The sequence below is a fragment of the Cololabis saira genome, chromosome 18 (assembly GCF_033807715.1).
Source record: "Cololabis saira isolate AMF1-May2022 chromosome 18, fColSai1.1, whole genome shotgun sequence".
Classification (NCBI taxonomy): Eukaryota; Metazoa; Chordata; class Actinopteri; order Beloniformes; family Belonidae; genus Cololabis; species Cololabis saira.
This window is the reverse complement of record NC_084604.1, coordinates 27,250,780-27,322,868: the sequence shown is the minus strand read 5'-3', so window position 1 is coordinate 27,322,868 and position 72,089 is coordinate 27,250,780. Positions and strand designations below refer to the sequence as shown.

At 40.1% G+C, this 72,089-nt stretch overlaps 3 protein-coding genes across 4 annotated transcripts; 2 read left to right on the top strand and 1 right to left on the bottom strand.

The window, feature by feature from the left end:
• The first annotated feature begins 12,670 nt into the window (after nucleotides 1–12,670).
• On the top strand, nucleotides 12,671–19,378 carry sgk1 (serum/glucocorticoid regulated kinase 1). Of its 2 annotated transcripts, none has more exons than XM_061707433.1 (10): nucleotides 12,671–12,801; nucleotides 14,678–14,753; nucleotides 14,978–15,053; nucleotides 15,164–15,352; nucleotides 15,456–15,587; nucleotides 16,409–16,645; nucleotides 16,743–16,838; nucleotides 16,955–17,110; nucleotides 17,645–17,734; nucleotides 17,981–19,378. In XM_061707433.1, exons 1-10 carry the CDS (start codon nucleotides 12,774–12,776, stop codon nucleotides 18,146–18,148), a joined length of 1,248 nt encoding a protein of 415 aa, XP_061563417.1. In that variant the 5' UTR covers nucleotides 12,671–12,773; the 3' UTR covers nucleotides 18,149–19,378. The 2 variants fall into 2 exon arrangements, with proteins under 2 accessions (XP_061563417.1, XP_061563415.1); XM_061707431.1 differs by lacking the exon at nucleotides 12,671–12,801 and adding an exon at nucleotides 14,033–14,572.
• A 10,477-nt stretch (nucleotides 19,379–29,855) lies between these two features.
• On the top strand, nucleotides 29,856–43,388 carry slc2a12 (solute carrier family 2 member 12). Its single transcript, XM_061746540.1, has 6 exons — nucleotides 29,856–29,956; nucleotides 30,583–30,700; nucleotides 37,844–39,124; nucleotides 40,140–40,262; nucleotides 40,362–40,494; nucleotides 41,896–43,388. The coding sequence occupies exons 2-6, from the start codon at nucleotides 30,607–30,609 to the stop codon at nucleotides 41,987–41,989; spliced, it is 1,725 nt and encodes a 574-aa protein (XP_061602524.1). The 5' UTR covers nucleotides 29,856–29,956; nucleotides 30,583–30,606; the 3' UTR covers nucleotides 41,990–43,388.
• On the bottom strand, nucleotides 42,777–50,791 carry tbpl1 (TBP-like 1). Its single transcript, XM_061746541.1, has 8 exons — nucleotides 50,676–50,791; nucleotides 50,065–50,137; nucleotides 48,999–49,205; nucleotides 48,822–48,904; nucleotides 47,756–47,819; nucleotides 45,673–45,776; nucleotides 44,918–45,012; nucleotides 42,777–44,066 (listed from the first exon to the last, which is right to left on the bottom strand). The coding sequence occupies exons 3-8, from the start codon at nucleotides 49,131–49,133 to the stop codon at nucleotides 43,984–43,986; spliced, it is 564 nt and encodes a 187-aa protein (XP_061602525.1). The 5' UTR covers nucleotides 49,134–49,205; nucleotides 50,065–50,137; nucleotides 50,676–50,791; the 3' UTR covers nucleotides 42,777–43,983.
• Between the last annotated feature and the right edge of the window lie 21,298 nt (nucleotides 50,792–72,089).

Sequence of the window (72,089 nt, the reverse complement as noted above, 5' to 3'; positions counted from 1 at the left end):
ATTGAGTGGTTTAATCAAATGGCGTGAGCCAAAGATTGGCTCTCATCCGAAAACACATTCAGCTCTTAAACGTGGCCCTTGGATCTGTGAGACTGAACTGCTCTGAGGTACTTTTACTCTATTTTTAGATTCAGTGCTCCCTAATACATACTTAAAAACATTAATGTATGTTATTAAGCTCTATGGGAACAGATGGCATATGATTTGAACTGGTAGAAAGTCCACCTCCAGGCCATTTCCTCTTATATTTCTCATGTGTTTTGGCATAGACAATGGTTTCGAGTCCAAATTGTCCTAAAAAAAAACAAAAAGTAACAACTACATAAAAGTTCAGTCATGTCAAGATTAACCAGAAGTTTAACCCTTAATAGGGCTCTCATTGACCAAGTCGGTAGGTTTATATGGGCCCCATCTGGATTAGGCATGGGGCGATATACGATATTATCGTATATCGCGATAAAAAACGGCCGCGATAACGTTATCGTGGGGTACTGTAATTATCGCAAAAAAAAAAATGTTTTTTTTTTTTTTTTTTTTTTTTTGGAAGAAAGTGTCAATTCACTCGGCCGGTTGCATATCCGGCCCAGACCGGATACGGATCCAGCTGTAGAGGCGTGGCGCCGGGCGGAAGTAAAGAATCCCCCGACGTGTGTTATTGTTGATGAGCAGGCAGAGCAGCCAGCCACTGGCAGCCAGCCACTGTTAAAGTTTCAGAGAGTAATACAATCAGTGTGCATTTGGCTCTACTTTGTCACTTTATTTCTATTTGTCACTTATTTCTTTCGACTCTCAGGGAAGTATTTTCTTACAAAAAAAGAAAGTTCAAATAAGTACCGGTACCGGTACTATAGTTTACACTTTGTAATGCATAACATTTACAGTACACTATTTGTTCTCCACCTCAAGTGTCACTGTGTTGAGAATGATTTGAGAATAAATGTTCTGAAGGAACCAGTGGATCCACGGTTAGTCTTTTTCCTTGCATTTTAAGAATTTTATAAGCGACGCGCTAATATCGTGATAATATCGTAATCGTGATATTTTTGTCCACTAATATCGTGATATGAAATTTTCATATCGTCCCATGCCTAATCTGGATTAATATGGAGCTGCTTGGCTGTAGAGTGGACCTAGGCCTGAAATTTGTAAAAGCAATTGATCAGAGCGTTATGGTCCCGAACTGGGAATCCTATATAGGTATTGGACTCATAGAGCTAGACTCAATGGTAATGGGCTAATAAGTGGGAGGCATTGGAATGTTGAGCCACCTGGTGTATCTTGGTTAACCTATTGGGTTTCAAAGTATTCAAAGGTTCAAACATCCTCACCTGTCTCTGGGGGTTGCTTGGGATTACTTGTATAGCAGCATTCCAGCAGTCTCCTATATACATATAAACATTTCATCTTTAGTCCATGTATATAGCAGTCCATTCATTTCTCTTTTGAAGAACAAATATTCACTTGAATTTGCGCTACTTTAGTAAGGGAAACTGTCCACTGTACATGTATTAAAAAAAAACCCTACTCAGACTGGATACAAACATCATGTATAATAATAACAATTAGAAGTTGCTTTTACTACCAAACAGAAGGTTGGTAGTTCCATTCCAGTGCTCCCCAGTTCACATGTCAAGAAGTCCTCGGGCTAGACACTGAACACCACACATGTGCGACGGCCTGGCCACCCATACCCGCTCACGTCATGAAAACGATATCTCCTGAAATGGATCTGGTACCGCTTCCAATCACAGCCATTTCCATCCAGGCCATGTGTGTAAGTGTGTGTAAGACAAGTGCTACATCGATGTATGAGCGAGTGAGCAAATGTGGCTTGTGGTGTGAGTGGTCAACAAGACTATAAAACAGCTGCACACTATAAATGCAGTCCATTTCTAGTTCTGTCTCCAAATAACTGTGGGCTCTAATAAAAAAGAGTATAATCGTAATCTTAAATGTTGACAGACTGTAAGATTTGCTTATTGGCCATTCATATGAATACAACTGAAGGCCTCAACTTTGCTCAAGCTCATTAGATAAAAAAAAATATATACGGCCTCTTCAATTTGCCCAAATGTGAATAACTTGATTTAATTGTTTTAAATTATATTATTGAATTGTTTTAAATGATCCCACATTTCTCCCCCAGGCAATGGACCTGTACTACCACAATGAGTCAGATCTGGAGAGCTACGGTTGCCCTGGCGACAACAGTAAGTAACCAGCAACTAAGCCTGTTGTTTTGTATTCTTCCACTTCCTCCTGCCTTCTTCTTTTCATCCACCTCACAGCACAAACATTCATTCCTCTGTTATTTGTCTCCCGTAACTCCCTCTCTGTCATTTCCCTTTATTGCCTGTGGTTTAGTTGATGTTTTTTCTTCCCATACATCCAAAGTGATCTTTTACTATTCCCTTTTTTATCTTGTTTGTTGTTGCCCTCTCATTCAAAACCTGATGACTTTACCTTACCTCACCACTTAGCCTCCTGATCCAAGCTGCCAGAATAATTACTGTTGTGCAAAACCGAAGATTACTGATTGTTCCGAGGAATGCAGCAAAACAGTACTTATAGGCACAATACTCAGGTCAGCTCGTCATTCACATGACGACACAATGACCTCTGTTTGCAATATCACTGCATGTGACGACTGCATGGAAGCAGCGTTATCACTACTTGACCTACCTGTGCGCCACTGGGTGACAGCCCATTTAGTTTTATTGGTAACATGACCGTACGTTACTCAACTTTAATTTGCCATCATCCTTCTTATTGGTGCCACAAATCAGAGTCCAGTCTGAAGTACAAAAGCTGTTGGTGTGTCACGTTTTGGCACAGGGCCATTCGATCTTCTTTGTTGTCTTTTACCAGCAAGACATGGGCTTTCCCATGAATGCACTCCCTATATGACCTTTATTACACTTCATTACAAATTCGTTCGTGGCCTTTACTGTAAAAAGGACAGAGAACATTTAATATGTCATCAGGTAAATTGTTTTGGTTCATCATGCATTTCTGAGTTGTATGCTCGTTCTTTGAACTTGTATGGGGGTGGATATTTTTTTTTTTTAAACTCGAGTAAATGTGAAATACAAAAGTCTATAATGCAGCATATCCATAAAGCAAATGTATCTTTGTATAATTGGCAAAACATACATAACCAAAAGAAAAGTATCCTTAACTTTGTATGTGTTGTACATTATACCACTGCAAATAAATTCATTTAATTTAGTATCTAAATATTACTTCAATAATTAAATTATTACCTAAAGTTTAAAGGTATGTTTGTAACTGGTTGAGACTAATGGCATGTTCTAGTTGTGCTTGGAAGTCAGATGTTACAACTTTTTAAAGTAGCCCGGCCAGACATACCTTTCAACTTCAATCAGTCTCTCTTGTGAAATGGGTCTCTCTTACCCCTCTCACTCCATTCCCACCAGTACAGAATGTACCGAACCACTTGCAACGGGGAAGGGACCGGCTTTGTGGAATGACTCAATGACTCACACAGGAGCATTTTAGAGCTATTACACAAAACAACCAGAATTAGCAGAATTGCTAATAACACTTTGAATCAACAAGTATTTAGAGCAAAACAGCAGCCCCGCCTCCCAACCACACTTGAACACATAAAAGTAAACTGCAATAAATAACAGGCTGAAAATAAATAAATAAACGATAAGGTCTTTTGAATAACAAACCACATTTACAGTGTAATTATTTCCAGTGCAACAGAAATATTCAACATTGCTATCAGAATATTTTTCCAAAAAATGTGTCTCTGTGCAATCTGTGTTTAAAAACAAGAACATCTCCCCTTCAAAAACCTGTCCATTATACTCAGAGGCAATTCTAGAGTCTCTTGGGGCGCTAGGCAAAAATTCATTTTGATAAACTCAACTCTCAACAGGTTTGTTTATGTAAGATGCAGAGACAGTCAGAGGTAGAAGCAGGGCCCCTTTAGGGCGTTCTTCACCAGCCGACCACTGTCATTGCAAATTCTCCTCATTGTCACTGCTCTGGGGTGATCCAAAGTTGGTTGGCCCTTGGGTGGGCCCTTCCTGGCTTGGGACCCCAAGCATTTGCCTGGTCTACCTGTTGGCAGGCTGAGCCTCTCATTATGCTAGCAGTGTCCAAGCAGGGACGTGCCCTCTACTTTAGGACCCACTGCCTTAAACACAGTTTCTGTAGCATAGAAATCTACATGTACTGTACCGCTACCACATTTAAACTGACTTTGGTGAGCCAGTCAAATCAGTCTCTCCTTGTAGAGAGTCTGTGGGTGGGCTTCACACAACAACAACAGTGCGGGGGACGTAATCTTCATGTAAACAGAGTAGATGGCTGCAGCTGAGGATTAACAGCCGCTTGAACCAGCTTTGGCATTGACAGTTAAAGATTCTGACTTTTTCTTCAAAAATTAAACAGAAGACGGTGCTGATATCATTGCTTTGCAGAGTAGATGTATTTGCTGTCTAGCCAAAAGGCTACAGCAAAAGCTGAACACACTTTCTCTGTTGCTCTGACTATGTGACCTTGTTTGGTCGCTAAAGACTAAAAGACTAAAATCAATGACAGTAAGACACGAAAGAACAGGACAGGAAAAAATAGACAAGAAAGTGATGGGTGCGGTGTGTGCAGGGTGGTGACTTTTTGCTGTGTTGTGGTGAATGTAAATGAAAGTGTAGTGAATTTTGTTGGAATAAAAGGACAGATATGTTAACGTAGGAAAAACAGATATATACAGTACAAACAGAAAGCTTTATGTATTGATATTGCTAACATGACTAACAGTAGCATCTGCTAATCTGATGTTTGGAAAGGAACTTTCAAGGTAAATGGACATAAAATATAATAATAATAATAATAATGAATTTAACTTGTAATGCACTTTATATTCAATGAATTTCAAAGTGCTACACTTAGACCATTATTCATTCATACACATCCTCACCGGTGGTGGTAGCTACGTTCATAGCCACAGTTGCCCTGGGGCAGACTGACAGAAGTGTGGCTGCCATATCGCGCCAAACGGCCCCTCCCACCACCACCAAACATTCATACACATACACACGGGGCAAGGTGGGTAAGGTGTCTTGCCCAAGGACACTTTGACAGCAACTGGGACTGAGCGGGATTTGAACCGTCAACCTTCTGATCACTTTCTGATGGACGACCCGCTCTACCACCTTAGCTACTGCGGCGCAAAAGATATTTGCATTAACTGTTAATATTAAACTAGACTTTTTAACCTTTAATAGTGTCTTGTGATTTATGAAACTTTATTAGCTTTTTCTACTTAGAGCCTTTATTTTCTTTCTGTGTTAATAAAATGCATTACAAACTTTGAGATTAAAATACTTATGGGTACAAATAAGTATAACACCATGGTAAACACGAACTCCTTGCTTTTTCCTTTGCAGGAAATGTGGAGGTACCTGCTGTAATATTTAAAAGAAAACAGTATGATAAGAACCATATTCTCATAAAAATGCTTCACTCTGTCACTGGTCTGCATGTTAGTAATGAGATTTTTCCAGTGTGCAACGAAAAATCCAAGCAATTAGCTGAGCTGGAGACAAGCTGTTCTTGTGGCCTCATCTGTCATGCTGTGAAACCCTCTCGATCCAGGTTCACCAATTAGTGGCTGTAGGAGCACTTAAAAGGTGAAGTGTGTCACATATATGATTCTTTAACAGAGGTGCAGTGCTGTGTGTGTCAGTCGTTACAACGGAGAGCAGTGAAAAGTAGGGGTGGGAAAGTCCTGACCGTTTATTTTACAGAACTAACCGTGCCTTTCTTTTTTTCTGTCTTTTCGGAAAAATGAACAGCTTCAGTAGCAAAGAGCATCTGGTAAAAGAAACCCCTTATTAAAACCATCAGTATGTCCCTGAACCTGCTGCAGTGTAGGGAATCAGCATTTATACACCAGCTTATGGTGCTTTATCAGACAGACACTATTATATAACCCACAATTACTCAGCCTGGATTTGAGTGTTCTTAAACTTTTGTTCCCAGTGACACTAAATGATAGCAACAACCCTTTTTTTAAGCTGTTATTCTCTTTTTTCCCAACATTTACCGTGTGACGCACCACTCATCTGTATCAACCTGCCCTTCAGAGCTTAACGGGTACACCTACACACTTACGGACACGCATATATTCACAAGCACAACACATACATATACTCCAAAGCCAACGGTAGGTTTGAGAAAAGTCTGTGAACATTATGGTTGCCGCAATGATGTTGACAGGTTTGGGTGTGTGTTTTCCATACAGATCGGGAGGCTACTGGATTATGAGGATTATGGCACGTTACATACAAGGCCTTGCATCTGCTTTGATAAACTGATGCGGACGCAAAATATGCGCAGTTCCTCAAATGACCACTAGGGGCTCTAAAACCCGTAGTGGCCCCCTATTGGTTCTAAAAGCAAATCAGTTTCCACTAACCAGCAAAAATAAATGTATTTATAACCTGGTACAAAGACAGTCTTGCTTTCAATATCTTATCCATGACAACTGTACATGTGGTCAATGTTTATGTACCTCCGCAGGTTGGACTGGCTAGCAGCCTTCAGTCAGTGACTGAGCTGGCAGCTGGAGCCCAATCAATCCTGCCAGCTGCTCTGGCCAAGCCACCTGGCTGGATCGTGGCTTGTTTTGACCATCGAGGTAGCTATGGAGATCAGCTTGTGGCTCAGGCAAAGCTTGGCCATCGTCCCAGCGGCCGCCATTTCAGCTCTGGCAGTTCTCACTTTAGACGTCACAACGAAGACAAAACCCAAAACAATCACAGTGCAACAGGTCAGAATGTATGTAAGGTAATGTTTGTTAGCATCATAGGTTAGCATGAGCTAATCTAGGCTAAAATGGCTAGCTTTTATAACTCAGGTAAGGTGGGCGTGTTCCACCTGATCGTTTGTCCTGCCCATCTGTATATTTTTGGGTTAAATGGGATTGAACGGAGTTAGCTTCTACCAAGATAACCCCCCACCCCCACACCCACCCACCCACACACACACACACACACACACACACACACACACACACACACACACACACACACAGAGACACACACACACACACACACACACACACACACACACACACACACACACACACACCTCCCCATCCCCATAGGTTGGAAAATGTGCTTCAGAATCTTTCTATATAAACTTATTGATGACATCACAGAGGGGTTGAGCAGTTATTTTTATACAATCTGTGTTTAAATATCACCATGGCCCCCATAATTTGAGCATTTAACTGTTTTACAAGTCAGTTAATCTCTAGAAGATTACTATGAGCCACAGACCAGTGTCAGGAATTAGATGCCTTCAACACACAGATAACCCAGCAGGTTTGTCGGTCCCATTACAGCAACTTCACTCAAGAAAGTCAAAACTCAAACCAGGAACCTATGAATAACAGCGGTGATGGCCACGATGGCCCACAGAGACGTCTGAAATCTTAAGTAGGCCAATTTTCGGCTACCCAGAAAGCCAAGAAAGCCGCACAAACACACCCTGCTATACACACAACCATGGTGTCCAGTGACAAAATAAAAGCCTAGCTGTCCTCCTTTGTATAACTGAGCTCTTTATGTAACGGTGTCATTTGGTTCCTCACCACCGAGGCTCATTCACATTCATCTCCAGATTCAACTTCATCCGCAAACATCCTCATCATCCCCGGCATAAAGGGCAGAGATTACGACACGGAGTGACGAGCTGAAAGAGATGGGCAGGAGCCATGGATAGATGTCAACCGCATGAGACAACGTGAATATGGGGACCTGCTGGTCTTTGTGTATGTGTGGGTCCACTATGAGTGGCTAGGATTTGTTTATGTTTGTACTACATCTTTAATATCCTGCACCGAGGCAAGCCTGTCCTGGCCCACAATATGCGTGTGAGTGTGTGATCCAGTGCCTACGCTGTGGCATTGATGACCGTGCCACTAGTGGGTTACATAACATACTAGACTAGAGGCTCGCGCGGATAAAGGAAGGCAACAAATACACAGCTTGAGTGTTGTGGAGCCTCCTCTTGTTCAGGGCCTGAGGGTCAGTTTGGTCAGTTTTTCAGAAGCCAAATGGGTCAGATATGAAAGACACTGAGGAGACCTTTTGTCAGAATTGTTCCCTTCTTCTGAGTGTTTATATCACCTGTCTCTCAGGTTATTCAAACCTCCTCTATAAGGCCATGAAATTCTGACTCAGGTGCCGAGCACCATCCTCAGCAGGGTTAGTGTAGAATCTTTTTTTTTCTAACCTTCCTCCTGAGTGTGTTTTTTTAAGACACTTTTAAAATGCTTCCATCTGCTTTTCATGTGCTGATATTATTCTCTTTTAAGAAACAAGGAACGTTTGATGTGCAGAGTTTCACTTGCTTCGTATGTGCTGCTCCTCAGAGCTGATGAGAGGTGTCAGTTCGTATCCCGCGGGAGCTGGCACTTTGGTGTCAAAGATGAGAAATTGTTGATGGAATCCCTGTTGAAGGATGGCACTGCCGCAGCCTGCGATGTCTCAAGGAGAAATGTATTTTTCTTGCAAACTGCACAAAGTTCCTGGCTGTGCAGAGAGGAAGGGACATGCGGGACACCTTGAAAGGATTTTTACAAGAATGGCCTTCATCTTAACTGTTTTAGAAAGTGTGTGTATGTGCATCTCTGCATGTCTGCTTTGCCCTCCAGCGTGTGTGCGTGCATGTGTGCTCTCAGTCTCCCTGTGGGTTTGTTTTGCCCACTGGCTCCTGTGCATGTGTGTCATTGTGCGAGCATGTGAGCGTATCAGGTGGCTAATGTGGACGGATTAATAATAGATTTGACCTGAGTTATGGGAGAAACCCAGACAGCAGTAAAAAGTTGAGGTTATATTTAAAAACTGCAGAGTCACACATGAATGTTGGTCTTCTCTACTGCGTGTAATTTGTGGACAGGCCTTAATCAATGCTTGTCTTTGGCTCTGCTTTTTTACAGTCTAATAGCAACTGCACACAGAACAGCTGAAGGACAAAAGCATTTGTTAAACTTTCCAATTCATGATCAGAAGCTTGCATATTGATTTTCACGACTTGTAAAAAATGTGGACCCTTTTAGCAATTATCATAACATGCCCAAAACTCAGTCCCTTAAACCCCATCATCCATGATGATTGGTCCAAAAAACCTGATCATTTTTTTTGCATATGATATTTGGATGTTTGCACTGCCAAGTTAAACAAACATGAAGCCAGTTTTTTCCGTAAAAACAAAATAGAATTGATCCCTGGAAAAAAGTCCTTGCATCAGATAACTTCCATGCCAGATCTGCTTCCAAGAAAGAAAACAGCCCCTCATTCCTTGCCATTTACCAAATTCAAAAGGGAAAAATAAAATCTCTCTAAAAGTCAGCATTTTATTTTATTTATTCGTTTGCTTTTTTTCAGTGACCACAGGATCAATAACCAGTCCAGTTTATTTGCTCAAAACCAACGACTGAAAATGTACCTCATGAAGATTTTTATTTTGTGCCAGTTTGCTTCTGATTTGATTGACATTTACAATAACACATGACTAAAAGTTCACTGCTGCCTTCTGGCTGTGACAGCATTGTGGGTAACTAATGATACTAAGCCACTAAGTCAGTCACTGAACTTATGTTGATCTTAACATTATATAAATTTAATAAATTACCAAAACATTGAATATGACAACAATCAAGAAGAAAAGAAACAAAACTGGACCATTTCATTCAAAGTGATTAGGAACTTTACAATATGCTAAAATCATTATTATAAACAGTTTTTTATAATAATGAAATACAATGTTAACAAAAATCAAAACTACAGATGAATATTTCCTTTCAAGTATTTAAGATTATTTTGTTTACTGGCAAATATTACACCCTCATCATGATCAAGAATTATAGGTGTAAACGATAACTGTGCAGCAGGTGAGCAGAGATAAAGATTTCCCAGAGATCTTGTCAAATGTTAGAAAGTAAAGGCAATACACTTCTTTGGAGAGCTTGCAAGTTTTATTCAGAAAGGCATAAAATGCACACAAAAAAATGTTAATGTGATTGAATCGCTTTCTGCATCTCTGCATTCTGTCATCCGTTAGGTCCGAGCATTGTTCTGACGACAGACTTGTGTGAATGGAGTTTAAACAGTGTGATAACTTTTCATCAGGAAACCGGGTTAATAATTATACCTGCATTTCTTGACAGCTGCCAGATCTGATACCATGTGAACCTAGTGAATTTCCATGTCTAAAAGCAGAGTGTGAACAGGCACAGGTGGCAATAGTGGAAAAAATGTTACGCCAATTTTACGAGGTGTATTTTGTCTGTGTGAAAGGAAAAGGTTGGTTACGCTCCCAACCAACTTCTGACTTCATGTGCAGAAAAAAAACACAATCACATAAAGAGTATAGCTTAAAGTGGAACAAAGACTGATAGGAGATTTTATAAGGATTATGATTGATATTGCGTGTAATCTCACTTTAACCTAAAGCTGCTCGCCACTTTAAAAGGTTTTCAATGTTTCTTATAGCTTTTAAATCAATGACATTTGCAAGAGAATGTAGTACAAATACAGTCAAGGTCAAGGATAATGAACCTCCTAATTGGTTCATTTTTGAATGTAAAACTAATATTTACCTTTTCTTTGCTCAAAATGTTGTGAAAATTGAGAAAATTGAACCATTTGGCACCCCCCAAATGATTTTTGTTTTCGAACCACACCTGAGGACTCCAAGAGCGGAGCTCGAGTCGTTTCGGGACTTCACAGAAATTTTAAAATCTTGTTAATTGATATCACTGTACAAAAAAGTAAAGAAATCATCCCGGATCTCGATGGTAGAGACTTGAGGCTCATCTCAAAGGGAAGGCTGCTCTGATGTTTCCAGATGTTTCACTGTGTGTTCCACAGTTTTGCTCCGTGTGATTACAAAACACAATGAGACAATTCTGCAATTGGTCCTTGAGAAAGAGATCCAGCGCTCACATGGTGGTACATCAAAACTGAAGTTTGCTCATAAACATCCCTAATATGAGTTTCAGATGAGTTTTTGAAAAATCTGTCCTTTGTTTTGATGAAGCACATTGATGCTGGGAAAACACAGTCCCCGTAGTGAAACATGGTGCTGGGAGCATGATGATGTGGGACTACTGTATGTTGTTGCTTCAAGTGCAGGAAACCTTGTTCAGATAAACAGAATCAAGAAAGAAAAAAAAACAGGATTATTATATTATTCTGAAGAATAATGTAATGAAAGTCTTGATTGTGGTCACCACTGGGTTTTCCAAATGTTTTAAATTCATCCGAAACTTTTTAAAGGTCACAGAAATGAAGGTCCTGGAGTGGTCCTTTCATGCAGAGCCCAAAGAATATGTGGCGGGAGCTCAAGGTTAATGTCCATCTGTGGAAACCACGTCATGTGGATACACTGGAGCCATTTGCGAAGGAACAATGGGCCAAAAGTCCCCCTGAGACATGTGCCAGATTAGTTAGGAACTAGCATTGTTATCAGTTGTAAGTTACAAAGGCTATAGTTTTGATCGGTAATGGCATGTTTGTATGTTTCTTCTTTAATAATAATCAAAGTGTTTTTATTGATTTTTCATCAAAAAGTACAGTACACAACATCTAAACTACAAACGAGACAGCACGCACACAGGTCACACTACATCAGACATCCGACAAACCCACCACTCAAGGGACCCAGATACACCCGAGACAAAGTTAAACAAATATGTAGAAAGGGTAAATAAAACCAACAACAATAAACAAACAGAATATACATTCAAATTAATAAAAATTGTTTCTTCTTTCAACTGAATGCATCAGTTAAATATCTAAATACAATGTAATGAGTCCTTGTTCTTTTAGAACCACATTAACAGTTTTTGTGATCATGGAAAAGTTAAGAGAGATTTGTTTTAATTCATAAATGTGGTTACTCAATTTTACCTTAGCCAAATATAAATAGGCGTTATTTAATAATTGCATTTATTATGAAATCAATCCATCTATTTTCTATACACGTTTAATCCTGTACAGGGTTAATTGACACATGAACTGACAGCCAATGACCAAAGTTGCTTGCTCAGCTGTTCCACTTTTTATTTTCTTTTATGCTTTTCTTTTGAAGTTGTGTGAAATGAAGAAACGGTAAAAACAGAACATTAGAAGGGGTAGGACTAGAAAAGTTTTTTTAAACTTCATCCTACACCTTTTCAAACAGGACATATTTATCTACATATAGATTTGTCTCTTTAATTTGCTTTGTTTTGCTTATGGTTTTCTTTGTTGTTCTTTGTTTTTTTTTGTTTTTTTCTCGGTATATACATTTTATGCATTCTGATTATTTTGTTTTTGTTTTAACCTGTTTGAATAAATAAATAAATGAAAATGAATTAAATTATGAAATATAATAATAATAATAATAATAATAATAATAATAATAATAATAATAATAATAATAATAATAATAATAATAATAATAATAATTCTACATTTTGAATGGCAGCCCTCGAATTAAGCTTGTGAAAGCCGCGTCCACCCCGCCCTTGGGAAAAGTCAGGCAACTCTCCATGAAACGCACAACTGTGGGGTGGAAGGAAACAGAGGCGGGACGTCTCCGCCTTAAAAAAAAGGAAAAAGGGAAAAAAAAGAAAGGCGGGGGGAATAAGGACTCCAAAAGTGAAATGTAGTGTAGTTCGATTACCTCCTTACTCGAAGAGCCCGCATCCAGTCTCCTGGTTGTGATTTGGGAATTAAAGCATCCTTATGAAAGACAAAACGACCGCTTTGACATGTAAGTATAGACTGTGTGTTTTTTTTAATGCAATAATCGTTTGAGGATTTAACTGATTCAGAGATTTCTCATACTCCCGTCGTTCTCTCACCGTTTTTCTGCATAAACCAGCCTTTTCATGTTGAAGTTTTGTTATTTTCTGCTATAAAACGACAACAGCAAATCCTGAATCTTTTTCTATCTTGATTTTTCTTTTAAAAGCAATAAATCAGAGGCAGACTTTGCAGGCGCTATGAAAGTTGTCCTGGTGTGGTGAGTTCAGGAGTAGCTCACCCAGAAACCCTGAACTGAACTGAACTGTTGAACTCAGGAGCTGCAGACTTTCATAACAAGAACTTCTGCAGAGCTGAGCGGTTTGTTGTGTTTGGTGTCTGGACGAGGCATTGTAGAACTAAGGCATTTGTGTGCGGTTTTTTTTCTTGCAAAATGTGATGATTTGGCTCATATTTCTCTTCAGCTGTTGTCTTATACTGTTTCCATCGGACTTCTCATTATGTCATTGAATCTTATGAAAACTGCGGTGTTTATTTCACTCTCTCTTAAGCGCGGTGATCCAAGAACAATTTAAATTGGCTTGGCTCTTCACCGGCGATATCGTCTTACATATCTCGTCCCACTGAGAGATCAAACTGGAACCAGGTGACTTAATAAGTCTTATATAACTCAGCCTGTCCGGTCTGCAAGAGGGGCATCCGTGAAAGTACAGCGCAGGTTTGCTGCTTAATCCACTTAATTATTATCACTGTGAAACCGCTTCGGGGAGAATTTTGTCCCATCTCCTTCAGGATGCGTATCAGCCCTTTTCCCGACGATCTTAAACTGGATATAGGCTTAAGGCTGATTTATGGTTCTGCGTTACACTAACGCAGGCCTACGGCGTAGGGTCTGCGTCGATTTAACGCAGAACCGTATTTCAGGCTTTATTCAAGAGGTTCACTCTGTACTTTTCCACTACCGGCGGCTTTTCTTGGCATGGGGCCTCCCTCTCCTCGGGCTCTCCCTCCCTCCCTCCTTCCCTCCTGGCCTCCCTGCCTCCATGGAGGGGGGCCTGCGTCACTCCCGGGCCCTCTTGAATGGAGAGGCAGCCAAGCAGTGAAGTTGATAGGCTTAGTGAGGAGGCTATCAAATTATTTGTTCTGGACTTCAATACCGGGCAGGGTCCTGAGAATTGGAGACTGGTGTGAAAACTTTTATCAGATGATTGAGGAACAGTCTCGAGCCTCTAGGACAGCCTCCCCCAGCTTCATTTCATCTGCACTCAAGTGTACAATAATGGAGAAATACGTCCCATTACTGTGTATAAGGATAAGTATTTTTTGTTGCCATTGAGACTGGAAATGAGACAACATCCAGTGTTGTGACGCATGTGGCGCTTGGTAAATTTGTCGTGGAGTTGCACAAACATATATGTGCAAATAGAAATCTTCCACTGCCCCATGGCCCTGGGTTTTTGACGCAGGCACCAGAAGGTGCGGCTGTGACGCGCCGGGAGCGCAACGGCCGCCCATTGGTCGGAAACCGGGTCGATCACTTTCTCACAAGCCTTTTACTTAAAACTCGCAGAGGATCACGCCCACTGAGCGGGCTCCTCCCACCTCCCCTCCTCTACACCTCTTTATAAACCAGGAGGCCAAACTCCTGAGCTACATTTTGCTCTTGGCAGCTGATGAGAGAAGAGCTGCTGTCGAACTCATCATGACGGTCAAAACAGAGACAGAGAAACCCGTGCTGACTTACTCAAAAAGCAGAGGCCTGGTGGCCTTAGTCACTGGTATGCTCAAAGACTGGATATTTTCAAAAGATCCCTTGTCATCTGTTTTCTTCTAGTTTATTCATGTCTTTTTTTTTCTCCTCTGTTTTGGTTTTTGCTCTGCAGCTTTCATGAAACAAAGGAGGATGGGTCTGAACGACTTCATTCAGAGGCTCGCCACCAACTCCTACGTCTGCAAGCAGTGAGTCTGACTCATGTTATTGTTCTTTTTTTTTTTTTTTTCACCAGAGGACAAACATTGGGAAACACGAGCATAACTGAGTTATTTGTCCTCATGGGAAACTTTGTGTATTGATGTCACTCCCGGATCAGCTGATTCACATCAGAAAGCAAACTGAGGATACTTTTCTTTGTAGTCACCGACTCTCAAGCTCAAACTCTTTTATTTCTCCTTTTTTCTTCCAGTCCTGAAGTTCAGTCGATTCTCAACCTGAGTCCTCCACAAGAGGCCGAGCTCATGAACGCCAACCCTTCTCCTCCCGTATGTTTGTTTACACTTAAACATGTGCAGGAGAAATGCACTGAAAAATCCTTAGCTAATGTGCCAAGCACTTCATCACTAACTTTCTGTTGTTTTCTTTTCACTTACAGCCCAGTCCATCCCAACAGATCAACCTCGGCCCGTCGTCCAATCCCTCAGCAAAACCCAGCGATTTCCACTTCCTCAAAGTGATCGGCAAGGGCAGCTTCGGGAAGGTGCTGCTTGCACGCCATCGCACAGATGACCAGTTTTATGCTGTGAAAGTATTACAGAAGAAGGCCATTCTCAAGAAGAAAGAGGTACATTATGAGTGCATGGAGACATGAGTGCAACTAGAAACACATACCAAGAAGTATGTCCTCTTAACCTGTCTAACCCTGGTTTTTCTTGTTTCCTTTGCAGGAGAAGCACATCATGTCAGAGAGGAATGTGCTGCTGAAGAATGTCAAGCATCCATTCTTAGTGGGCCTGCACTACTCCTTCCAAACGGCGGATAAACTCTACTTCGTCCTGGACTATATCAACGGAGGCGAGGTGAGTTTATTTTTACTGAAACGACGCCTGGAGAGAAAGTAGCTGAGAAGTGATGAGGAGGGGGGATGGAACAATGACAGAGGAAAAGAGGAGTTAAAGGAGTACAGTCTCAGAGACGGCTGATTAAGTTTTCATAGGAAGAAAAGGGTGCCAGAAATGAGACGCAAAGATGAGGCCGAAACAGAGACAGACAGAGGGGAAATCCTGTCATGAGAAGCAGAATAGAAGCTGTCGCTCTGGTTTCTTTTTCTTTCTTTTTTTTTCGCTGAAGGAAACACCACTCAGGAAATCATGATGTGGGCTGGGACAGTGTCAGAAACTTGTGGGCCAAAATTAGCAGCGCCATTGAGACTGTGTGTGTGTGTGTGTGTGTGTGTGTGTGTGTGTGTCTGTGTGTGTGTGTCTAATCGAGCCAATTTCCTGTGATTGTTGCATGAGCAAAGACAGTGCTGATTAAATATGGACCTCATCAGGAAGCAGAGCACATTTGCTCTTTTTCTTTCCTTGATCCTTTCTTCCCCTCCATCCTGCTGATCTCTCTCTTTCCCTCCCCACCTTTGGCTCTCATTTCATCTGTCTTCCCTCGTCGAACCTTTTAAGCCGTCGTCTTCCTGCCTTTTTATTTCCTCCCATCCGGTTTCCTCTCTCTCTCCCTCTGTCTCTTTTTTTTATTATTGGTCTCTCTTCTATTAATTTCCTACATCTGTTCTTACCCTTTTGACACTGTCATTTCAGGACAGAGCATAACTCATGGTGTGATTTACTTTAAAGTGACCTGTTTCAGTAATATCTTTCTTCTTGTGTTTTTTGCTCTGTTTTAGTTGTTCTACCACCTGCAGCGAGAGCGCTGCTTCCTGGAGCCCAGGGCCAGGTTCTACGCCGCTGAGATCGCCAGCGCCCTGGGGTACCTGCACTCCCTGAACATTGTCTACAGAGACCTGAAGCCAGAGAACATCCTGCTGGACTCCCAGGGACACATCATTCTCACAGATTTCGGTCTGTGCAAGGAGAACATCGAACCTAATGGAACCACGTCGACTTTCTGCGGCACACCTGAGGTAACCAGAGAATTAGTCATTGATCCCTTGTTTTTCTTTTTCTTTTTGGGGGCACTCTTTGAAATGTGACCTACTTTTCTTGTCAACCCCGTTACAGTACTTGGCTCCCGAGGTGCTACACAAGCAGCCGTACGACCGGACGGTAGACTGGTGGTGTTTAGGAGCTGTTCTCTACGAGATGCTGTACGGCCTGGTAAGTCAACCATCATTAACCAGCATTTAATTACTTATTATTTTCTTATTTTACTTTCTATACTTGAATGCTTGTTGGTTGCCGGGTGATTGATCGGTTACTTTGACCCTCCCCAGCCTCCGTTCTACAGCCGCAACACGGCAGAGATGTACGACAACATCCTGAACAAGCCGCTGCAGCTGAAGCCCAACATCTCCAACGCGGCCAGACACCTGCTGGAAGGCCTGCTGCAGAAAGACCGCACCAAGAGGCTGGGCTGCACAGAGGACTTTGTAAGTGCTCGTGCAATCCTTTGTGACTTCACATCTTCTTGTCTACATATATGTCATTGGTTAGAATCAGAATCAGAATCAGAATCAGAAAAGGGTTTATTGTCAAGTTTTCACACGAGGAATTTGTTATGGTGATTGGTGCAACACAATACAATTATAAGAGCAGTATGTACGAGATAAAATTAAATGAAATGTATAAACAATAGAAAGTATAAACAATAAAAAGTATAAACAGTAAAATAAAATGTAGACCGGAAATGTACAAAATGAGGTTTTAAAGTGCCGGGTGAGTCTGTACAAAAGTGACTTAGGAACTTAGGATAGGTAAAAAGTATAGACAGAAATGTACAATGAGGTTTGTAAATTGCCGGATATGAGTCTGTGCAAAAGTTACAGGATTGGAATTTTTACGTTAATGTAACGTAGAGTGGGATGGGGGAGCAGTCCGTAGTAGTTATTAGTAGTAGTAGTTATAGTAGTTATAGTAGTTATTAGTAGTTAGTAGTTATATTGACCTTCTGTTCCTTTTTCCAGAATGAAATTAAGAACCACATATTCTTCTCCCCCATCAACTGGGATGACCTCAATGCCAAGAAAATCACGCCTCCCTTCAACCCCAATGTGGTAAGCTGCTTTCATTAAAGACTTCTGCTTCTATTAAGTGCTGATTTCCTTATTTATACGTGCCCAAATCCACATATTCACCCTTTGATATGTGTTTATGTAACTTGATGAAATGCATGGAACATCCTCCCCGTGAATTAGAACATTTCCAATTAAGGCAAGGTACAGCAAAGCCTGGCTAATCCCTACTCGTCTCCCTCTCTCTCTCTCTCCCTCTCTCTCTCCCTCCCTCCCTCCCTCCTGCAGACGGGACCCAACGACTTGCGGCACTTTGATCCAGAGTTCACGGATGAGCCGGTTCCCGGCTCCATTGGCTGCTCCCCAGACAGCACCCTCTTCACCGCCAGCATCAAAGAGGCAGCTGAGGCCTTCGTGGGCTTCTCCTACGCCCCGTCTATGGACTCCTACCTATAGGATCTAACTACAGGCACTTAATGTGGAAAAAACCAGTTCAGACCTACTGGACACGAGATGTGCCATGTCCACGGACTTGCATCGTGACCCCCCCCACCCAGCGAGAGCTCTTCACCCACATGTGTACTTGCCATGTTTTCTCCGTCTCTTGAATGCAGTTTAAATACTCGCTACAAAGGGATGTCCGGCGTAAATAACGACTAGTTCCAGCTTGACACACCAACATAGAACCCTTTTTCAAGCGGAGGTCTTTTTGCACATAGCTCAGGCAGCTTACTAGCTCCCCTCAATCCTGAAGACACAACTGACAAGCACACACAAAACTTCCAGCGTTTATCAGAAGAAGACGGCTAGGCCGTACTTTTCCAGCCCCGGAAAGATTTCCATGCTCATCCATGTAGCAAAAGGTATAATCCCACCCGGGGGCCCCATCTGTCGGGTCTGGAGAAGTAGCTCGGAGATGGCATTCATTTTGGTGCTTTAGTTTCTTCTCATTTTCTTTCTTTGTATCAAAAGGGAGCGACTAGAAGATGAATGTTACAGAGGGGGAGGGGCATTTTATTTCTCTCAAAGGTGTCTTGAATTTTCTTTTTTTTTTCCTCTCCATCAGAACTCACATCATTTGTTTTTCCGCCTGTGTCAAACATTAATATTCCAGTTACATCCACTTGACTCCAGGTGGAAGGAGATGTCTTATTCTATTTTATTTAAATGGACTTTTCAGAGTGGAAGGATGTAGCACTAGACGAGTACACCTGTTCCGTCGCGAACATGTGAGACATAGGGACTCAAATGATGTTTCAAGCCTTCATTTGCACATTAACGCTGATAGGGAGATGGAAAAAGGAGCACTGCTGCTAGGTGAGGATGAGAGGGGTGTTTTTTTGAGAGGTGTTTTCTGTAGTTTTGCTTGAAAAGTGCATCCCCCTCACGTAGGCTTCCATCCGCCTCTCACCGACGTAACGGCGGCCTGCAGACGGGCCGCCAGCATCGAAACGAACATTCCACTTTAATATTGCTGTAAGTTTGCAGTTTGACGGTATTTAAGTTTGTTTGTATATTTGGAGTTATGTGTACTAGTTTTAATGTATATTGAACAGAACAAAACATCAACAACAAAAGACTAAAGACTAAGTATGTATATGTAATAATCCATGTTAAATGTACTGTAAATTGTAAAATTGTTTATGTGACCATGTTTGGTTTGCAATAAAAGAAAAATTAACTTTATTATGTGTCACAAAGCATTTTTTGGGTGTTTTTGCTCAACCTCACCACGGTAGCAGAAGTGAATATTCACCATCATTTGCAGAAAATGAGCACATCAAACCACTTCATAAAGCTACTGAGTAAACTAAAGAATGCGAGGAATGGCGATTAAATGGTCAATATTTGCTCATTGCAGGTTGGAAGAGACTTGGGCTACTGACCAATGTCCCACATTAGTGTTACAGTAAATGGACTTTATCCCCTTTCATGCGTCAGCAGTCTTACACAACAGTGACTCTTGACGTTCAAGTGTGAGATTCAGTGAATTAGTGGCCACGCCCTGTTCAGCAGCAGTATTTAATTAACCTGGAAAAACACTGATTTGTCCACACTCGATGAATCGTGTTTAACTGAAGTTAGCTTCAATCATATAGATATAGCTCCATGTCTTAAATAAACTCGAGGATGGTGTGCTACTGAACTAAAGTGTAGCTCTAGTGGAGTTCAGTGTTGCGTCAGTGGAGAGTAAAGTAAAGCTAAATGCTAATGATCCCCCAGATATTTCAATTATAAGGGCTATGAGTAAGATATCAGAGATTGGTATAAAGCCTGAGCTGTGATTCAGCCGATACATAACCACTTTATGCTCAGAGGTAAAAAAAACAAAAAAAGTCCATAATGGCTGTAGACGGATCACCGGTGGGAATGCAGTTGAAGACAATTGTCTTTTTGTTTTTAACAAGAACTTGATAGAGTATTGAAGACCGCCTAAACCAAGACCAAGACACTACCAAGACCAGAGAGTATCAAGACCAAGACAGACCAAGACCAAGACAGACCAAGTCAAGACCAAGACTAGTTCAGCTCAAGACCGAGACCAAAAAATAAACTCATATTTTGTCATCTTGCATGAGTTGAAGAACATCAGCACCATCCTGGTTCAGCTGCTTAGTTTACATATGAGGTTGTATTCAACTGCAGCACAATAACACAGAGGCAGTGAACGTCTTATGTGCGAACTCACTATAAATGTTTTCATAAATTAGCTGAGATCAAATATGTGCGGCGACTGCACTACCGCTATGTCTACACTATTTGAGGATTGACTCAAGCGCTTTTAAGGATTGACACGACTATTTACTAGTCCCAAAGTCATCTAACAAAATAACCAGCCTCCAACACCCCCTCCACCTCAGGAAAGTCTAATGAATAGTAAATGTTACTGATTTAAATTGTATTTAATTTGTAGATGAAACGTGAATTTAAATATTAAAGATACACACAATTATTGACTTGAAATCGCATTATTTACCATTATAGTAGGCGAATTACACCAAAGAACTGGTGATCAGAAGATTCTGTCACCTTGGTGTGTGCAATGGCATCTCAATTATCCAATTCCAAGACCACGAAAAAGTGGTCTTGAGACCAGTGTTGAGACCAAGACCGGTCTCGAGAACTACAAATCTAGAATTTGACCAGATCAATCACACTTCCCATATCAGGGGTTGAAGAACATCTTCAGCTACTTCTCTTACAGGCAGAAATATCAGACTTTCCAGCCTTTCAGAAGCATTTACCATCACATATTATGTGGTATACTTTAGATAAGGGGAATTTACATCACAGTTGGTTTTTAGCTCTGTATCTGTCACAGTCATCTGGGCTCTAAACCTGCTGGTTTGACTTGTTGCAGTGGCTCTTTGTCTGTCCACGCTGCAGTCGTGCACTGCCACCTGTTGACTGACTCATGAAACGTACAGCCCACAGCTTTTTGTGCACACCGAGGCCTCAGAAGCAACAAGTGGGCGCTGCAGCGTGGTCTGAACAGTGATTTATTGTGTGAAGCAATATTCAAGTCCGACAGAGCGGTTACTTCCTGACTCCCCCTCAGTTCCTGATAGTAAGTCGATGAGTCCATGACTAGAAAGTTGTTGTTTTTTTTTTTTCTAAACATGCAGCACTGCTGCCACATATAATTAAATCTGTCACACTAACACATATGTATGATGAATTAAAATAAACTGCACCGAACAGAAATATAACTGGACTGAATTGTATCTTTTTTTTTTGGTTTGTTTGACTTTTATTGCAGACTTTTTGTGCACGTTCCAGGTGAAGTACCTACCTGCAATTATGCAAATAGAATGAATTGACTTTAACTAAAATAGAATTGATCAGAGGAATGAGTTAATAACCAGAAATATAAGGATTTTTTTGTGAAACAACCATCTGTCGAAGGGTGGTTGGAGAATCGAGCTAGATCTGTTGCAATGAGAGTGTCAGGTATGAGGAAGCACATTTACGTTGTCTTATTTAAGCCTCGTTGTCTTATTTAAGCCTCCTTGCCTCCTCTGCTCTCTGTCCTCCTTCCTGTGATCCACAAAGGAATCTGTCCAAAACATGTCTTTATTAGAGGTTCTCAACCAGAACCAGAAACTAATGTTTGTATAACATAGGAAATCTGTACAAAGAAATATGTGCAAAGGAACATAAGTATTTGATCATACAATGGTTCAGAAATATAGAAATTTACACCTTACTGTATTTTTTTCCCCTTTCATTCAGTTAAATCAGACATCACATTGCGTTGTAATTTCTGCATTTGCTTCATCTAATCAATTCTGCCTTCGTTAAACCTCTTTTTAGGCACTTTTCGAAAAAGTACAAAAATGCAAACATGCAGTGACACGAGAATAAAATTACAAGACAATTACACATGTGAATTATGTAAGAGACACCTGAATGCTGATAACAAATTACATAATTATTTCAGGGACGTACAGTATTAAGTCCACCAGTAACTGCGTAGTCAGAGCTTTACCACTAGATGGCGCTGTACTCCTGTTTTTTTTTCAATGTTATGTTTATTGAGCAACATTTTCATAATATCACACACCTGAATCTGGAACACATGTTCCAGATGTTACACAATCTCTTTTTTTTTCTTTTATATTTTACTTGATGATAACAGCAATACTAAAAAGAACAAGATATAAAATAGACCATTCTTTTCCTCAAACAGCCAGTTTGTGTGTTTATAATTAGTTACCCAATAAAAAAAAACAATTAGATGAAAAAGCCCAAGAGGCTATAAAAAGGTAACGTACACCAGAATCAACACAGGACAACAGCAGCCCCGTACTCCCATCTCATCACCAGTAAGTCACCTGACATGTAAATTGTAAGATATAGATTTTTCCCAGCTGCCTATCACCATTCTTCCCCCATTCTTCCACCACTTCAAACCAAGGTGCCCATCGGTCTGTAAATTGTGCATTTTGCAGTCTCACCATAAATGTTATTTTTTCCATTGTATAAATTCTTTGAACTACTGACTGAAATGTGTCTAATGTTGGGGAGTCTTTTTTAAGCATGTCCAGGGTTATTGCCTTCTTGGCTGCTGCCAACAATATATGCAGCAGGTATATCTTTTTCCTGCTCATTCCTTCGATAGCTATTAGTGGGTATAGTAAAAAAAATACTTTGTCCAATAAGTCTAATATCTCCCTCCAAAAGTTGTCCAATATGGGCACTTCCAAAATATATGTGTGTGGTCTGCAGACTCTTTCCCACACTCCCTCCAACATGCATTTGTTCGATGTAATCTTGTTTTAACATGAGACAAATAATATCACTGGATCAAAATTGAATTAACAGTTAAATCATCGTAAATAGGGAACGTGGCTAAAAAAAATAATTATTCTCCTTTAAACATGCAGGAATTAAGGAAAGAGGTTTCAAATGTGTAAGATTTTTGTGTCAACTTTCTGTTTCACAACCCTAGTAGACGCTGTGCTGCAGGTGAGATGACTAAACATGTGTAGACAAGGCTTTACATTTGTTGTTTTTTCCACTGCAGGGATGTTTTGAGTTACTCATTTAGCAAATAGAGACTTGTATCTGACTTGTAGTCTACACATATATCAGATGTAATCACAGCATGCCACCTCCACCTTTCTTGTTCAGGGATTAGACCACTCAGGAGGTTGTTTTTTTTAAACGACCCCCGCATCCCATATGTATGGTGACGACTCTTATTCCTAGGATGACTTTGTTGACCTCAATGTGGATGTCTGTATGACAAGGTTTGATTCGCTCTGTACAAAGGTTTTAGACTCCATTGCACCAATGACTGTAAAGAGCATTAAGCCTCAGACTGAGCCTTGGCAGAACGAGTCCACTCCTGCGCTCAGATGTGCTTGTAGACAGGCGGGAGAAAGTGGAAAAAGGACAACCTCCAAATATATCGGAATCTCCTGCGTGATTGTCTTACCCTTTATCAGCAGGCCATTAAAGCTGCTAAACCTGAATATTTTTCCTCACTTATCTCCAAAAATGCTCATAAACCTCAGGTTCCTTTTAGTGAATCCCTGTGATTCTGTTTCTGTTAAACCTTCTTCTGCACTGTGGCAGGATTTTTTTGCAGTTTTTCTGCTGTTAGGTTCCCACTGTCTCAGCCTGCTGAGGACCCCTCAGTTCCTACAGCAAGCTCAGCTGTCTTCACCAGTTTGGGCCTGTTTCACATTATACACTCGCTGAAATTGTTGAACACCTACATCCAGCTAATTGTCCATCTGACAGCATTCCATCTTGTTTGCTTAGAAAGGTTCTGTGCTCAGTTGGGACTTTTACCTTTAATATGTCTCTCAGCTCTGGATAAGTTCCTTCCTCCTTTAAACGTGCCACGGTGCAGCCCCTTTTAAAGAAAAACATTTGGATCCATCGGTGCTGTCTAATTTCAGGCCAATTTCTAAACTCCCTTTTATTTCTAAAGTTTTAGAGAAAGTTTTTTTTTAACCAACAACAACAATTTTTGAAACAGGCCAACATTGCTCAGTTGTTTCAATCGGGTTTTAAACCTCTTCACAGAAACTGCTCTTTTAAAAGTTTTTAAAGATCTTCTGATGATCTTAAAGGCAATGCGTTGGGCAGGTTTAAATTCTACTGTGTGCAGTTGGGGCAGTTTCCTTCCGACCTGTGGGGTTCCCCAGGGGTCAGTTCTGGGCCCTCTACTGTTCTCCCTGCTACCCCTGGGGTCGATATTCAGGAAGTACAATCTTCCTTTTCACTGCTTCGCTGACGATGTGCAGGTTTACTTGCCATTAAAGGCCCCTTCTGAGGAATCTTCATTCTATGTTTCATTGCATGAGGGATATTAAGACTTACATTTTATCCGTCTTATTTTAATGTTTATTATTTTTATTGATGAGGATTTTTTTTTTTACTGTAAAGCACTTTGGTTGGCCATACGCTCTATATATGCTACAGTATATAAAAAAAGCTGACATTGACGGTTTTCTGTAGAATTTGACATGAATCAGTGAGGTTTTCGTTGGATGAAATGACAAAGACAAAGTACAGGTGTGTTTCTTTGAATCATATTGTGTTTTTTTCTTTTTCCTTTTCTGAGAGAGACACAGCTTCAGTAAATTTCCTCCACTGAGCTTCTAAGAAGCGATTAGGTACTTGTTTAAGATGAATCTGTGTTTGCTACTTGCGATCTGTTGAAGGTCTAAGAAGTTCAGGTGACCTTTTATGTAAGAACTCCTCATCTCTCTTAAAGGTGGAACTTGAACTGGTGAAGTTCTGCTCAGCAAAGTTTTCAGGGTTACTTAGTAAACCTGTTTGTTCAAATCCGTTTACATATTCCTTGAACATGAAAACAATGATCTCTCAAAGTAAGAATGTTGTCTGCTGATGCCGTGCACATTCTTTATGCCGACTGTTTCTCAAACGCTCAGTTATCATCATCTTTCTGACTCCGGAGAGTCAAAAAAAAAAAGTGTATTTTCAGAGTAAAATATATTCAAAGATTTCTTATTATGGCCTGTTTTAAAATCTAAAACTTTTTGCATATGTACCCATCTATTTCTGTCCAGATGTGGCGAGTTACAGTAGGTCACGTCTGCACAGATTGCCGGCATATAATAGAAACGGTTGTGTAACCTCGCGTGGCAAGTCGAGTGACTGAAGTTTTCTTTCAGTCACTCAGTAATCAATGACTGACACTGCAAAAAAAACCCAACCAATTATTTTTTAAGAATCATTAACTAACCTTAATGTTCAAAACAACATGTTTCATAACACAATTACACTTTCTTACATCATAACGTTAACGTAACCAGATGCAAAAAAATAAAAAATTTTGATCAATTTTAAATGTAAACAAATGAAATTGAAGTATAGATTATGTTTTCAGCTGGTGATCTGTACCCCGATTCTTACCTGATGACAGCTGGGATAGGCTCCAGCACCCCCTTATCGATGAATCGGGTATAGAAAATGGCTGGGTGGATTGATTGATTGATTGATTGATTGATTTTGTGTTCACTCACCTTAAGATTCCTTTACAAAACAGCTTCTTCTATTGATTTCTTTGGAGGTTTGGTTATGTTGTTATCATTTAAGTGTGCCCTAGGTCGGATAGAACAAGTTCCAGCCCATCAAGTCACGCTTTGCCTACATCCAGGAAGCCTTTATGCAACAGTAGAACATTACCGTAATTCTGACTCATCAGCCAATGCCTCGCTGGCTGTTGTATCATTTCAGCAGTCCTATCTGTTGTGAAAATGGTAGAAAAAAGGCCCAGAGAGGTATGTTGTCCTCTGTGTATCATTAAATGACTTGGTTCATGGAAAAGAACATTTTTTTGTTGGCGTGAGGGAGTTACTGGAGTCAGCCGCAATAGTACTTAAGACATGAAGGGACTTTGTCATTGACTGGATGTTTGGCTGCATCCATTTTTTGGAGAATTGTTTATTACTTAAACTGTAATTTGTGTGAATTATTGAATTATTGGGCTTTCACTTTAAACAATGTTAATTTTAGTACTAAATTGTAGCTGTAGTTTAAAGCAGCCCAATGTAACTTTCAGCTTTTGTTGAGTTTTTGCGGCTCCTTCGGACAAAAGCGGTAGTGCTTTACCAGTAGTGTGGCAGGGTTCCTACCATGCTCCTCAAAGTTACATAGTGCCAGTGAAGGCGATACAGACCCCTCAGACCATGACAGAGGTGTCATTAAACCTGTTGGAAGTTGATGTACCATCACAATGACTCTGGAAATATTAGATTAAGGTGGAAACGTTACATAGTGCTGCTTTAAGTCTAACTTTTCTTTATTCTGACACTGAATTGTACATTTTTTTCCCCTCCTTTTCACTTTTCATATTTTAATTATCTAAAGCACCTTGAACTGCTGAAATGTGCTATACAAATAAACTTGCTTTGCATTGCCTTGCCCTACAGGAACTTTTTTCACCCCTTAAAGGTTCCTGAAGGCCGTTGCTGGAACTCTGCAACTCCCACTGATGGAAACCACAGACTATAAAACAATGGACGAAGCATTTGGTCCTGTGATCCATTGGTTTCAGAAGAGCGGTTTTGAAGCCTGTTTTTCTTCATGCTGCATTCAGCTACATTACTCGAGAAGCTGATTGGAACTCGCCTACCATATGTTAATAAAAGTTAGCTTTGGCTCCCAGCTCCCTCAGCCGATCCCCCCTGAAGTATCTGTGGGATTGTCATCGGACATTTACAGCGGAATATACCGTTTAACGTGTTGACTCGATGGCAACATCAAAAATGGCCGTTGTGTTTAGCCGACCGTCGTTAGATGAGCTGGTTGCTTCCCTAAGGCGGGTAGCATATGATTACAGATGCGGAAGTGGTAACGTCTAACCATTGGTTGAGCCGACTGTCAATCAATCATAATAGAAATAAATGTAATACTTGAGATTAATGTGATTATGTTTATTTCTGCTCTAAAGTTGGTCATTGTGACATGGGAGTCAATGCAGATTGACTGGCTTTTGCAGCCAGCCTCAACAAACTGCAACCATTCTTAGTTCCACATGAGCCTCAAAAAGGACGTAAGATGGTTGCATCCCAGCAGATCTCCCCAACAGGTGTGAAGGTGAAGTCACTTTTACAAACGTATGAGGTTTGTTTGGACTCTTGCTGAGTTCCTTTCTCATTTTCCCTCCTAACTTTACTTTGTCGAGTCTTAGTCACCTCTGCCACTGTCAACAATAGCTCAGTAAGTTACTTCCACTGTTCTTGACGTGTGGCATAGCACTGTAGAGCAATATGCAGTTGTCACCAGAGATTACCTGCATGAAAGGCCAAAGTTACTTCAATAATGTTTTTTTTTATTAGTAGGGAAATATTCTTTCAAATGAAATAGAAAACGCCCAATTGTGCTGCTTTAAATAAGGATAGATGACAAGTTGTTGCTGGAAGAACAATCTCCAGAAAGTCAATATCATACCACTGTAGGATGAACTGGAAATAAAATCCACCTTGGCATACACAATGCTCTTTGCTCCGTACTTTTTAATATGACTAATGACATTGTTATATAATATGTAATAAAGTCTGTTGTCTAAGTTTGGTTCGATTTTTAGACTTATGGTACATTTTATAGATAGCACTGATCTAATCTGTTCTGTAACTAAGTGATCTGAATACTCCTTTCATTTTTCAATTCGCAGAAAACATTCCTTTTAGAACAAATCTCACTCACACGCTGACCTTTAGACAATCAATACATCCTCCTGCTGACTAGTACCTTTTACTTGCTGGGAGATAAGTGATCAAAAAAAGGTTGAGATTTAATGTCTTAAATAAAAGATAGATACTTTGAAAGGTCTGTTAGAACAGACAAAAATGGAACTGATTTTTGCATTTGAAAATAATTTAAATGGAAAAATTCTGACAATGTTGATTGATAGGAGTAAACCTGATTAGATATCTGTAGCTTGCTGGTGAAGGATTTGCTAAGGTTTATGAGGTGACACAGGAAAACCCAGTTGCCAACAAGTCAGCCACCCCCAGTGTTTTTGGTCACTGAGTCATTACGCAACACATGCATGCACACACACGCACAAATCTGTGCAAGCAATTTCTTGTTTATGTCTTCTGAAACATGAAGTTGACTTAAATGTATATCCTGTAGGTTTACCGTGTTACTCATGACTAGTACTCACTCATCACGTCAAGTTACCTATTAATGTCTCTTACTCATTAAAACAAGTATTGAGTGTTTTCTCCCCATGAGGGATGTTTCATCCACACAATGTGAGCACGTGAGCACATCTTTTACACATAGCTGTCCAGTGACAGTGGCACCAAAGCAAGCGGTATTTTGGATTTTATAGGTCAGAAGATCTAAATGCATCTCAGGAAAAGCAAGTCAAGTTCAAGCTCAAGGAGTGCATGCCAAACACGACGAGGGATATATTCTGTCATTTGTGAAGCAACAGGGGCAGGTGGGACGGTTCGGTCCTGGAGCACTGGCAGATATGGGACATGGGAACCTCGTGCAGCAGCAGGTGGCAGATCTGTTTGTTTTCTCTTGCAGTATGAGTGAAGGAGCAATATTGATACAGGTGTCCTTTACTGCTGGTTATTGAATAGTGCTAATCAGGGGCGAAAATCCCGTTTCATAGTTGGGGGGGACAATAAACAGTAAAATTTTAGAGAATAAATCCAGGGGGGGACAAGGAATAAAAGTTTTAGCCTTCCTTTAATACAGCATTTTGACATTTTCATCTCTATCTCGCAAACAGGCAGAAGACCTTTCTTAGAGTAATACAAAACAATGGTATTAGGTGGAAGGTGGCAATAATACAGCACATCTGACATAATACACTGCAAAAACCCAAAATCTTAACAAGAATCTTTGTCTTATTTGTAGTTAAAATGACTCATTTTTAGTTTAAAAAAATCTCATTACACTTAAAACAAGACTCATCACTGGAAAAAAACAACAATTTTCACCTGTTTCAAGTAGATTTTCACTTAAAATAAGTAGAAAAATCTGCCAGTGAAACAAGATTTTTTTTGCTTGTAATAAGAAGATAAATCTTGTCGCACTGGCAGATTTTTCTACTTATTTCAAGTGAAAATTTACTTGAAACAGGTGAAAATTGTCAAATAACAAGTTATTTTTCTGGTGATGACTCTTTTAAGTGTAATGAGATTTTACTGTTTATTATTATTTTCGATTTCGGTTTCGGCCACAAATTTTCCTTTTGGTGCATCACTACTAAATACTACTGCATTGTTGCAAAATTGTTAATTCTGTCTCAAATTATTCTAGGGGGGGACAGCTTTACTAATGGGGGGAACTTGTCCCCCCTGTCCCCCCCGGGATTTTCGCCCCTGGTGCTAATGATAGAAAAAGTGGTAAAAAGTGATAAAAAAATAATGATATGAACGGTTCAAAGAAAGATAAAGTCAGTCCCATCTGGGAAACTGACACAGAGAAACGTACAGGGTATCATAAAAGGCAGTAAATCATTTTCAGGCTTGATTAATTCATCGCAGACAACTCTCTGTGAGCGCTGCCGGCTTGATACGGCTGGACCAATAGGAATGAAGGTTGTGGGTTCTGAAGCCACGCCCACTCTTTCCCATTGGCCAGCGCAGACAGAGAGGGGCGTGGTTTAAGCAAATATCTGACCATAACAAGCAGAACGCGTGGACTCACACGAGCGAGAGAAGTTTTCATCAAGAGGAAAGTCTGCGTGCAGAAAAGGGCGAATGGGCCGGCTCACCCGACTCTAAAACGACATCACTTATTCAGCTGAGACCTCAGGTAGGGACAGTGCCACTGCCAGCTGTTGCCATAGAGACCCAAGTGCATGGCAAGGACCTTTTATGAAGCGAAGCACGTGTAATTTGCACTTTTAAGTGTGGGGGAGTGTTTTTTCTTTTCTTTTCTTTTCCCTTTGTTTCTTTTCTCCTGCAATGACGTTTTTAGTCTCCTGATTTCCTAGGATTTCTGGCCTCTGAAAAACAGATTGCAAGGTTTTTGCTCAGGTCGCTGCTTTGCAGGAAATGTGGGGGGAAAACAAACTCGCGCATGAAAAAGGGAGTTGTCCCATTCTGTGGGCTCAGCCATATAAATGAACATGTTCACCTTTTAGTGACAGCTGGGGGGAAAATTCCTTCACTTTTGCAATAGTGTCATGTCAGCAAAACATAACTTGAAACTGGAAAAACAAACTCAAAGCTGGTATGGTCCTATTCCCAGGGTACCAGGCTTTGAGGGGATGCTGTTTTTCTCCTGCAGAGAAAGTGCATGGGATGAGCTGAAATCAAATGTATTTTCTTTTGTGCAAAATCAGTATGTTTTTTTTATTTTCTGCACGATTTTAATTCCTTCTTATTAAAACCATTGTGTTTTGTGTTGGTGTGTGTGTGTGTGTGTTTTGACCCTAGGCCTACTGGTAGTTCTGGGTGATAATGGACCCCAAGAGTGAGACCAAAACGATGACCTCCTACGTTCCAGGCAGCGACTCGTCTGAGACCCAGAAACTGGCTGCACCCACAACACCAGGTACACACAGATGCCAGTAATATCTTTTATAACACGAGCATTCGATAAAACTCTTGCAACTCTCCCTTTTAAGTGGTTAAAGGTCTCAGCAAAAGGTGTGTCATTGTTTTGTTTGGACTCAACACATTAGTCCAGCTTCAGGAGTGAGCATATCTGTTTGTTGACACTGGTACATCTGGCCTCCTGCCAACTGGGTGAATCTACCGTTCCTTCGTAAACACTTTAGTCTGGTATCAGTGTTTCCGCAGGGTTTTAAAAAGTGATAAATGAAAATTGCCAAATTTAAGGCCATTAAAAGTGTTAAATTCACTGTCACAGGTATTATTTTTTTTTAAATTGGTATTATTTTTTACCTTTTACATTTTTTTTATATATATGTTTTTATTGGCAGATTGTTTCCACAATACAGAGCAAAACAGATGAACATACCTTTTTTTTTTTTTTTCTCCCTCTCCCCATCCATCCCCCCATGGTTATCATCATTAAGTTTCCTTTGGGAATAGCAAAAAATAAATAAAAATGAACAAAAAATAAAACAAATAATAACAATAACATTTAAAAAATAAATAAATAAATGAAGATAAAAAGATACTAATACAGTGACATAAAAGTAGTAGTAGAGCTCGAGAAGAACCTTTCTAATGAACCTCTAATTTACCTTTTACATTTTAAGCAGACTATTTTATTGTCATTCACAAAGTGAAATAGATGTGAAACATCTGGTCAACATCAATGAGTCTATAAATCTGTTCTGTATAGTGTTCTATAGTTCAAAATCTGTATTAATGTTAAAATGTCCGTGATTAACACTTAATGTTGTGACAGTTTTTTTTTTTTAATCTGAAGGTAGTGAAAAAGGTATTAAATTGGTATTAAATTTAACATAAGGATTGCTGTATAAACCCTGGGTATACAAGCTGGTTATTTCACTTATGTCAGAAGTGTGCAGAGATTGTTAAAAGATCAGATGAACTGAGAAATCTTGATGACCTTTCCGACGGCCCGTCAAATGTTGAAGTGAAGTTGATGCTCAGCAAAGTTATCCGGGCACCTCGGTAATCAGTCATCATCCTCCATGAAATTGGCGCATGAATTCCCCAAAGCCTTTTTCAAACTCCTGAAATTAGAGCACTATTTCTTATTTACAACGACCATTTCCAAAAACCGTTATCTGTGTTGAAGCCAAAAGCTGTTTATGGCATAGTAATATCTGTGTAACTGTGACCTTGGAGGTGGAGTTTCAGCGTTGTGTAAGAGACTCTTCACACGGCACCAATTCATGATTTAAAAACATTAACAAATCATTCTTTTATTAAATATTCAGAAACGTAACAGTGTATAATTAAATAGTTTGAGGTTTTTTTGGGGGTGGGGGGCAGTTTAAATAAATTGACTGCATCTGGGTACATCCAAGTATTTTATATTGTGCTTGGTATTGAAACCTAAATCTTTAAGTACAGTATTCTGTGAAAAACTGGGTGGGCAAGTAGTTCAGGAATTGGAAATTAGTGATAACCAATAGAAAATTCCAAACTAGACTGGGATTTCTCTTTGAAAATGATGTACCTCACTATCTGGCTCGTGAGAAAAGGCTAAAGAACAGTTTAAAGCCAATATCCATGACGGAAACCTTATTTTCTCTACGGTAAACACAGGTGACAATGTTATGTTTGAAAACGTGTGATGGATTACGAGCCAAAGGTTCATGCGAAAGAAGCAGGAAAATGTTGAACAAATAAAATTGAAAGTTGATGAAGGATGTAAAACAAAGTGTAGATGCTTGTTTAGTGAGTAGTCAAATACTTGCAGTGTTGTTAAAGCAGCACAAAGGATTTTTTTCATTTTACGCCATCTGATCTGATTTGAAGGAATGTTTTAGGAAGTGTTAGCAAGTCTCCGGTCTCTACTATCAGCAAAAACCAGCCCAAAGAGCTTAGGACTCCCATCTTGCGAGTCTCGTGAAAAATGTACCAAACTAAGAACTACAGTGGGCGTCAAAGGGACTCAAGAAGGGAATGACGGGAGAGAAAACAAGAGCGTGAAAGGCCAAGAGACCAAGTTAGAATAACCACATAGAAGTTGGAAACATTGACTGTGTACCACTGACTTTGAATAGTGTGATGTCAATCATTGCTAAACTGTAAAATGGATCACCTGGAAGCATCGCCCCCATCAAGAGTTGAAAGAAACATCATAGACTCAGCGCAAATGTCAGGTGATTAAATGGAGGCTACACAGTAGGGCTGGGCGATATGGACCAAAAGTCATATCTCGATATTTTCTAGCTGAATGGCGATATTCGATATATATCGATATTTTTTCTGTGCCATAATTGGGGTTTCCCCCAAAGCATTATAGCATAGCATCTCTGTTAGCTTCATTTTTTTCTGAGGCAAACCCTTAAAAAAAAACAGTCAGTTTTAATACAAAGCCTCGTGCCAAATGTCACACAGGTTCCTTTGTTAACAGAGGTCTGCACAATATCAAAATGTATAAAACAAATGAAATAAAAAAAAACTGCCTGCATATATAGAATACAAATGCTTCTTGAATAAAATAAAACAAATATCCCTTTCCTGCATAACTGACAGTTGACAGTTGTGCAAATAACAAAACATTTGTGCAAATCAAATAAAACATTCAAGTCAATTTGTCACAAAATAAGCTATATCAAAATCATAAAAAAAAAAAAAAATTAATCAATATAAACGATATTGTCTCGTACCATATCGCGTTTGAAAATATATCGATATATATTAAAATCTCTATATGTCGCCCAGCCCTACTACACAGTAAATGCTAGCTGCTGAAACTCTACATGGTAGCAGGATTGTGTCAGGGTACACGGCTTCCTTCTGCAGCCAGAAAATGTGCTTGTTTATTGGTATGAAGAAGACATCAGCAAGAGACAAACCAAAGCATCAGACAAACCCATCTTCAAGCCTTAAACTGTGTGCTAACAGCGACTAAACCTCCATACCTGTAATATGATAAATATTGGCTTTAAATGTATTCTTTAATATTAGTCTTTTTGTACGGTTATAAAAAACAAAAGCTTGTTTTGCAATCAGTGCTTTGACACGTAATAAATAAACCGGCAGGTTTGCGTCCATGTGTTGTTTATCAAAGGTAGGGTAAGTGATAGATATTTGATATGCCCCATCGTAAACTCTCCCAAGCCCCGCCTCCTCACCAGTTCATGTACGACTACAAACCCGCCTCTCTTTTATTTATTTTTTTTTTTAAACAGTGGACTCGTGAGAAAATGGTGAGGAGATATTCAATGAAGGATGATGGATGTGTTTTGGATTGTGAAAAACTGCTAAATAACAGATTAGAATCGCGTCTCCTACTGTACCTTTAACTTGAACGTTGATCCCAACTTTTTCTATGTGGCTGAACAAAAAAAAGGAAGAAATCAAAGAGCTCTTCATCTGGGAGTAAAACAATACGATCAGTCCAGCACTACTTGTTTCCTGTACAAGTATCAGCTAAAATTACTTTACAAAGTGTTTATTACAAGTAAATAGTTTTTGTGTACAGTTAAAAACTATACAGTATATAGTTCACTAAGAAACCTGATGTAGAAATGTACAAACTTTGAAACTCGCAAAAGACGAAAGAGTTTTTTTAATGCCATATTTCCCTCTCTTTTCACCAACCTACCTGTGATTTCACAAAAACAAATGATTTAACTTTGTATTCCTGCTGTATTTAATACTAATCTTGTGGTTCCTGTGTCTTCTCCACTTTGGTTGAATAAACTCCTCATGTTCTTTCACGTGATGGCTACTTAAAAACTTGATAAGATTGCATGTGTTTATATTTAGCAACATTTTTCCCACCTCTGGAAATGTTGCCTTGTGTAATGAGTTTGTTGCAGTTGTGCTGATGGGAATTTCCGGTGCAAAAATACCTCCACGCTGCCAATATATCACTAAAGGGAGATAGCAAGCTCACTCCAGCAATTCTCAGGTTTGAAAAAAGTAATTTAGAGCGGTATCCAAATTATACGAATCCATGAGCTCACGTTTGCTTTACCTCACAACTAAGTTACACAACATTAAGCTCGGTACTTCTTGGTGCAGGAATGATATCGTCTATGGCAGGGGTCGGCAACCAAAAATGTTGAAAGAGCCGTATTGGACCAAAAACACTAAAAACAAATGTGTCTGGAACCGCAAAAAATGAAAAGTCTTGTATCAGCCTTAGAAATGAAGACAACACATGCTGCATGTATCAATATTAGTTCTAACTGGGGGAAGATTTTTTCATTATGCACTTCGAGAAAAAAGTAGAAATGTCGAGAAAAAAAGTCAAAATGTCAAGATTAAGGTTGAAGTAAAATCTTGAGAAAAAAGTTGAAATGTCGAGAAAAAAGTCAAAATTTCGAGAAAAAAGTTGAAATGTCGAGATTAAAAAAGGAAAAAAGAAAAAAAATGAAAAAGAAGAGAAAAAAGGAAAAAAAAGGTCAAACATTTTTGAAAAAGCTCCAGGGAGCCACTAGGGCGGCGATAAAGAGCTGCATGCGGCTCTAGAGCCGCGGGTTGCCGACCCCTGGTCTATGGGAAATGATAGGATGAGATAGGAACCCTGCAGTTTGCATGTGTGTCTCAATTTTTGTTGATTGTTACACCACGGTTATTACAATGTTACAAATGACTTTAATGGGCTGATCACGGGTACTAAATACAAGAGAAGTTGTTTTCTGTCGGACGTGGTGCAGCAGGCTGGAATAATCCCAACGTAACCAATGAAAGCTACCGTGTCCGCTGAGTTCATCGGTGTTCTATCCGTCACTTTCTAATCTTTCAGGTTGCAACAGTCACCATCATTCATTAAACACACAGTGGCTCTCATGATTGCCTTGTCGTTTTCCGTGTGAACCTCCGACCTCTAATCCCAGGCAATCAGCCCTGCTTAGGAAGCTTCGGGGTGGGAGATAGAGAGCTGCGGCTGCCTCCAGAAACGTCTGACAGAAGGGTCGTTCCTTGAGAGTTTTAGCGGGGAAAGGATTGACGCGATGAAATATCTGCTAACTGCCCCTGGCTGTTCTGTGTAATGTGGTTTTAATCTCATTACAGCAACTTGGTTGGCAAGAAGTAAACAATAGCACAGTTATTCAATCCTCCTGGTTATTAGGTAGGAGGCATGAAGGATCATCTTGTTGGCCCACGTTTTAACCAAATAACACCTTTCTTGTGAAGAAAACCACTTTATTTTCTATTAATTTGCAAACAGCATGAACCCAAGATATTAATTTCTTTTTTTTTCTTTTGTGAACTTCATTTTTGAAATATGACATAACTATGAATTTCAGTCGTTATTTGGTCTGATTGTTCCTGCAAATACATCTGAAGGTGTGCAGCCGTGTGATCCAGCTGAGGATCGCTGACAGGCCAGTCCAATACCCAGACCCTCCTCTTCCTCAGTCACAAATCTCAGTGTACTTCTCTGTACTAATGCTGCCATCACACAAATGTCCCTGATAGAACCGCAGACTATCACTGACCCTGGTTTTTGGTCCTGATGCTGATGGCATCATCATTTTTATCAGATTCCAATCGGTTGATTTAACGAAAACAGACAACACAAGTGTATATCTTGAATCCCTGATGGGATCATGATCGGTTTGAGGACAGGTGGACATTTATGTTCCTCATACTCTTCGTGGAAAGCAGCAGACATCATTCCAACCCGGGGCAGAATGAGTTGTGTCGCTCATTAAATGTCACCTTTCCAAAATGTGTATACTTCAGGCAGAGCCGTCTGGGATATTTGCGAGGCCCTGTGCTAAATGGCTGGGGGGGGCCCTCGCAAAACTTTGGGGTTTTTCGGGTCGGATCGGGTGTCTATATGTGCAATTTTAACTCTCCAATTAGCAAAATACTGGATATCTTCTCCTGCCTCATCATCATCTCTTGCCTCGACGCGGGGCCCCGCGGCTGCTTGAGACCCGGTCGGATCGGTGATTTTTGTAACAAATTTATCAAACAAGCCTTTCAGAGAGGCATTAAACTCCTCCATTTTCTTTAGTTTTTTTCTTTTTTCATCCCCTGATGGAAATTTCCTGAATCTGTCTCGTTCTCTCGACATTGTGTGACAGTTTGTTCCAACTCCACCGTCTGGATCAGAGCACCTTGTGTCTGCACTTGGTCTGATCAGTTGTATTGAACAACAGACACGCGCATCATTGCACATATATTTATTGATATGCACAGACTAGTACACATTTAGGTCTGTAATGGAACGTGACTGTTGATATTTATAAGGGAAAAAAGGAAAAAAAAACGAAAAAAAAGAAAATTGGAGAAAAAAAACGCCCATAGCGCGAGGCCCCGTGCGAGGCCCCATCGCACGATTCGCACACCCCTTGCGGCGGCCCTGACTTCAGGTTCATAACATTGTTAATGTAGAAACCAGTTCCACCAGCCTCAAAATTCAACTAATCTGATTAGGTTTAGTTCCTCAGACGTGTGGGAGTGTCACGCAGTCAGACAGCAGGATGGCATGTGGATCCTCTGCCTGGGGCAGATGGGGTTTCCATGGATAAGAGGACGTCCCTGATTTCTTTGAGCATTTCATTTTGGTCTGATATGACGTATTGGAGATGTGGAGAGTGGTGAATTATGATATACCCTGGTAGTGGTTTTACCGTGGTGGTAGGGCTGTGCGATTAATCGATTTTAAATTTAAATCGGATTTATTAATCAAGACGATGTTAAGACGATGTTTTTGCAGCTGGCTGCATTACAGACAGAGCTCGTCTAGTCATCTTTGTTTGGTCAAGAAAATTGTAAATGTTGTCACTTTTTTCAAGGAGGATTTACATCATCTTTCAATTACACTTCATTCCAATAGGGAAATTTGTTTGCTATTTTTCTTTAAAAATAAAGATAAAATATTTGAAACAATTTATTCCATTGTCTTTTGTAGTTTTACCAAAAAAATCAAAATCAAAAATCGGGTTTTCAGAGAAAAAAATCGGGATTTTATTTTTGTCCAAAATCGCCCAGCCCTACGTGGTGGTAGATCAGTTTATCACTGAAGTTCTTGAGTCGTTTCTTGTGTGGCCAGATCTGTGAGGAAAAAGAAAAGCACCAGACTTTTTCTTGAATGTAACTGTAATCCCTCTCTGTGCAGGCTGCAGCTGGCTGGTGGTGCTCGCAGCTGTGTCGGCTTCTCTGAGCGGCCTGATGCTGGGCTACGAGATGGGCCTGACCTCCGGGGTCCTGCTGCAGCTGCGGGGCGTCCTCTCGCTCTCCTGCAGGGAGCAGGAACTGCTGGTGAGCTCCCAGCTGCTCGGCGCGCTCCTCGTCTGCTTGGCCGGAGGCCCCGTCCTGGATCGCTACGGCCGGCGCTGGTCGCTGCTCCTGAGTGCCGCGCTGGTGATCGGAGGAACCGTGGCGCTGGTTTCCGTGACCTCGCTGGCCGTGCTCACCCTGGGCCGCGTGATAGTCGGCATGGGAACGGCCCTGTCGGGGACGGCGGCTTGTCTGTACATTGCGGAGATCTCTCCGAGGGAGAGGAGGGGTCTGCTGGTGACGCTGTACGAGCTCATGCTGGTTTTGGGGGTCATGCTGGGATTCGGCTGCAGTTACGCCTTCGCCACGGTGCCTCACGGGTGGGCGTACACGTTTGGACTTGTAATTCCCCCGGCGCTGCTTCAGATAGGCGCACTCGTCTTCCTCCCGCCCAGTCCCCGCTTCCTCGTGGCTCGGGGGAAAGTGGAGCAGGCGATGTCAGTGTTGGCAAGAATGAGAGGCGGTAATAAAGAGCATGTGGCGACAGAGCTCAGAGACATCCAGACCGGACTCAAGGAAGAATCGGAGTATTGTTTCTGGGAGCTCTTCAGCACCAAGGCCAACCTGCGCTCCCGGCTGCTCACGGGGGTGGCGTTAGTTTTCCTCCAGCAGGCGACCGGACAGCCCAACATCCTCTCCTACGCCTCCCCGCTCCTCCGCAGCGTGGGCTTCGACAGCGACGCCGCCGCCACCTTGGCCTCCACGGGTTTCGGAGTGGTCAAAGTGGTCGGCACGATCCCCGCCGTGTTGCTGGTCGACCGCGTGGGACCCAAGAGCTTCCTGTGCGTGGGCGCCGTGGCGATGGGGATGTCCCTGGCTGCACTGGGCACGCTGACCATGCAGAGCCGCACTGACCTGACCAGCCTGTGTAAGAGCCAGGCGGGTCTGAACCACACGGACGCTCCGTGGGATTTAAACGGAACCTCCTTTCACCTGGACGGCAGTGACAGTTTCCCCACTCAGCCCCCGGGTCAGTGGGGCGCGCACGAGGCCGGGATAACCGACGCAGAGGATGACGGGGCTGGGGGAAGGAGTCCCGCCGTGTCTTCCTCGCTCAGGTGGGCGTCATTGATCAGCCTGCTGGTGTACGTGGCGGCCTTCTCCGTCAGTCTCGGCCCAAGTGAGTTTCTCCCCCTCTCACTTTGCACAAATATCCAAACGCTTGAAATGAGACACTTTCTTCCCTGTTATGAGCTTTCTGAGAAATTTTCCATCTATATTTTTGCCCACATTGTGAACAGACTTACATTAGCTGCTAAACCTGAAAGAATTGCAGCGTAGGTGTCATTTCTCCCCAATAAGTGGTCAATACTCAGAAGTAGGGCTGGGCGATATGGACCAAAAGTCATATCTCGATATTTTCTAGCTAAATGGCGATACTCGATATATATCTCTATTTTTTCTGTGCCTTAATTGGGGTTTCCCCCAAAGCATTATAGCATAGCATCTCTGTTAGCTTCATTTTTTTCTGAGGCAAACCCTTAAAAAAACAGTCAGTTTTAATACAAAACCTCGTGCCAAATGTCACACAGGTACCTTTATTAACACAATATCAAAATGTATAAAACAAATGAAATAAAAATAAACTGCCTGCATATATAGAATAAAAATGCTTCTTGAATAAAATAAAACAAATATCCCTTTCCTGCATAACAATTAAATTAAAATACAATGTAGACAGTAACAGGCAGACTTTTCCACTGAGGTTGACAGTTGTGCAAAAAACAAAACATTTGTGCAAATCTCAAATAAAACATTCAAGTCAATTTGTCAAAAAATAAGCTATATCAAAATCATTAAAAAAAAAATGTAAAAAAAAAAAAAAAAAAAAAAAAAATTTAAATCGATATAAACGATATTGTCTCGTACCATATCGTGTTTGAAAATATATCGATATATATTAAAATCTCGATATATCGCCCAGCCCTACTCAGAAATGAGAGAATTTGTGTTCTGCAATTCAGTGGGTGCAGCTTTTAAACTTGTTGCACAACTAAGTACAAAGTACAAGGCTATTTACCACTAATAAGGTTTGGGTTAATAGATAATAAAAATGTTTTGCTCCAGCTTCTGCGATAAGACTCTTAGAGCCTCTGCTCAAGACTCTAATAATGTATTTTTTTCTTCTTTTTTAGTGGTTTACGTGGTTCTCAGTGAGATCTTCCCAATGGGAGTCAGAGGTCGGGCTGTGTCGGTGGTGTCGGCGGTAAACTGGGCCACCAACCTGCTCATCTCCATGACCTTCCTCACCATCACAGGTGTGTAGGATTTCTTGTGTAGATGTTCTCCATCGTCTTTGCCGTGAGAATCGTCCTCGTACGTATTTTATTTATTTATCTTGCATCTTATTTTTCCAGAAAGGATTGGGCTTCCCAATGTGATGTTCCTGTACTCTGCCATGAGTTTTGTTCTGCTGGTCTTCATCATCCTCTGTGTTCCCGAGACCAAAGGCCGCACACTGGAGGAGATATCAAAAGAGCTGGCTAAAAAGTAGGCGACAACTTTGAGTCATACACATACCTAGTGAGTTTAGCCTGGCCAGTCGTACACGGTCACGCTGCAAAGTTTACCCCCCCCTACCAAATGTAACCCTCTCGTTCACATTTGCACCGGTACAGCACGTACTGAGCCAATTGCAACAGGGCGGGCGTTGTGCAACGACTCAGACGAGAGGCTGGTGTAAACAGATCCTGGTCATGGTAATCCTCAGAGGCCTGAATCAGTTGGAGCTGATGTTTCCTCCTGGATGGAAGGGTCTTCAAGGAACAAGATAAGGAGGTTCAGGCCTTTGAGGAGACTTTTACAGGGAGGTCCAAGAGCAGAGGTGTCAAAAGTATTCACATTCATTACTCAGGTAGAAGTATAGATACTGGGGTTAAAAAATACTCCTGTAGAAGTTGAAGTATCAACTCGAGTTTTTTACTCAAGTAAAAGTATAAAAGTACTGGTTTCAAAACTACTTAAAGTATAAAAGTAAAAGTAATGTAAGGGGGGAAAAAGGCCATTAAGGACAAAAGCCATTGAAAATCAATGCATCTTAGTATAATGCAAATATCAAAGAACCATATATGTGTAGTATTGAGCATTAACATGTGTTTCAGAGAGCAGAAGATATGATGACTAGTTGCCTTTAAGTATTGTAATGGTGCAAAAAGTCAAACTTCAGAGGCGTGTTATCATTTATCCTAACCTTTATTGGAATGTACATCCAAGTTTAGTTTCAGGAATCTGAGGGAACGGATGTAAGAACAAAACTGGACAAGAACATCTGAAACAACCACAACCAAATTCACTCTATCCGGATGGAGCAATTTAACTGGATAGTTTTTTTTAAAGGCCGAAATGAAATAGAGTAACAAGGCTGTTTTTAAAATGTAAGGAGTAAAAAGTACAGATAATTGCGTGAAAATGTAAGGAGTAAAAGTAAAAAGTCGTCTGAAAAATAATTACTCCAGTGAAGTATAGATAACCAAAATTTCTACTTAAGTAAGGTAACGAAGTATTTGTACTTCGTTACTTGACACCTCTGTCCAAGAGCCCCTACTCCTAAGAGCCAGAACGGTGGCAGAATTGCTAAAATCACTTCTGATTAAACAGCTTTTACTACAAAACCAGCAGCAGTCATTTACTGGAGTTCCTACTCCTTTCTACGCATTTTAGGTATTTTTTGTTTAAATTCATCTGCTTGTCATTCTGGCTATGACACACGCTTCGTTTCCATGGTTGCTCATACGCCTATCCAGCAGCATCCAGCGGGGACAGTTGTCACCAACTTCTTGAAATCAAACTCGAAGCCAGACTCGTTTATTTGAATGAATTAGGATGGCTGGCCAGGCTATAGTAAAGTAGTTTGTAAAACTGAATTCTATTGTTGTTCTTTTGCTTTAACAGGAAAAATTTTGAGTTGAAGATTTTCAGGCGGCCGCAACATCAAGAGAGCCTCATCAACAAGAACACAGCTACAGTGTGTCCTGCAAAAGTCTGACATCTCTCCAGAGAGCAACCCCCCCCCCAACCAACCTGAGGATCAAGAGCCAGGACAATAAAAACAAAAAAACACGACACCCCTGCAGTATTAGCTGGCATCACTCAGCTCCATGCAGCACGTCAGGGACAGAATTCTGCTTTGTATTAAAGCCAAGTCCCAAACCAGAAAGATAACTTAAACCAGCTTAAACCAGAGTTAATGGTGAAACTAATGGATTGATTCCCCATTTTAAGGTAACCTTTTTACATAAGTTTGCAGTGTTGCATCTATTATATTAACACTGCTTCTCTGCTGGGTGGCACACTCTTGAGTAGGATAATGCAAACATACAGCAGAACCTCTTCGTCTACTCGTTCGGATGTTGGGGGAACAGGCATTTTAATTCACATGCGTGTTGCTGGCTGCTGAATACTTAAAAACACGAGCAAAGCAATCAAGAAAGAAACTTTAAGGTCTAATGGTAATGTTGGCAGATAATTTAAGATGTAAAACTATTAGAGTTAAAGTGGTGATGAAAGTAAGAAATGAGTGGAATATTTTCTTTTTTTTAAGGATGATCTGCTCACAAAAAAATTGCACATTTTTTTTAAATTTGTACTTTGATACCGATATGCATCTTCTTTGCATATATAGTTGTAATAGTTTTTAACAATGAAACTTTCTGCGTCCTTCTCTGGGATATTCTATAAAACTGGAAAATGCTGCACTCCATCTGTGATCAGGACAAGAAAAACAACAACAAAAAAAACACTACAAATAAGTAAAACAAGATAGTCAACTGTAGTTTTGTTTTAGTGGGCCTTTTAAACATTTTACTTTTTATACAAAATACAAAATTTCAAGTGTCACAACTTTCACTTGACACTGGTTCCAAAAGTACTTTGCACGCACAGACAACATATCAACGTTCTTGTCAACAGCTTTCATATCCGTGTACATACACTATATACAAACATAACTACAGGATCTGTTGCCTTTTTAATGCAAAGCTTAACAGAGCAGTCAGCAGCTATTCGGCAATTAAAAACACTGCTTTCTGTTCAAGACAGTGGTCGTGTGAGAAATGTTTGTTTTTTTTTTTACTTTATGCTCCACTGCCATATATTTCTATGCTGCTGTAAAAGTTCACATGAATGTATTCCAAGACCTTTTGATAAGTGTTACTGCTGCCAATCAACCTTGCATGGCGCCAGAGTTATGAACATTTTTTTTTACATGAACTTTCTGCTACTCGGTTTGCTGCATACAAGTCAACGGTGGACAGTGTTTCAATGACTTTTCAATTCTTAACAATAAAAACCTGATATTGAATGTTAACTTATCAGTGATTGTGTTAAAATAATTAAGGTTTTGAATATATATATATATATATATATATATATATATATATATATATATATATATATATATATATATATAAACAAAACTCAACAAGTGTGTCAAACCATTTGGAAAGGAGGAGTAAAATGGCAAGGTTTGTACATCCTGATAAAACAAACAATGCAAATTGGAAGCAAATATAAACTCTGATGGAAGGGATCTGCATCTGCAAAAATAAAAACATGGCTTACTAATGTTTACACTCAACTGTTTCATCAATACGGAGTGGATATCGTTTACCCGTGACACGTCACTACGAACGGATCGTGGACGGAGATTCTTTTAAAGAAAAGACTAAAGGACGACTGTATAATTAGTAAAAAGGCTTCTGAGGCTTAAGATACAGACTCTTAGCACTGGTTACCACTGTCATGGATTAAAATAGCAATATTTAAAAACGGTTTGTGTCCATGCAAAAACACTCAAAGCAAATTGAGAGCAAGAGCAACTGACGTTCTCCCAAATTCCAACCCGGGTGGTGAAAACGCGGAGATCCAGTTCATGGCTGTTGCCACATAAAGACAACACAAGCAAATCCATCCAAAGAGAAGGTGATTCCTTGTCAGTCTCGAGTCCTCTTTCATCGTTCTCCTCTTCTTTGCACTTTGTCTTCATTTGTTTAGAGGTCTCCGACACTCGAACAGTAGCGGGTAGACCTGCTCCACTCCTGTCGCAACATTCTGCACGTTTGGTCCTAAATCAGCACACAAAGGGCGAGACAAAAAAAACACAGAAACTAAATAAAAACAACAAAAGGCATCACTATAGCAGAAACAGCAGATCATCATTTCCGTGATGTGGATTCAGCTTAGCTTAATACAAGCGGCACACAAACTATTTCACTCCAGAAAGATTTCTTGAGGAATTGGGTTATTTACAAACCGCTTTATCGATAACAGCCTATGAACAACAATAAGAATAAGACAACATGGCGTCAATCTGTTACGCTGGTGTGCCCTCTAGCTGTATGCAGTAAAAAAGGAAAGTGCACCCTCCATCAGCTCCAAGGTTTTAACTATTAGGATATAAGAATTAAGGAAAAAAAATAATAATTTAGTCCTTAACAAGTCTTAACATTTTTTGTGAAAACTAAACTAAAAGTCAGAAGCAGTGTGTGAAAACTATGAAGAACCTTTTATAGGAATTAAGAGGGTAAGTAGCAGCCGTGAGTAACTGATCACCACTAAGTGGTATCACATGACTTTAAGATCTGGTAGGGAGCAGGTGTTCTTATTTTAAATATGGGTAAAGTATCCCTGATGTTTCTGGCAGATATTGAGATTCCAATTGGTATTTGTAGATCAAGCTTCACTCATTTATTCAATATATATCAATATTAATAATACGTGTCTTTTTTCCACTGCATCATTTGCAGTTTGCCAAATTGTGAGATGCATTTTATTTTACATCCCTTCATCTTTCAGCCCATTTACAAAGATTTACAAAACCTTAGAATATATACGGGGGTTCTGCCTCTTTTCAAAATGACAGTATAAAAGGAGGATAAGCGAGGTCAGTGTGTGCTGTTATGCTGGCGTTTCATACCTGTAACTGTGAGGCTGCCAGTAGAAAACACTTGAATAGTGGCCTTTATAGTTTTGATCCTGTATGTAACAGCAGGATGGAGCTCAGGTTCATAACTGTCACAAAAACAAAACAAAAACATAGAAACAGATCAACACGTGTCATTTTGTCACTCAGAATGTAAAGAACAGTTGTGAGAGCCTGATAACAGCTAAACTAAACTCTACTGCGTTCTCATGACCAGGGTCTCAACCACTAGAGGGCCCCCTATGCTCGTAAAAAAAAAAGTTTTTGTTTATTTTTTTAATGACAAGGGTTCTAAAAAGAGAAGCACAAAACCACAATTATACGTGTTCCATGAGAATGGGACATTTAAGCAAACATGGAGCAGTCAATGTTGGAAAAACACATTTAGATACTTAAAATATAAATATTATCCTTACAACGTGAGTGAATCCAGTTGAATTATCAGTACCACAATACAGAAACACTGTTACAAAAAAGTTAAATGACTACAAATCTTAGTCTTATTTAAGTAAAATCTGTCCAAAATAATAAACTGTACTTAAAGTTCCATAACTAGATGTATAAAGTACATAAGACTAATTTAGCATCATATAAAGAGTCCATGAATCATGGAAGATCACTGATTGACATGTTGGGTGTAAATGTGCAACAGCTTATAGAAGGCTAAATCCCAACCTAAGAACTAAAGATCACAATGATGTTAGTGATGGGGGGACGACAAGTGGTTGTGATGCACGCTGCTGCGTTACCTGGCGATGGGCCGGTTTTTCTTTGTGAAGTCTACCAGGTGGATTGCAAACGGCATGGAGCACACTGCCAGCACATTCACAACTTTGAAAGCTGAGAACCTCACCTGAACAGAAAACATACAAGCACAGTCACTAACATGAAAGCATTTACATGTACAGAGCACCCTCTGTTGATCATGGCCTCGTGGTCGTAGCAGCAGGTAACGACCGCTGCTCTGCACCCGTGTGTTATTTGCCATCCCGTGCCTGAAGGTGAGTCGGAAGGCGTTTTCCACGTAACATAACGCAAGCTGGTAGACATTAACGTATTATCCTATTCATCACTTAGGGTAAAGCAGAAAACTGTTCTTACCAAGGTGGTTAATGTCTGTAGCAAAATAATTGGCTCTGCTCAGGTGACTCTACAGGACCTGTATAACAAACAGCTGTATAGGAAAGCAAAAACTATTCTATCAGACTGTTCCCATCCTCTACACCAAGAGTTTCAGTTTCTCCCATCGGGTACATTGCTCAGACTTCCACTTCTCAAAACTAATAGATATAAACATTCTTTTGTACCTTCTGCCATCTCCCTTCTCAATTCCATGAGGAAAAGGTAGCTGTTGTGGGGGTTGGATTGGATTTTTAGATTTAAACTCGTTGTCCTTTTTTTACTATGTGTATATGTGTATTGCTGCAAAATGAATTGCCCCATTGGGGAGAAATAAAGTTATTGATTGATTGACATCAGCAGATAGATGTAATTTTCGAAATGAGGATGAACGAACATTGGGATGAGCGTTTCTTGGCTGGGTTTTTTGTTCTGGCAAAGCCCCGGTTTGTTATTTTTGTGGCCAGTTGTTCAATCAACCGACCATCCTTTATGGTTCCGGACATATGCCGGTTTATGGTGTCCTCGACTCGCGGACCTCCCGAGGAAGCCTACTCATCTTCAAAATATAGGCCCTACCTGTGACAACCTGTTGTTGTTGTTACTCTCATCAACTGTTTCCTTATTTATTATTACTTTTTTTTAAAACTTAAACTCCCCTGGTGGGTTCTACTCAGGTTACGTGATCAACAAATCCCTCCCAGGACCTGCCACCCAACTTTAGTTCTGTTTAAATTAAACCTGTGTACCTTCGGAGGAGAGTTATTTGCGGGCCAGCTCGACATGCCACCCTGCATCGATCAATGTAAAAAGGACAGGCGAAACACTAGATCAGCGTGTTAAACGCGGGGTATGCACCAATGTGAAAGGCGCTTGTGAAGCATACTGGAAACAGAATATGAATACTTAGGAAAGCTAGGACGATAGGTTGGAGAAGAGTTGCTTTACTGGCCCCTTGATCAACTGCGACAGTTCAACACACTGACACCGACAAACAAACGTTATACTTCTGTTTTCAGAGCCCACCCGTCTCTTTCACCGTATTCAGTATATCCTCCTCCACTACAATACTTTCACACTTCCGCTTACAGTTTAGGAACAGGAAATTAAATAAATAAATACATTTCAAATAAGCAGCAAAGAACTCTTAACTGGTTGAGATATACTTGTAAAAAGTATTAAATCATAAGTTTTTGTATTATAGACTATGTACCTTGACTGCAGTTTGATCTTGAGTTTTGGTTTGTAGTGAGGAATGAGAAATAATGTCTCCTGGCACACATGGGAAGTAAGGTGTCATACAATTATGATCATAGCCTAATAATGCAAATGTTTTCTTCAAAAAAAAAAGAAAGAAAATGTCATAAAAGTGGTGGTTTGAAGCAGATTCTTAATCAAAATTTCTCAAGGGACTAGTTATTTTGTCCATCACAGTAAAGCAAGTCGTGTAAGACACTAACCTACCATGGTCTCGCTTTTCGCAGCTATTAACCAAGTCTGTTTATAGATTATTACAAACAGTGGTGTTTTAAAGATTTGTAAGACAGTCAGCTGTGATTCTGCAAAGCAATTAACCCCAAAGACTTATAAACTAAATTATTTTCTGAACTAGAAAATCATCTGTTACGCTGAATTTGAATCTTCAAAGCATTAAATATATACCTGACAACTGCAAATTTGTTCACCAGCAGCTATTTGTCTTTTTTTTCTCACCTTGAAGCCCAGTTTCTGCAGACAGCGAGCTAGTCTGCGAGCACCCAGCTTTGCCTCATCTTCACTGAAAAAACAAAGAGGATAAATGATTGGCAACACAATACTGTTATACTGTACGATCTGACATGGGAAAGAATTGTAATAAAGAAGCAAGCACACCTATATAAAACGCTAACAGCCACCCACACGCTTCTCGCATTTGTGACTGATAAGCTGTCTTGCATGTTTTAAAGGTTCCCTGCTTTAACACACTTGATTCAAATGAATGGTCATCATCAGCTTGTTATCAAGGTCTGCACAAGTCTATTAATGACAAAGTCATTTGTATCAGGGTGTGGTAAAGCAAGGAAGCATCTGAAACACGCTGCACAACAGACCTAGAGGACCAGAATTGAAGACCCTTGCCACAGACCATTGTCCTTTCTCACTGGAGTATCACATGATGGTGACTGCAGCATAGAATCAGTCACCAACAGTTCATCTCATATCCAATATATTATTCAAATGTCTACTTCAACCTGTTGTCAACAGAACTAATCAACTGTCATTTTTACGAATGTTGCTGTTACTTTGTGAGCAACGACGTGGCTGAATGGCTAGATGACAACAAAGGTCTGATCCTATTTACTGAAGTACTGGGATACTGTTTTAGTATGACAATTTGTTATAGGATGGAAATGATTGTTTCAGGCTTTCAAGCAAAATCAGGTTACGAGTCATAATTTCATATCAGTTTTCATTTACCATGGTACACCATCGTATAAGCAAGATAATGACTGATGAGGTGTCTATACTTTGGAAAAAACTGATTAAATCAGGACAATGAAGATAGAGAAATGGTAACATCACTGCATCGTTTACAGTTGGTCGTGAAGTTTCCCATCAATTCATTAAAGCCACATAAACAATAAATTGGTGGGAGAAATAAATTGTCTAATCGCAAAAAAAAAAAAAAGGTTCTTTTTCAAAATGACCAGTTCTACTTGTGGGGCTTTTTACATTACATTTACATACATGTGCTGATTAGTGTGTGCAAGTGTAGGCATTTTATGTGGAATCTGTCTACCTTGTTGCTCCAGTGCAGATGATTTTCCCTGAGGACCAGATTGACGCTGTTATCTTCGGCTTCCGAAGTTTCATAAGCACTTTCTGAAACCAAAGGGTAAATTTCATTGAGCCAACATATGTTATTTTACCTTCTCAATTTGAATGTAATGATATTCTGCCTTTAAAGTTTACTTACTCCAACTTCAGGCTTATAGATGACATTGGTTCCTTCTAAGGCAATGGTGCGCAGGTTAAGGTGACATCTGGTCCTGAATGTTGCCACCACATTGGTGATGATGATGTCGAGAGCCTCATCGTTGTTGGAATCCATGGGGAAGTGTGTGGTGCAGCAACAGGTGCAGCAACACTCACGCACTCATTACCAGGACTATCATCACCATCACTTCAGAGATGGACAGGAAAACAAGACATTTTAGGGAATAATGTTGAAGAAAAAAAAAAAGTACATTGATTTGTATTTTGTAACATAAAGCTTGTTTAAATTATTTCTATTCACAGTCCCCCATGCCAGCAGGAGCCTCAGCTAAATGACCTTAACCTGAATACAGAGGTGTCAAGTAACAAAGTACAAATACTTGGTTACCTTAAGTAGAAAATTTCCTTTCACACGACTTTTTACTTTTACTCCTTACATTTTCACGCAATTATCTGTACTTTTTACTCCTTATATTTTAAAAACAGCCTTGTTACTCTATTTCATTTCGGCCTTTAAAAAAAAATATCCAGTTAAATTGCTCCATCCGGATAGAGTGAATTTGGTTGTGGCACAGATGTTCTTGTCCAGTTTTGTTCTTACATCCGTTCCCTCAGATTCCTGCAACTAAACTTGGATGTACATTCCAATAAACGTTAGGATAAATGATAACATGCCTCTGAAGTTTGACTTTTTGCACCATTACAATACTTATAGGCAACTAGTAATCATATCTCCTGCTCTTTGAAACACATGTTAATGCTCAATAGTACACATATATGGTTCTTTAATATATTTGCATTATACTAAGATGCATTCATTTTCAATGGCTTTTGTCCATAATGGCTTTTTTCCCCCTTACATTACTTTTACTTTTATACTTTAAGTAGTTTTGAAACCAGTACTTTTATACTTTTACTTGAGTAAAAGACTTGGGTTGATACTTCAACTTCTACATGAGTATTTTTAAACTCTAGTATCTATACTTCTACCTGAGTAATGAATGTGAATACTTTTGACACCTCTGACCTGAATAACAATAAGTTACCTCACTCTCAGCACCAATTCATCTGGCTCTTCAGCTACGCATAAGCTGACAGCACCATGATTCACACAGGTATCTGCAAGATATCAGAGGAGTCACTTTAAACATTTAATGGATTAATTCATTTAGACCAGAGGCAAAGATGGAGATCAGATATCACATATATGCAAACGTGTTACAAAAGACGGTAAATAAAGTACAACTTTTCAAGCAGACAGCTGCCCCAGCCCTGTGTGGCTTCACTAACGCAGCAGCAGCTCGCTTGGGGGGAACGGTGCTAGCTAAGCTCAGCTCAATAAAGCAGGAATAACAGGCAGAACTGAACGCAGCAGCCTGCTGCTGTGGCTCGGCTTTCATGGGAATAAACTACTCAAAACAACGAGTTACAGCACCCCGCTGCTGCCCCGTTAGCCCGAAACTGTTTTCCCACCGCCACCTCTCCGCTAACAACAAAGAGGAAAACAGGCAGCGTTGAATGAAAAGTTGTTAGCTCCGGGGGCTAACACGCTAGCCGTCTAACGTTACAGTGAGGACGACAGTAGCGATATACGTGTGGCTGTGCGTGTGCACGGCAACGTGGGAGGAAGAAATATTTGCTTTAAATCTCCAGCTACCTCTTTAGCAGCCTCAATGCAGTTACTGTGACACAATTCTTTCAATGGCAACAAAAAAATAGTTGACAATCCCTTTCCTCTTTAGCTGATCGCCAAACATCCCCTCTTCCGGTTTGTACTTTCAAAATAAGAGTTGACCTTTCAACTCTTCAATTACGTCACGTTGACGATAGATAGATAGATAGATAGATAGATAGATAGATAGATAGATAGATAGATAGATAGATAGATAGATAGATAGATAGATAGATGGAGTTTAAAAATACTCCTGTAGAAGTTGAAGTATCAACTCAAGTTTTTTACTCAAGTAAAAGTATAAAAGTACTGGTTTCAAAACTACTTAAAGTATAAAAGTAAAAGTAATGTAAGGGGGAAAAAAGCCATTAAAGACAAAAGCCATTGAAAATGAATGCATCTTAGTATAATGCAAATATATTAAAGAACCATATATGTGTACTATTGAGCATTAACATGTGTTTCAGAGAGCAGGAGATATGATGACTAGTTGCTTATAAGTATTGTAATGGTGCAAAAAGTCAAACTTCAGAGGCATGTTATCATTTATCCTAACGTTTATTGGAATGTACATCCAAGTTTAGTTGCAGGAATCTGAGGGAACGGATGTAAGAACAAAACTGGACAAGAACATCTGAAACAACCACAACCAAATTCACTCTATCCGGATGGAGCAATTTAACTGGATAGTTTATTTAAAAGGCCGAAATGAAATAGAGTAACGAGGCTGTTTTTAAAATATAAGGAGTAAAAAGTACAGATAATTGCGTGAAAATAGTATAGATAGATAAATAGAGTAAAAGTAAAAAGTCGTGTGAAAAATAATTACTCCAGCGAAGTATAGATAACCAAAATTTCTACTTAAGTAAGGTAACAAAGTATTTGTACTTTGTTACTTGACACCTCAGATAGATAGATAGATAGATAGATAGATAGATAGATAGATAGATAGATAGATAGATAGATAGATAGATAGATAGATAGATAGATAGATAGATAGATAGATAGATAGATAGATAGATAGATAGATAGATAGATAGATAGATAGATAGATAGATAGATAGATAGATAGATAGATAGATAGATAGATAGATATGCTTTATTCCAGATTCAAGGTCCACATACAAATACAATCAAAAACACACAATACAAAAGATTACAAAACACAGAAATAAAAAATAGTTTAATGACTCATTTTAAAAGACACTTATACCAATGCTCCCAAAACTGAGACGTGCAGCGTGTGGCACTGTACATAATGTTCACCAGTACCACAACAATTTGATTATCAGAATGATTTAACTGACAGATAAACCTGTACACTACATGCCACTTGCAGTCTCTGAATATAATAATAATAATCATTATAATAATTATAAACACAACAATAATAATAATACTAATAATAATGATGATGATGATGATGATGATGATGATGATGATGATGATGATGATAATAATAATAATAACAATAATAATAATAATAATAATAATAATAATAATAATAATAATAATAATAATAATAATAATAATAATAATAATAATAATAATAATGGGCAGCACGGTGGCTTGGTGGTTAGCACTGTTGCCTCACAGCGAGAAGGTTCGGTTCGACTCCCGGGCCCAGCAGGAGTCTATCCGTGTGGAGTTTGCATGTTCTCCCCGTGCTTGCATGGGTTCCTCCACAGTCCAAAAACCTGCATAGTAGGTTAACTGATGATTCTAAGTTGCCCGTAGTGTGTGAGTATGTCTGGTTGTTTGTCTGTATATGTGGCCCTGTGATGGACTGACGACCTGTCCAGGGTGTATCCCTGCCTCTCGCCTGTAATGAGTTGGGATAGACTCCAGCAGACCCTGAGATCCTGCAAAGGATAAAGCGGGTATAGATAATGGATAGATAATGGATGGATAATAATAATCATAATAGATTAATTAATTAATTAATAATCAGATTCAGTTTGTATTAAACACTTCCCTGGTTAAATAAAGGTTACTAAATAAATATACAGTCATGCTAAAAAGAAAGAGTACTCTCTTTCTACTACTACTACTGTAATTTAGCAGACGCTTTTATCCAAAGCGACATACGTACATCTGAGAGAACAACACAACTACATAGGATTTCTATTCTAACATTTTGCACATCAAGAACATAAGAAGAAAAAAAGTTAATGTAATCTCAGAAAAAAAGGTAAAACAAATTATGTATGTATTTTTTCTGATTTAAGGAAGCCAAGCCAAAAAGGAAAAAAAAGAAGTACACACTTATTAGTCAAGCTTTAAGAACAAAAATTAACTGCCAGGTATTGCTAATCAAATGTCTCACCTAATTGATCATGGGTAGGTGTAACAACCTCTAAATATATAGGTTTTGACTTTTCTGGTGTGGAGGCTTCACGTGCATCTTAACACAATATCAAGGAGTAAACACATTAACAAGTATTTTAAAGAAGTTATTGACCATCCCATATGTTCATCTGCTGATGAACCAATGGCTGTTGAGCATTAGCATCTCTTTTATGGATTTTAACCCCCCCCCCAAAAATGAATACAATGTATCGCGGGAACTTGTAAAACAAATTCTATGTATTCTGAGAGGATGGGCAATGGAGTTTATACTATTTTATTTCCAAAATCCAAACAAAACAGAGATAAATATCAAGCTGTTCAGATGATCAAAAAAGATGTTTATGTTTGTTCAAAGGTAAATCAAGGCAAAAATGCTTTTAACGCTGCTGACGTTACCTCAAGTTATTTCATCACAATCGTTATGTAGCAACACAGCCTTTGCCTCAGATAAGTAACATGGCTTGTGCTACAGTTAGTTAGCATTAATCACCAAGTGTCATGAGCTTACCTCAGATGATGATTACCAGACGCAGAATAATGTTTTTAAATCTTGTGCTAGGTGGCCAGAGCTGAAGTTGAACTGAACTAATTAAAAGTAAATTAATTTAATCTTACCCTGCAGTGCATAAACTGTGTTGATCGTGGATGTTGTCATCTGTTATGACATGATAAGATATAAACATACAAAAAAAGCAATACTTATTATCAAGAAAATGGTTCATATTTTATATCTGCATATTGTACTGCCATGTGTGGGCTTGTCTTGGACGAAAATTAAACACATTTTCATGTAATTTCAGATAAGAAAACAACAGTTTTCTACACAAGGTTCTGCTGAATGAGCTGAACCTCAATGATAAAAGTATTAATATTAAATACATTTAAAAAAAAAAAGCAAAAGTCTAAGACAGGGTTAATTCAAACGTAGTCCAAGTGGATTCCTTTCAAAAATGTGATATTCCAAGCATCCGTATTGTACTGTTTCACTTAGCACACTTATGTTATCACCCTTTCCAGACAACAATGGACTTTTAATATCTATTAAATATTGACCAGTACACCATGAAGATCAGTGGATCCGTCGAGCACATCTGGTCTGTAAATGCTGTTGGACAGACTACAGAAGAGGATGAGGAGTAATTCCTGGGGTCATTTTACAACGTTCGCATTATCAACAAGAGATTTTACAGCCACTCCTGTGGCTCATAAATGCATTAATTCAGCGAAAATGGTTGTGAGGTGTCTGGCTCTGTAACGTTCTCCAGAGACTGATAAAAGACTCTATGAACCCCTTTTTCTTGAGTTGAGATGTTTTAACTTGTCACTTAAGAATGATATGGTTATGAGATAAAGTTTGAATGTGTCCGTGTGTTTGGACTTTTCATGTACTTGTTTGTATCTCTCGATATTCATGATTTATTGCTTGCTTATGAACATTTGGGCATTGTGTGCTGCAACCCTCTCTTCCTCTCAGACCACTACAAACACTTCTCCCTGCTGGCCGGCTCCCAAACAAAACAGAAAAATAGCTTCTTTATGATTCACCCTTGTTGTTATTGTTCTCCCTCCCCGGTTACCAAATTGTCTCTTTCCGCCTCTCGTTAAATCCTCCTGGGCTTCTTTTAGTGAAATATAGTCTTCTAGTTCACATCCATCCTGCACAAGAGGCCCGTTTGGTTGTCCCAAGTTGTTTACTATAAAGGTTCAGATTTAAAGCAGGTTAGGAGAGTGCAGGAGTGTGTTTACAGTTTGTTGGGCTGCATATCACTAGGGCAGTTTCTTCCCAGGGGAACAATGCGCCTATTCTCATTAGGTCATAAGATACAACATGTAAACCCACAGATGCAAGCACTTATGGCTTAAAAGATGCAAATACATGTATTAGTAAATAGACAGTCCATCACTTTGTGTTAGTTTTTCAAACACAGACTGAGGGAAAGTGAGAAATAAATAAGTTTTCGGACCCATGAGAAAACTCGTGTTCGTGCCTGTATGAGCAAAGAACAAAACACGAAGACAAAACCAAAACCAGTGCAACATTTCTGAAGATAAAAAATGCAAACTACACCTCGTCAAACATAGAAACTGTGTGTTTGTGTGTATATATAGGCTATATACCAGTATGTCATCCATGGTTTTTCTGAAGAGTTGCTTTGCACCATTTGTTCTTTTTTTTGATACTGCTAGACAAAACACTGTGGTGACAGGAGATGGCTCCACCCAACCTCGGTTAATCCAAAAATGGGCAGATGGGTGGACTGAGCAAGCCCGGAGGACACCCGGCGCATATTCAGTTACCACAAGTTGGCTGTTTTAGCTTAGCTCATCCCAATCTATGACAGTTACAGTTATTCTAAACCTGTCCACACATCCTCATATCTGATGTCACTATGAAACAAGGTCGACTGGGGCATGGACTGAGCACCACCAGAAACCTCACTGATGTTCAGCTAGTTGACAGTGACTACGTTTACATGCAGTCAAAATTCGGGTTATTGCTAATATTCCGGTTACTGAAACATTCGGAATATTCCATTTACATGCATGAGCAAACAGGGTTATCCCTGTTTACATGGTGATTAATCATTCGGGATATCCCGATCAAACCAGCGACGCGCGGAGAACGTGATGACGCAATTAGCGTCATTTCCGCTTCCTCTTCCTGTATCCAAATTCAAAACAAATTCTTTTCGCTCACCTCCTTGTAAATCTCACTATCCCGGTACTTTCTACCGTCTACAAATGCCAAAATGTTCATATCCTTCATTACATTTATGAAGTGATTAGTCTCCTCCTCACTCCAAAAGTGTGGCGTGGTCTTGCGTTTCGCCATGTTTTATAAGAACTTCCTGGACTCAAAAGACCAGGATTCCTTGCGAACAGAGCATGCGCAGAAAACAAATTCCTGTTCCGTTTGATGGGGATATCCCGTTTGGTGTTTATATGACCGAATATTCGGGTTTTAAAAGGAGTAACCCAGGGGTCATATTCTGGTTATTAAAAACCGGAATATGAGCAAATTCAGGTTATTCAAAGGGGTTATTGGTGTTTACATGGCCGTGCAAATTCGGGTTATTGCCAATATTTGGGTTTTAAAAGGGTTATTGACTGCATGTAAACGCAGTCACTGGCTTTGTGGCCCTCAGGGCTTCATCAGACCCCAGCAGACGTCTAGGAAAAGTCAATCATGCCCAAAGGGTGTAAAGGCCAACCTTCTGGCGGCTAAGGTGGAAGACTCAGGCTGTTGCGAGGGCAAGTGGTCATCGAACTGTCCACCTACCTACTGCCAGCCACTATATCCTATTCGTCCTCATGATGTCATGATGGTGTGCTAGTAAAATTCACAGCACAACAAAACATCTTTAGAATAAAAATGCTGTTCTGATCCTTACTCAAAGCTCAGAAGTCAAGTAAAGTACTAAGTAGCAAAGGTGATGACAGGTAGAATTTAACCATAACCAGCTGTCAATCAAATACCACACCTCTTATTATGTCTAAATTTGCAGCTTTTTATCAGTTTACCTTTTTAGACTTTGGGGACTTGAATGTCTTCATTAATGGAAGTTTGATATTCTTTTTAAAGAAAATCGTTAAAGTTATGTAATTTTCTTCCAAAATCCCACGCAGAAGAACCTCGTTCTCCGTACTATCAAAGGGTTCTTCCCTGATTTGTACATAAATCATTCAACATTCCTTTGAAAAAAGAAAGCTTGGACCATAGCGGCAGAGACGTGCTGCTGAGGAGAGTGCACTTTTGCCTGGAAACTGGGAGTGTTTGTTAGGACCCCAGTACTCTGTTTATGTTGGGTTCACATCACAGACTCATTTGTAAATGACTAAGCAAGCAAAGTTGAAGCTTTTGAATGTATTCGTGGCAATGTTGCAAAACTGAGATGAGTATTTGATGATGTTGAGTCGAATGGTCATCTGCTCTTTTATCTCTGCATGAACTAAAAACAAGGAGGTGGGAATCAGGTGGGTTGCACTTACAACACTGGAAAATTCAACAAGAAGATGGTCTGAATGATAACAGTCGTGGGAATACGTTTGCTTTGTAGTTCTTTTTGAATAATATTTTGTGTGCTTTTCTACTTCAGTGTGAATCTGTTTGTCTGTGAGTGTTAGAGATGAATGGTGTGCGAGTCTGCAGTACGCGGGGAATCCGGTGCTCTGCAGTGCTGCTCTGGGGTCTCCCAGTGTAAACAGACACGTGGGAACGACCAAGCCTGTTTACACTTACAGGGACGAGTCTGCCAGGCATCAGGGCAGAGCAACACACTTGTCTCATGTGCAAACATACACCACATACATATATTAAACGATCTCTAAACAGATGTACATTTAAATTAAGAGATGATAGAAGCGATATAGGTGTTGATTGTGTTTGACAGGTTTTGATGCAATAGAAAAGAAAATGAAAATGAGATGGATGGATAGATGAAGGAAGTTCATATTCAAATGACAAACTATTAAACACATGTTTCATCCTTTCACCTACATTAGTGTTGAGGGGGTTCAAGTACAACAATCAAGGTGCACAGAAGAAAAGAAAATCCACACAAAATCAGACAAAAAGGAGTTGATGAAAGAGGAAAATGTTCTCCAGATTTCATTCCAGCCCCCGAACTGATCTTGAGTTTACAGTTAGACAGATCATCCGTCATCCTGCCAGATTAACTGCTCTAACATTAACACACCTGCAAAAATGTTAGAGTTCCCTACTAAGCCATGTTTATGGTAGTTCTGAAAACCATGACATTGCCATGAGCCTTATCTGATGCAATTATCTCAGAGAAAGCACCTGCTATTTTGAGAAGAAAAGCACAGTAATGTTGCAGATAAAGGCCTCAATTTTTTGAATTATACACTTACTTAGCTAGTTATATTAACAGCTAAACTGTATTTGGGTTATGTTTTTACACGTTTTTTATTCATTTTAACAATGTAACAAATCTTTGTCAGTAATGACTATGGACTGTATAGAAAGATCTGGACAAATGCTCGACATCACCCATAGCGCTCTAAAAGTTAAAAATCATGAACTTCTCCTAAGCAGGCCACCACCTTGCTAATGCCTTCCAACCCTTAGTTAATCCAAAGATAGTTCAATGGAGAGACGCAGCAAACTTTGAGGTTTTTTTTGGACCAAGAGTTAAGCTACTTTAGTTTGGCTTAGCTCATGCTAATTTATGATGCTAACTAATACTACCTGACGTTCATTCTGATCGTATTAATTTCTTTTTCCGTCTACCAAAGATATAATGTGGCTGGCATATGCGGGTGTAAAAACAAACCAACCACTTAGCGTAAAGGAAAGGTTATAAAGAATTGAATGGGGCAATATACGGCCCATTCTCAGTTGTTTTAGTGTTAAGGATGTTTGTATTTATAATCAATTAAACTGTAAATGTTATGTGAACTGTGCTAGCATTTGTGTCCTCATGGTGGAGGTATGTGCAAAGTTTGTCCAACCTGGAGCCATACACTGTAAATATAAAGGACAAAGCCTTAATTCATGTGAGCTATTGGTTTCTGAAGAGCGATTTTGAAGTCTCTTTTTGTTCATGCTGCGCGCAACCTTGTTCCCGGGGAAGCCGACGGGAAAACACCCACCATATGTCAATCAAAGTTAGCTATCAGCTCCTTTTTCACATGTTGACTCGATGGTGAAATCAAAGATTACGATTGCGTTTAGCCGATGCTGGGTTAATACAAACTGCTGATACTATTACATAGTACATATACTGCCTACGTCAGGGATAAACCTTCAAACTTGCTAAGCCTTTAGACTCATTCTTAAGGAAAACTTGGAGGATATTGTTTACCAATTAAATGTTTACCAATTAAAGTCAAGTGCTGAATAGTTTTATTTACGTCTTTCAATTCTCTTACATGAACAGAACTCCCACAAATCTTATTTTTGCTTTATCCTTTTTGAGTTTAAAGACAAAAAACAATTGTAAAATCGAAGGAATAACCTCAGCACACCTACAACATGATGCAAATCATGTAAACTTGGATTCATTCAGCTGAAAAAACTCTTAGACTGATATCAAAAACAAAAGAATGCAAGACTATAAAACCTATTTTGCAATCCTTGATGACAAAGTTGATAAAACAATGCAATTCTTCTTGATAACTTGGCCCCATTAGCCATTTTGTCAGCACTTCAGACAGACAGACGGACAGTGTTTGGATAGTGGAGGGGTTGCTGTAAGTCTTCTGGAGTGGACTCTTCCTCTGGCTCTAGAAAGCAGAGCACTCTGAAAACAAACTGTCATAAGAACATGGAAGAGCGTGGTCTAAACCAACAACCACAGCGGAACGCTACACGTGCCGCTCACCACAACACATGCCCCACGTTCCTGCTGAGCCCTCGCAACGTCACAGAGGGGTACGGGGGACCTAAGGTCGGCCCGAGCCGTTAGTTGGACTCTGTATAATGTTAATGGGAATATTAATGGAATATATTCCATCCAACTCCATGTAAATGTAATTGGAGGTCAGTCGTCTAAAGTTATACATGTAAAATAATTTTTATTCTAGACTTGCATTAAGTGTGATAAATGTTTCATGTGTTCAATTTATGGTCCAAATGTTTGAACTTTTTAGGTCCACATATCTTAGTGTGAGGACCCTCTTAAGCTTTGTCCCGGTAATGGTTCTAAGTCTGCCTGCAATGGGGGTGGGGAGGTGTTGACACCGAGGATGTCTTGGGGTGGCATTTGGGGTGCGAGTTGGGGTAAAGGTGTAGATTGATGTCAGGAGAAGGAGGGTTTATCGTAAGGGAGTGTTCTGTTTTAGCAACTAAAGCTTTTGAAGTACTGTTTTCACAGTGCATGTCATTGTTGCACATTTGCACACACTTCCTAAATGATTTGCTTATACTCATAACGTATGATAAACCAAAGCAACAGAAATCTTCCACATGACTCATGACTCATACAACACAGGCTTTCACACACACACACACACACACACACACACACACACACACACACACACACACACACACACACACACACACACACACACACACACACACACACACACACACACACACACACACACACACACACACACGCACTGATATCTAAATTAATGGTCTCCTTGGGGAGTCATCCAAAGGCCACAGGCATTTGGGAGAAAAGATTCTTGGAAAAAGGCTTCATCATCAGAACATTTGCTCATTAGTAACCCCATCTTTGCCATTCAGTAAGAGACAGAGGTGCACCAAAGAATACATAGACAGGGTCACATACTCATCACGCTGAAGAGGCATCTACTTGAGATATTGATAAAAGTGGTAGATGTGGAGTTTATGATGAAAAGGTTTTCATGTGTGACTGACGTAAGTAAAAAACAAACCAAGTTCAATAAAGATATCAAAACATTTAGAGAGATTTAAACAAAAAAACAACAACCTTTTATTCTCAGCCTCACTCTGCTCAGGAAGTCTTTAAAAAGTAATCCAATAAAGCTGTGTCAGATATATTGTGTTCCCAGTCCTCCACGGAGGTATAAAATATTGGCCTCCCATTCACATCAGAGAAGAGCATCGGCGTTTTACAGGACCACAATGTCCTCCTTCGGAGTTCAGAGGGTTTACTCAAACAATTAAATGTCGTCTTGTTGTGTTCCAACGTAATTGCTTCCGGTTTTGTCGAACATGATTTGTAACACAGGGGCTTCCTGGGTAACACGAGAGTTGGAAATATGAGAAGGATTTCTTTTTTTTTCCCAACATTACTTACTCAGAGCAAGTCTGGAGTCATGGGAGAACAGGCAATCGGGAGTTGGAGCTGCGCTACATGCGTTAGCTCTTACAACATCTCTTTGTTTTTTAAGCGACTTTATATATCAGTAATACTCCGGACCATATTGGGGCACAGAAGAAACACTGACATTACTGCCCTTATCAGTGGGAATGGTCTGGTGGGAATGCCCCCCACACACGTACTTTATGTTGTGTCATCAGGGATAATATGTGAGCATGAAGGTGCTAATTTTCCATATTTGTGATGCAACAGCAGTAATGCCATTATTTAATTTGACAGACATGACATTTTTATTAATAGTATAAACTTAACGAGCCATGACACAAGCATTAACAGAAGTCTTTTCTCCATGAAACTTCCCGCGTGTATTTGTGTCACTTTTGCTGGATGCGATTTGGCTGATCTTTTCCTCACCTCTGATTCACATCTTACTGAAAGGCTCCACCCAGCGTACGTTAAAATCTAGCAACAAGGAAAATGTCATGCTATACAACAGCTGAAAAGAGGAGCAAAACATGAGTGGAGGCTCTTAGGTTGTGATTATGTCAAAGGAATGTGCACAGATAACACCCAGCTTAGAGGAAAATTGGGAGAGCACAGTGGATGAGGTAGATGGAGTTACTCAAGTCCAGACTGGATGGCAACTTCTAATACTGTTGCAAATAAAGCTTTTCAACAAGTATTGATCTGCGAAAAGACTGAAGCTTGATAGGTTTTTGCATATGTTTGATGTACAAATGTGGCACAGAGTTTTCTTTTCTCAGTCAACTGGGTACACATCTTTAAATGTTTGAGAAATCTGCAGGCAGGACTTCCTTCTACAAGACGGTAATTGTACAAAGCAGTGCAATCTGTTCCCAAATCACGTTATGTTGGACTCCAAAATTGCATCACTTTTTTCAGCCAATCAGCAGTAAGCACTGAAATAAAACAGATGATTATATTTCAGGACTATATTGTGTTGGCTGACTACGAAACAATTTGAGACAGTGAAGTTATTCTGCTGCTAAAAGGGGCAAATTCATTTTACAGATTAAAATTGATGGTTTTTAGGCTTTTTTCCTAGTTTTGTGTTAATTTTAAATAATGTCAGTCTTTCTATCCAACAAAATAGATGATTGATAAATAAAAATGTCATTATTGTTGTTTGACTGCAAAATTGATATTTCGAGAATTTTGCTAATTCATTCATGCACTAAAAATGCATTATTTTAAAAGACAACCTTAGTCTTCATACGCAGCTGAGACAAGAGGTTTAATGCTTATTCACATAGAGGGGTAGAGGGGTGGATGGGTGGGAGAGGGAGTGGAAGGAACTAGCTCTTTACATCACCTGTGACATCATCTAGAAATCCCTTACTCTAACTTTAAGACCAAAGCTAACATTATTGGCCTGATTGTTTGTGTTAAAATGTGTTAAAATATTAGTGCGTGACTGGAGGAGTTAAAAGAGGCATAACAACAACCAACACTGCATCCTTCTGACTTTACACATTTTAACATAAAAAGTTACAAATTATCCATTGTTTGTATGTGTGAGAGTGCATCCGTGAGTCCAAATACTCCCACATGGGGAATGCTTTTGATGATATACAGAGTTGCTTTCTCCAGCTTCCCTTCCCCTCATGCTCACTTTTAAACATATTTGGACAAGCATTTTATATCTTACGCAAACAGTGAGGATAGTTCGGAGGGAAGATAAGCAGCACCCAAGGCTTTTCATGATAAGACAGTTCATCCTCGTCCAAAATAAACATGCATCATATTATTAATAGCATATGCTTTTTTGTGTTTTTTTTCTGATAGATAGATAGATAGATAGATAGATAGATAGATAGATAGATAGATAGATAGATAGATAGATAGATAGATAGATAGATAGATAGATAGATAGATAGATAGATAGATAGATAGATAGATAGATAGATAGATAGATAGATAGATAGATAGATAGATAGATAGATAGATAGATAGATAGATAGATAGACAGACTATAAAACATGATGGAGTGATAGAGAGGAAGGGGAAGGGACAGGAGAAGAGGTTCATCCAAACAGACCTGTGCCAGGTTATTTTTACGACGGCTCCTTCAGCCATTATCTGCCTGCTCTGTTATGGTTAGGAATAAATACAGACATGGGCAACACCAAAGAGCACAAGATCTGTGTGTGGTTGTGCTCTACATTTTGTGTGAATGATTCCACGTCCGTGCTGCGTTGTGGAGTTTCATGAGCCTCTCACTTTTCCCCTGGCTCGTCTCCACTGCAGCAGCCAGGGAAAAGGGAAGATAAACCACAACAGTTTGTTCCATTTCATCAGACGCTCTTCTGGCCGTTTTAGCACTAATGGACACAGCGCAGAGCTCCCCTTTTAATCATCCCGCTCAATAAAAAGCTCAGAGACCAGCCTACCCGTGAGACTTTTTGTCTCCGAATAAAAGAAACATCCATAGCTTGAGTGAGCTGTTGAGAGGGACAGAGAGAGAGAGTACAGAGTGCTTGTGGTAGGTGAAGTTGCGGGGAACTTTCGGTGATGAATTATATTTAGAGTGAAAGAGATGACTTGCTACGGATGATATCATGTTATCTGGCATCAGACTCTTATCTGTACGCTCTCCAAACACCTGTGTTTAAGGTGTGGAGAGAAGATGAATGAGGGGCTTAAACTTAGACATACAGATAAATTAATCTCTTTGTGTATGCAATGCGTGTCCCCTTTTATGCACGTCTGTGCCGTCATGTGGTTAAAAGATGTAGCATCATGTGTATGGAAAAGCCACCGACACTATTTTTATCATCCTGTGTTTATTTGAACACGGATTTCACGGCTGTCCGGGTGAATTCTAGATGTACGGAGACGCACAGTTTACACACACCTGCCGCCTCGGGGAAGACGAGCGACAGCGCGTTAGAGCGAATGAGTTCTCACCCCATCTGGCCATGTGTGCGCGAGTGTGAGAGGAGCAGAGGTGATGGCGAGTTTGAAGCGGCGGAGAAATGATTCGCGAGGTTTATTATCTTTAATTAGCATCCAGGGGGAGAGAAATAGATAAGGACCACCATTTAGCTGATGGATCTGCTCTGTGTTTATTCCCAAACCAAGAAAAAATATTGTTGTAAAAAAGCAGACCGAGGTATCATCTGTACTGGATGAGGCCAGATGCTTCCAGTTATGGCTAAATTTAACAAAACATAGGTTCAACGCTCTATCTGTTGTAATCAGCTGATGTGAAGAGCTTAAAGGAGAGATGCTCAATAATAACTATTGAATTCTTGATTTTTGGGTGTTGAATAGTGAATATGTTATTTTGACATTAAACTGCATCTATAAAGAAAATAATAATGATTGAGCTAATAATGAAAAATGCCTTATCTTGCGGACTTCTCCTCTATTTTACAGCTACAGTGTCAAACACACACACACTTCTCACCTCTTAAGATGCAGACGATAAAAAAATAAACCAGAAAGTAAATGCAGATCAAACAGCTGGGTGTTGATATTTGAGCCTTACAGCGCGTGAGTGTGAGTATATGCAGAAGAAAGTGTTTCAGAAGCCATTAAGTCTTGGAAAATGAAAAAAAGCAAAGAAGGCATTTGTTCAGTGTGTGTGTGTGTCTGTGTGTGTCTGTGTGTGTCTGTGTTTTCCATCAGATGAGAACGATTGAAAAAGTACGACACTAAATAATTGACCCAAAAAGAGAGGTTACACTCCAGACTAGAACTCTTATCAGCAGAAAAAACAGAAGAAGAGGGAGTATAACAAAAATGGCAACGCTTTCCTTTAAGATTTCCTGGGAAAGAGTCAGAAGAAGTAATGACCGAATAGTTCATGAGACACAAATACTCCGGGTATAGCCTACAGAGCATTTAGCAAAAACGACCAAGCGTTCTAGAAGGGAACCGCCTCGGCTTTTATTTTCTCCCAGATGGACTGTGATAGTTGAAGGTCATTTATTTCAATACTGCACTGCAAAGCCTGTGATGGAGGAAAAGGCTGCTGGAGGAACCAAAGTGGACAATTCAAACACTTCCTTGAGGCTGAGCAGGTATGTAAACCTCAACTTCAGTCGTGAATTTATTTAATCTGTAAGGTTGTTTTGAACATTTTCACAGCAGCTGCATCTGTGTTCTTATAGAAACTTCTAAAACAGTGACACCATTTTTGAGAGACCCTAAGGCTGAAACATACTAATCTTCATCCAAGAGTCCACCCATCCATCCATCTTCTTCCACTTATCTGGGGTCGGGTCGTGGGCGCAGTAGCCTAAGCAGGGAGGCCCAGACTTCCATCTCCAAGGCCACTTCGTCCAGCTCATCTGACGGTATCCCAAGGCGTCCCCAGGCCTGCAGAGAGACATAGTCCCCTCCAGTGTGTGCTCGGTCTTTCCTGGGGTCTCCTTCCTGTGGGACATGTCTGGAGGACCTCACCAGGGAGGCATCCAGGAGGCATCCTAACCTCGATGTCCAAGCCACATGATTGGCTCCCTCTCAATGTGTAGGGACAGCGGCTCTGACCCATCCCGGGTGACCAAGCTTCACACCCTATCTCTTGAGGGAGAGCCCAGACACCCTGCGGAGGAAACTCATGTCATTCAGTCACTACCCACTGCTTGTGACCATAGATGAGGTTAGGGACGTAGACTAACTGACTAACTGACTAAATGGTGAATCAAGAGCTTGGTTTTTCAGCTCAGTTTCTTCTTCACCACGGCAGACGGATGCAGAGTCAGTACCTTTACATGCACTAACGTCGAAATTGTTGCCTTAATCTGACCGATATTGAATTTTTGAAAGCCATTTATACACCTCAGCCAGGCTGTAGTCGAACCGAACTGAAGCTATTGAGACCGAGCTGTTAGTGCCAGATAACGCTGTCCTAATTCGAGTTATTCTGGCATGTATACGCAACCCACGCTTGGCCGAGCTACTGACTGCCCCGGGACTCCCCCTTCTGGAAGTGATGACACTGCGAAAGCCAGAATATAAACACAGTAGGAGAAGAACAAAACAAAACAACAAAGATTTAACGGAACAACGCCAACGCAAAAGTGCGTGTGGCGCCACCTAGCATCGCGGAGTTGAACGCACCTCATTCCATAATCGATTGTGTTCTCCTGGATGTAAACTTGGATTTCTCAGAAACTCCAGTTTAATAGATGTGCATGTAACCAGACTCACTGTGGACAACGCAGAAATGTCCGTCAATCTCCCCCACATCCAGGGGTTTCAACCAAATTATAGACCTGTTGTAAACATAAAAAACCTCTGAAAACTTCTACAAATCAACTAAATGGCCAGTGGATGATAGCTGAGTTGAAGGAAGATCCTGCACTTAAATTAAACTGATGTCTATTACAAGATTGAAATGAGTGTAAACTGTTATTAAGGATTAAAGCAACATAAAAGTTTGAGTTGAAACTGAATGTTTGCAACAAAATTGATTTAGTGTTATTGAAGAGGGCAAGTAATTTTATTAGAATAAATTGCTATTTCATGCCTCTGGCAAGACTCGGAAAAGTCATTTCACTTAAAGGGGACCTATTATGGCATCTAATACCTATTTTAAACAGACCTTGAATGTCTTAAAAACAAGCTTTTGATTTTTTTTGCTAAATAAATTAGAAATTCAGCCTCTGACCCATGTCTTTAGCATCCCATTCTCTAACCTCATTCTCTATGTGGGATTCTGAGTGGGCGGGGAGGTTATGATAATGAGGCTCTGTGCTGATTGGCTGCCTGAATGATGCGATACACCGCTACGAAAAAATGGCGGAAGCTCCGGCCGGCGGAGTTAGTTGTGGGCGTGGTTTCACGCATCGGAGGCCAACCTATGTAAATCGCTCCGTCGTTACGTAACGAAAGGGAGCAGAATCTCGTAGAAGCCACATCACACTGGATGGCTCATCCGGGCAGCTCTACAGACACTGCAGAATTTGGTTGCTTTCCTCCTTCTCTGAGTTGGCAGGCTGAGAGGAGACCACTTTATATATGTTAAAGCAAGAGAAAACGTGTTTTTCATAATAGGTCCCCTTTAAGTTGTGGTGTCTATGAAGGTTCATACAGACAAGCTGAGAAAATTTGAACTTTGTTATTTTACAAAAAGGGCCTGTTAGTCCTCCTTACCAACTGACAATCGAATGTCGGATACAACACTGTAAACAGAGGCAGGGGAGAAACGTCCATGGCCACGGCTACTGATCCAGTTCTAGCCATCTGTCAGGGTTCTTACTCCACAGGTTTTATGTTGATACTAGCCTGGTTGTTGCTTTGCTTGGTAATATGACTGATTGGTTACATATCTATAAACAGTCCATAATCAGTGTCTTCTGCGTCATTTGTACCATCCCCAGGAAATTAGATTTTAATTCAGAACAACCAGACTAAAACTTTGTATCACAGAGAAGAGAATTAGGACGGCTGGCCAGGAAAACAGAACCCACCACGAGAAACCATTCAGGTTGAACTTTAAAAGACTGCATTACGTCTTACAAGGGAAACATTCACGTAAACAATACATCACGCATACGTACACAAATTAATTCATTTGGTGAAAAATATATGATTAGGACATTTTTGTGCTGAGTTTTCACCTAAGTTCGTTGCCTATATTGGTGTCATTAAAGAAATATTTAGATTTTTAAACTATTCTTTTAGCATTTTTTTCTTTTCAGGCAATAGAGGCCATTATTTGACGGTTACAGTAGGATAAAGAACAGTGTCCATAGAGAGGGGGATAGCACAAAGAAAAGGACCGTCAGTCAGGATGTGAACCTGGCTCAGCTGCAGAGGACTGGGGACTTTTTTGTTTATTCACGTAATTATTTAATGCATTCTTTTTCTTTTAATTGTCCTATATATACTACATAAATATGCACTGATATAATTGTATGCATGTTTTATACCCTGGCAGTTGGTGCTGGCACAACATTTGTAGGCTATTAGCTTTTTGTTTTTCTTTTAAATCTCAACAAAATCTTGTAATTATGTAATATAATGCAACATCTGACGCAGATGCGAGCCGTCATCTGTTAGTGATTACGGCGTGGAGCTGCGCTGCTGTTGTGTCTGTCCTCTGCTTCTAAGTGGGCTTGTCTGTGAGGCGCAACAAACACAAACAAACACGCGCACGCTAATGAGCTAACACTCACACTTGCCCGCTTCCTTCCTGCAGACTCGGGGTTCAGAGGAGCTTTAGGGGGAGTCCCTCGAGATTCGCTGTTCCTGTGTGTGTGCGTGTGTCAGGGGCACATTTATCACAACTCACATCTCACCTCTTAGTCATCTCCTGTTAGCCTCCGGTAGCATTATGTTTTTGTCTCAAGGGACAGCTGAGAGACAGACACACTCGCACAAACACTGGATTAGGCTGAAATGAGATGAGACGGTGCTGCTGAGGTTAACCTAACACACACACACACACGCGCACACGCACACACACACACACACACACACACACACACACACACACACACTGACCCACTCAACATGATCAGACATACTCGTGCCATTTTAATACTTTTTGGCCTGCTTTTGCCTCTTCAATAAAGTTGAGTCTAAATCATAAAAGCTGATGGCTTTTCATGTTTATTGCGACACATTCAAGTCCACATCCGGCTGCTATACAGCCGTTTTTCTGTGTTGCAGGTTGCAGAGGTAATTCCAGTGCGTAATCAGTGTTTGTACAACTTCCCTCCTTGTACGTCGGATTCACCCCATGAGGTATGTCAGCAGAGTTTGTCCAGAATCAGCCCTGATCCAGGAGCTGGTGGGGGTGACTGCAGGGAGACTGGACGGAAGCAGCCGGGGAGGATGGGGATATGCGTAATGTCTTCGCCCAGGAAGGCAGAGGCTCTCCAGCGTTCAAAGCAGTCAACACATCCCTGGTTATCAGCAGTTCTGGACGGTTTATCCAACGATATCGGCAGGTTATGTGGGTGTATCCGAGTCAAGCCTGGAGTTTGTTTGTGCAGACATGAGCGGGCTGACACCTCCTTCCACAGAGTGCAAAGAAATGCATAATTGCAACAAAAAAAAACAAAAAAGGGGATCACAGAGGCGCTCGGGTGTGTTGTACCATTCCGGTTGTGTGGTGTCCTGAGGGACTGTTGCTATCTCTCTTCCTGGGGTCAGATAGTGCTCTGTCTCCTACACCGAAAGCCATAGAGACTTGTACTGTAGACAGACTGTGTGTGTGTGTGTATGTGCGTGTGTGTGTGTGTATCAGGGCTCTGTTTGTGAATGAGCAACTATGAGCTAACCGGGCAGCTAAAACCGATGAGATATTATGGGGTGAGATCATTTAATCTACAACAGGCGAAAAAAAAAAAACAGTTTTTCTAAGTAAAATGAAAATGCTGCCGTTGGAACATCTCAAGGAGTAACAATTCTGACATAAAATATAATGCAGATATTAAAAAAAATATAACATTGTTTTCTTCCCATGGTAACATGTCAGGAATTTGTCCAGCTTAAAACTGTGAAAACACATGCAAACACACCTGTCGCTTCCCTTTGACTAATGAGGAGAAGGAAGATCAAAGCGAAGAACCTGATCCAGCCAATAAGAGTGCTGCACTGTCATCATCCCTCTTCATCATCTCCCTCAGTGTTAACAACAGCCTGACTAATCATGTGAGAATAATACCGGTGACGGTCCAGCATTACACTTCTAATTAGGTGTGTGTAACGACGTTTCTGGCATCTACGCTCATTTACTGATATCAATCAGAGCTTAGACCTCTCCGGCGGGATACATTTCCTTTGTTTTGGATCACTTTGGTTTGACTTCACCGAAACAGTCAACTCATCCGAGTTCCTCCTCTAAATCTGCAATATGATGTTTACAAGCAGCACCGAAGCTCAGTGAGGTTCACCAGATGTGAGCCTGTAAAGTTTTGAACCGTGCAATCATATAATTGTTTTTATGGTTACAGTAAAGGTCTACCATTCTAAAAGATGCCGACTTAATGACAACATGACAGCAATGATCCGCCAGCGGCGTTGGAGTTTGTTCAATGGCTGCAAATGTTCCCAAAGCAGTTTTAAGCAATTTTAGTCATACTATAGTTGTTTCTGCACCCCTGGATGTTACCTCTGAAGTCAGAAGATAAGCGCTTGTCTCAGATTTCTACACAGCTGGGGGATTGGGACATTTCTTTCCGTACAATTGGCATGACTGTTATCAAGTTCTGTTAGTAAAATCAGATCACAATTTGCCCACAAGTTCTAAAACCGAGATGAAAACAACCCAATCAAACACCGTGTGATGCAGTGAAGCCAAAACTATGAGCCCAAACTTGTAGTCAACCTTTTTTTTTCCCCCTTTCTTTTTGTAAATTAACTCGAGAGATGTTTTTTCTCAGGGACACATATAAGTGTGACATCATCTGATCACTCAGTTTTCAGTTTGCCTCCTCATCACTGCAGCTACTCTGGACTTCCAGAGTCGGAGATTCAACTGAAATGTTCCTCAGAAGTTAACTTTCAGAAAAGAGAAATCTTTGGTGACAATGGAGAGAACCCGTGATTGCATTTAAGATAAATGGTGGCAGAGGTCCCGGGAGGACTCTGAATCCCAACACTCGATTCAGGTTCTAATGTGTCCCTAATGCAAGGTGGTCGGACTCTGAACACATTGTGAGATAGGTTCGGATCCGATCCATCATCTGAAGGCGATTATTCGCTCCGTACTACTTTTTTTTTTTTTTTTTTTTGTAATATTCGCTCCGTACTCTGAACACGAAAGATTCCTGGAACAGATTCAGGGTCCATCTGCTCAACTAACATCACCATCTTACGCAATTTGATTCTGAGCAATACATCTCTATGTCTTTCAATTTCTTCTTTGTGTTCGTTGTGGGTTTCTTATGGTATTACGGTATATACACCCCAATTTGTTTTGAATATACCCATTGTTGAACAAAGTTTAGTTAAAAATAAATAACTGGTTTGGTAATGATCTTCTTGGTCTTGGGCTTGCTATTTCTTAATTCTTCATCCTATTTTTATTTTATTAAATTTTTTTACCTGCAGGAGCCTTTTGAATGGATGTGAACAATTTTCAAGAACCGGGGTAAAAAGATCGAAAGAATGTTCTAATAGGAGCACAAATTTGTGAATGGATCAGTTTTTCAATGTTCCTAATAAAATTGCAGGTACATTTTCAACACTTCCGAGGAAATCAGGCGATGTTTGTTTTTACTTCATCAAAAACATTTTGTGTAAATACTACATTTATTTTACTTGTATTGATATAATAATTGGCATTTCTTATAGGGATGACAAAAGCTGATATAACGAAAAACACACAAAAATGGCATTCGTAGAAAATTTGGCAGTAAAAAAGCAACATTTACCAACATGATCACAGACTATCTTCAGTTATAACCATTAAAAAATGTATAAGCAAATTAGAATAAAAATGATCCTCTTAAAATGTAATTTTAACTCCATATTTAAAATGTGAAGGTGATAATACCTCAAACAACCTTCACATTCCTTTAAAAAAGGAACCGAAACAGATTTTAGCTTTCGTTGAAATGCTAAAGCAAAAAAACGTAAATAGATGTAAACGTATTAAAACTGGATTAAGATTGTGGCTGTCTCTGGTTAAATATCTTGTTTTTGTGTGACTCTCTTTTGAGGCTCGGCTGCGAAACAAACATCAGTCAGAGTAGGAAGAAGGGGGGGACATTAAAAAAAACAGTCTGCCGTGAAGGATTTAGTGGGAAACTGGGAGCTCTGGCCTGTTAAAAGATCAAAAACACACACAAACACTCACACAGCCATCCTAATGGTGAGACTGTGTGGGATTAAAATAAAAACCTGAACAGTGTACTTCGCCATCTCTGTGTTTATAAACTGTAACCTCAATCAAGGTGACAGAGACCAGACCGCTGAAGACCTGCAGGGTCCCGTAGCACACGCCGGTGCAAATAGACACACACCATGTTTTTTTTGTTATCTGTTCATACTATCACCAGGGCAAATGTTGGACCAGAGGTTAAAATGTGTCATATACTGTTGTGTGCATGTGTCCGAACTGCAGCTGCATCTCGTCTCGCTAACTTCCGACAGCCCGCCCTGGGCACAGAGCCATGTCAGCTTCAAGATGAAACAATCTCGATTACTGTATTTGCATCTCTATTCTAGTTTGAGCCATCAATACCTGGCCTGTTGCTGACAAACACTTAACACGTTTTTAAAGGGTTAAAACCTTGTCAATCCCTGTATGGATCATGTAAACATCTTCATATTGGGCCGTTTGCAGATA

What these genes read in the sequence shown, in the direction of transcription:
- sgk1 (XM_061707431.1), top strand. Translation starts at nt 14,497, where the DNA reads ATGACGGTCAAAACAGAGACAGAGAAACCCGTGCTGACTTACTCAAAA. An exon ending in AACTCCTACGTCTGCAAGCA is followed by an intron (nt 14,754 to 14,977) that starts GTGAGTCTGACT and finishes TTTTTCTTCCAG; the next exon opens with TCCTGAAGTTCAGTCGATTC. An exon ending in CCATTCTCAAGAAGAAAGAG is followed by an intron (nt 15,353 to 15,455) that starts GTACATTATGAG and finishes TTTCCTTTGCAG; the next exon opens with GAGAAGCACATCATGTCAGA.
- slc2a12 (XM_061746540.1), top strand. Translation starts at nt 30,607, where the DNA reads ATGGACCCCAAGAGTGAGACCAAAACGATGACCTCCTACGTTCCAGGC. An exon ending in CTCCGTCAGTCTCGGCCCAA is followed by an intron (nt 39,125 to 40,139) that starts GTGAGTTTCTCC and finishes CTTCTTTTTTAG; the next exon opens with TGGTTTACGTGGTTCTCAGT. An exon ending in GACCTTCCTCACCATCACAG is followed by an intron (nt 40,263 to 40,361) that starts GTGTGTAGGATT and finishes TTATTTTTCCAG; the next exon opens with AAAGGATTGGGCTTCCCAAT.
- tbpl1 (XM_061746541.1), bottom strand. Translation starts at nt 49,133, where the DNA reads ATGGATTCCAACAACGATGAGGCTCTCGACATCATCATCACCAATGTG. An exon ending in ATCTGCACTGGAGCAACAAG is followed by an intron (nt 47,820 to 48,821) that starts GTAGACAGATTC and finishes TTGTTTTTTCAG; the next exon opens with TGAAGATGAGGCAAAGCTGG. An exon ending in TGGCAGCCTCACAGTTACAG is followed by an intron (nt 44,067 to 44,917) that starts GTATGAAACGCC and finishes GTGCTGATTTAG; the next exon opens with GACCAAACGTGCAGAATGTT.